General features: G+C 32.0%; 2 protein-coding genes across 2 annotated transcripts; one reads left to right on the forward strand and one right to left on the reverse strand.

The window, feature by feature from the left end:
* The first annotated feature begins 35,465 nt into the window (after window positions 1-35,465).
* On the forward strand, window positions 35,466-37,165 carry LOC129915853 (serine protease inhibitor 28Dc-like). The gene is made up of 2 exons (XM_055995582.1): window positions 35,466-35,492; window positions 35,614-37,165. The coding sequence occupies exon 2, from the start codon at window positions 35,651-35,653 to the stop codon at window positions 37,163-37,165; it is 1,515 nt and encodes a 504-aa protein (XP_055851557.1). The 5' UTR covers window positions 35,466-35,492; window positions 35,614-35,650.
* A 7,631-nt stretch (window positions 37,166-44,796) lies between these two features.
* Window positions 44,797-54,742, reverse strand: LOC129915940 (alpha-N-acetylglucosaminidase). The gene is made up of 4 exons (XM_055995698.1): window positions 54,434-54,742; window positions 54,207-54,358; window positions 46,639-47,057; window positions 44,797-46,540 (listed from the first exon to the last, which is right to left on the reverse strand). Exons 1-4 carry the CDS (start codon window positions 54,498-54,500, stop codon window positions 44,797-44,799), a joined length of 2,382 nt encoding a protein of 793 aa, XP_055851673.1. The 5' UTR covers window positions 54,501-54,742.
* Between the last annotated feature and the right edge of the window lie 17,347 nt (window positions 54,743-72,089).

Here is a 72,089-nt window from a genome sequence, read left to right on the forward strand (position 1 = left end):
AAATCAAGAAACTTGCGAAAAACTTCAAAACACCAGTGGAGATCTGAGTTGCCCCCCGAACAGCCACCAGTGTGTGGGAAGTACCGTAATCTCAGTCTGGAAATTCGACATGGTTGACTTTAAAATATTCTTACTTCTCTTGTATCCATCTTTGAAAAGAGATTGATACGTCATATGAAAGGTTAAATAATAAGCTTTCACATGGTATACAATTTTGTATATATTGTCAAACAAAAAAATTGATTCCATAGCGTGAGAACATAAAAATAAATGTTTTTTTTTTTTGCTTTTTTTAATGAAATTTGATCGAGTTCAAAAAATTCTAGCTCTTTTTGTAGATGTCTAATAGACCTGATCGATATATGCATATGTTTTGAGCTAAGACAATAAGCTTTCAGATGGTATACAATTTTTTATAGGTTGCTAGGGAAAAAAATGAAATTAATGACGTGAGAAGATAAAAATTCATGTTTTTTTTTTTTCTTTTTTTGATGAAAATGATTGTTTTCAATAAATTATTTTTATACTTTTTGCACATTGTAAAAATTTAAAAATAATTTCATTCTCAAGAAGAAATACTTGGCTTTTAAATTGCATAATTTTTTTTGTAAGCTTTTAAAATAAAAAAAATTAATATAATAAGAAAATAAAAAAGGAATTTTTGTTTTAACTTTTTCGGCTTTACAGACAACCTCTTTTTTTTTTAAGTAAAATGATTTCACATATAAATAAGATAATTTTCTGCTTAACTTATGTAGATTTATTTTTAATTTGCGCATTTAAGAAATTAAAAGTTAGCAAAAAACCATGCAAAAATCCGCTAAATTTACTGCGGAGTTTGCTTGTTCTAAATTGTCATTTTTCTCCGTGTATGTATCGAGTAAAGTGGTGAAAATTCGAGTAAGCTGAAAGTCTCTTATTAAGGCCTGATAAAGTATCGGTTTAGCCGCAATCTGCACTTGGAAAGCGGGGTAAGATCAAGTCTTTAAAAAGAACAGGGAAAACGCAAAACGGGCTTATTTTCAGAACATTTTAAGCTTCTACTTAGCTCATATTGCGATAAATACCTACATTATGTGAATTCCAAAACCCAAAAGATAAAAATTTATGAAAAAATGGTTGAACTGCTTCTTACTTGTTGATGTTAATTGTTGGTAGTGTGAATAGATTGTTTGGAGGACGGTAAATTTTGGGTTGACTGATTGTTTATTTTATTAAAAAAAATATGGATTTTACTGAAAATAAAAATACACTTTGTCAAGCCTATAGAGACTTCCATTTATTGTAGCACCCAATATCTGTTAAAATTTGTAAGGCTTTGCTGTGGAAGTTGCATAAAAAACAATGACATTTAGGTTCAGGTAATATGTACTTAAATAAATGTCCCTTTTTGATACAAAATGAATAAAATCGAAAATGTCCTTTAGATTATTTCATAACAATTTGTTTTTTTTTTTTATTCTTATTATTTATTTGTTCTTTTTATATTTTCCATAAGAATTCTTTATGATTCTCTATAGAAAATGAAAATAGCACACAATTGAATTTATTCAAATAATGAAATACATATAGCCAAAGTAGATTGTCCTTTTTTTTCCGTTTTTATCTGTGTGTGTTTGGTTTATTTTCGTATAGAAGAATTTTTTATCGTCTTTTGCTTCTTTTTTTTATATTTCTTTTCATTCTGTCTGTTCTTATGTTCTACCTACTAAAATTTTTGATGTCTTTGTCAGTTTTTTTTTTTAAACAGTGAATAATTTATATCTTCTGATGATATTGTTGTGACATTTTATTAATTTTTTTTTTTGTTTTTGTTCATGTTTTTTGACGAGGATTAGGTAAGTTGGAGTGTAAAATTAATAAATTGAAAAGTCTTTTTATTTCATGATACTAACCTTGGAAGAAGTTTTGAAACATTATTTCGTTAATAATTGTATTAAGAAGAATGACACAGGAAAAATATTGGTATTGTCATTTCGATATTAAATTAAAGGTCCTTTTTAAAACAAAAGAGGGTTAAAAAAAAACCTTAAACCTTGTTGTAAAATACTGAGTTTTTCTGGATTGGAAATCATTAAAAACAAAAACTGAATCATTTTACTATGCTTTACAGATTGTTCCTCTCTTCACATTTCGTCCATCTTGCGTACAAACTCAGCGAATAAGTGCCTAGGACGTTTCTGTGTTGCCACGTACGAGCAATATGGCATTTTTACTGGTGATTTTTTACAATCAGGGACGGATTTAAAGCTGTGGGGGCCCGGGGTGACAAAAAAGTGGGGGCCAACCTCTCAGCTAACTTATTTCCAAAATAAAATTAAGATTATTTTTGATAGTTTTAAATTTATAGTAGAAGATAAATACTATAAAATGGTATGATTTTGTGACTCAAAGGTGGTTTTGTACCAGCCCTGTTTTTTTTTTACCTTCAATTCCATTTTACCAATGATTTTACTTAAACATGGAATTTCTTTAAATGTGGAATTGTGCTGATATGCTTTTCCAATCATTTCTTTGGGAACAGAATTAATAAAAATAACGAAATTCAAAATAGTTTAGTTTAAGCGTTTAAGTCAGGGATCCAAAAAAAATTTTTTTACTTTACTTATTTTTGGAAAACCGCAAATTCATGAGGTAAGGTACTTTGGGCAAATTCAATTGCTTATTTATTTCTCACAGAGTCTAAATCAAATATTTATATCCATTTAATATTGAAGGAGACAAGTTATTTCGTAATGTTTAACTCTTCAAATTTAAATTGTATCGACTCAGTAAGAAACTTGTTGCAAAAAAAAAGTCTATCAGCGGCTTAGAAATAACCTTAAATTCGAAAAAAATTGTTTATCATTATTAACAATTTTGGCCTATTTATTAAAATTTACACTTTAACTACTCAATAACCAATAGATTTATCAATTTAACATACAATCTAATGGTTTTTGAGTAATTAAAGTGTAAATTTTAATAAATAGGCCAATATTGTTAATAATGATAAAAAAAATTTTGGAATTTAAGCTTTTTTCATTTTTTGCATTTTCCGAGAATATGTACTATGGTATACTAATGTAAATTTATGTTTACACCATCAGAAAGAAGAGATTTTAACCAAAAAAAACTGATATTTTGACATGTGAATTTTCGATTGAAAATTAGGGTGTTTTTTTTTTATATTAAGTCAAAATAAGGTTAAAAAATTAATATTTTAAATCAAATAAATTACTGTGTGTTTGAGACATAATAAGGTAGGTTTTCACCAAATTTTTTTAGCAAAAAACATCTTTTTGAAAAAAGATAAAAATAAAAAACCAAAAACTCGGTTTTTTGAATTTTTCATATAAATTTTGAGGCTATGTGAAAAAATTGTTAATGCAGATCTTTTTATTACCTACAACTTTGCCATACAACTTTTTTCCATAGAACTTGTAGTTTTGCCGGAAATCGAGATTTACCATTTTTTACCATTAAAAACTCAACATACCCACTTCCCGAACTCGACTCGCCCGTAATTCATTTTTTATCATTTTTATCATATTCAGCTCCTTTTCCAATGGGTCTCATTCTACTATGATTTTTTCTTACTTTTTAATGTTTTTGAAGGCTTCGGCACTGGTCTATGGATATCTTACATATTTCGAATTACTTTGTGACAAAGTTTAGAGGCTTCCAGTTAAAAAGATAGTTTTTTAAATTGCTAATACTTTCAGAAAAAACTCTCATACTAGGTTTTTTTCTTTATGTATCTACGTTGAAGTGATCTTTCTAAAAAGATTTGAAATTTTTGGATTGGAAATACATATAATTTTCGTAAACTGCAATTTATAATATTTGCTTTTTTTTTTTTTAAATCTTGTTTTTCGGTACATATTGATTGAAAATTACAATATTTTAAAGAAAATTTGTTTTTATTCGTGGACTGTTAAATAAAATTTTGCGTATTATAAAAGTGTACCACATCATCTGACTGATGAGCCCAACTGTTGTTCCTAAGCGAAACGAAATATTTTGAAGTACAAACCAATAAAATTGAATTTATTACAAACTCTCCACAAAACAAAAAATTATTTTTTTGCATCATTCTTTTTTGGAGGTAAAATTCACTAAAGATGTTGTTTCTTGCCTTTGAAGAACGAATTTTACATTTTTTCTCATAGTCTGACATTAAACAAATTTTTATGAAAAAAAAAAAAATTAAAACTTTGAGCAACCCAGTAATATACATTTTATTTTTATGACGACAATAGGTGCATTCCTTTGGAAATATTTATCTACTGCTTGGTACTAATGAGCTGCTTTGAACTACTTTTTCAATATAGCAAAATGCAAAAGTAGTCCAAAGTAGTTTCAAGTACTAAGCGGTTAATAAATGTTCCCAAAGGAATGCAGGTTCTTTGATTTTTGTTTTTGATTTTGTGGGGCCCCGGGGCTGTTGCCCCGCCCTAAATCCGGCCCTTCTGACAATTCAATCTATAATTGAATGATAACGTCCACTAGAAATTTTTTTTTTGAAATATAATCCCTTAGAGAGTTACTCTTAAATTCTCCTTTGGTAGTGTCGTCGAAATTTGAGCATTCGTTGCAAGAAAAAAGAAGGATTTGCAACTCAGATAAGTAGCATACCACATCTTCTTTAAACAAAATAGGATCCCATTCCACAATATATTCGACTTATTATTATATTGTGGCATATTGGCTCTAGAAGCAGGTATTTTAAAAATTTTTAAAAAAGGTTCTAAAATGGTCAAAATGAAATGTTATTTTTCTCAACTGTCAATCGTCTTCTTCTTCCTTTTCTCGGCGCTGCACAGTGTGTCGTCCCCTTATGATAAATAATTTTTTTTTTGTTAAAAATTAATATTTTTGCTATTTAAATATAATTAAGAAGTGTCAACTCATATGAAAAAATATTTATCTTAGAAAATAACCCAGATTATGTATTCAAAATAAGCTCCGAAACATGAGTACTTCGGAAATCGAAAATATTTTGAGGAATTTATGCGAAACTTTGAGAGTGTATATTTCACGTATAACAAAAAAAAAATTAAATTTATAAAATTATATATGAGTTATTAAATTTTTTTTGATAAATAGCAAAAAAAAATTTAATTTTTAAATTTAATTAAAAAAAAAACATTGAAAATTATATCGATAATTTTTTTTATATTATTTTGCCTTAGGTCTATACTTAATATTGGCAAAGTTTGGTCTGCTTCTGTTTGCTATTGCCAGAAATATTCACATTTATGTGCTACGAGTCAAGGACTCAAAATAATTAATTTTTTGAGAAACAGCTTCAAGGCTATCACAAAAATAAAAACATCGATGTTTTTATTCATTTTTTACCATATACAAGTAAAAAAAAAATGGGTTAATGTAATTAAAAATATTGTTTTTAACAAGAAAAAAAAATATATTTTTTTCTGCATACTAAATTTTTAATATAATTACTTGACCCGGCCACGCTCTACTGTGTATTATAGCGTATTTACCAAACTCGCCGATATAAGAATTTACGAAAATGCAAATTAAATGTTATTTTAAAATTTGAAAGCGATTGACAAAAAACTATTCTAGATTTGATATGAAACGCAAATAAACACACGATTTTTTTGTATAGAGAAGATAAACAAAACAAATTGAATTCAACTTAAGATTTCTCAAAGTAGAAAAAAGATATTGACAAGATTTAAAAGGGCTTTAAAAGACAACATTTAGTTATTTTAGAAACTGTCACAAATTTATTTAAAATAAAGTTCAAAAACAGTTAAAAAACGACATTTCAGATTTTCTAACGGGAATATTTCAAAAAACGTGATATGATTGAATTTTTCTGACTTCGGATTCGAGTTCAGCACACCAAAAACCTTACGAAAAGTATATTTTGGTTTATATAACAAAAAAAAAAAATTTTGCTTACCAGTGTCTATTTCAATAAATGTTAATTTCATAAATTATGCTAAAAAAAAGTTATAGGTTATTGAACAATTTGTTAATTTGTAACTTTTTTTTCTTTTCCTGCCATAAACACGCAAAACAAAACTCGCTATATCCATTTTTTTTTTTTCAAAAATGAGATTTTGATGCACATTCATAGAGTATGTATCATTGAACAGTTTTGCAAACTAGTTTTGTAGAAAAATTATTCAAATCCCTTTCAAAATTCAAGTTAAATATCGGGCTTTACTACTAGCCCCATATAAAACTAGAAATGTTTTTTCCGTTTTTCTCAAAATTAATCACAAAAAAAAAAAATTTCTGACCTGGGGTTGCGACTAGGTTTTTCATATAGTTTTTGGGTCGCTGAAACCGAATTCGAAGTCCGTCAGGTTTTCGAGACAACCTCAAAAAATGTCACGAACAAAATTTTTTTTTCTTTCATCTGGATGTGCGAATATGATAATCATATAGTTTTTGGATCGCTGAATCCAGATTTGAAGTCAATTTTGCGCTATCACGTCAGGTTTTTGAGATATCCTCAAAAAAATGTCAAAACCAAAAAAAAAATAAAAGTTCTTATCTGGGGTTGCGACTAGGCTTTTCATATAGTTTTTGGGTAGCTGAAACCGAACCCGTAGTCTATTTTGCCGTATTATTTTGATTAGTTCGATAATGTAAGGCATTGATAGGCTACAAGTTAAGCTGTGTTGTAGAGTTTTGTATGGATTTAAAATCCAAATATTTTTTTAATTTTGACTAAACCGATAAAATAGATAAGAATATAAGCAAGCTTGTCTAAAGGCAAATTAAATATTTAAGCAAGCTTAGATCACTTAAAATATCCTTCGATAATCAATTTAAGAAAATCTAATACATAAATATAACTGAATATGTTTTATATTTTAAACCGCCGATAAATACCTCAAAGCTGACGAAATCAGAACCGAAAATTGTAAAATCCTTAGTGAATGATCTAAAGCATTTCTTTAATTAGTATTGGCGTTTGAAATTTCGAAAAAATATCTACCCTAAAACTAGCATAATTTTGTTTAATATTTTCTGTTACGACAAAAATATTTTTTTGTCTTTACTATTTTCACAGAGGTACCTATTTGAATCGTCTTAAAAAAAATAAAAATTCGCGTACAATTTTAAAACAAAATTTTAAAAAAATTATATTTTCAAACACATTTTTTTTATAAAAAACTAGCTGACCCGGCGGACTTCGTTCCGCATTTTTCTTGTATTTATTTTCAATTTTTGGCTTTGTAATGTGTTAACCTTTTCCAATACAAAAAAAAAAGAGTGTGTGTACACATGTACACGCGACTGAAGTTATACTTCTCATTCAGTATATGTAAATGAATTTCATTTGATATTTTTAATTTCTATTATTAAATTAATTAATCCACACATCGTTTTTTTACATTTTTATCAAGTGAACAATAAATTAATTCTTTCATCCTCCTTGCGTCCATGTAGTTTTCAATTTATTCTGTGAAATTTACACATGTTGTGCGGTTCAGAACGTACGGTATACGCTTAACGAAACTAAATGAATTGAGCATAAAATGTGCGATATGGTTATTTTATGAGAATTGTGTGTGCTTCAGCACTAGTAGTAGCAATATGGAACTTGCAGAGTTGCTACAAAGCTCAAAAGTGAGCTGAGCTCAGCTCACAGCTCAGCTCAAATTTTGAGCTAGCTGACTTTTGAGCTATGTACCATAGCTCAGCTCATTTGAGCTGAGCTGAAAGTCAGCTGAGCTGATGGTTGAGCTGAGCTGTTGGGTGAGCTAAAGTAAAGTGAGCTGAGCTGAGCTGTGATGGATGAGAGGATACATTGATTTTTATTTGGAAAGTATAATGAAATATGAAGATATTTTAAACTTTTATAAAACACCATAGCTCAAGATGTTTGGTTCTAGTTATTAATGGAATTATTTTAACACATGGATATTTTTATAAATAAAACAGATAATTTTTCGTGATCTTTCTCTTGGTTTTTTTAACCCTAGAAAGATAATCATAATATACGTCTCAGAGACGTATGATTCTAAAAAAGATTTTTGGTCTTATGTTAACACTTTTTGTCATATTTATTTAACTCATTACTTAGATTATTTTAAAGAAGTGATATAATAAATCAAATCAATTTAACAAAAACCCAGAAATTTGAATTGAATTAGATAAAACAGTTCTTTACACGCCATACATCTTACAGACGTAGATTATCTTTCTAGGGTTAGTAGTAAATATATTTCTATTTTTTTAGTAAAATATTTCTTTTTTAATCATAAAAAAAAATCAGGTACAATCCGGTTTTACGACTTTTTTCAAAATTCCGAGAAAATCGCGTTTGAAAGTTGGGGTAAATTTTTTTTTCGAAAAATCCCCGAATCTTTGAACGCTCCTGGAAGCTAAGCCGCTTGAGAGCAATTTTTGGGAGTGATGCCAAATGATAGCTTGTGTCATGGGCCTACGCTTTGCACATTGTCAGATTTTTAAAAAATCGCCTTGCATGTTAAACCGCCACATCATGCCTATTTTTTCAGAATCGGGCTTAACTTTGTTTTTACCTTTAAGTTCTCCTGGTTTGAGAACGCGTGTACCTACAGGGATGGAAGTTGTACCCAAATGTAGGTTAGAGTCCCCGCTACCTTTTGGCATCAAAAAATTTTTTTTTCATTTTTTTTAAAATTCCGAGATATAGGCGTTGGAAGTTGGGGCGCTCACTTTCAGCTCAGCTCACTTTCAGCTCAGCTCAAATGAGCTAAGCTATGGTACCTAGCTCAAATTTGAGCTGAGCTGTGAGCTGAGCTGAAATGTTAGCTTTTTGCAACCCTGGCAACTTGCCACATGCAACTTGCCACATGAAAAATGTAACTTGATACGTGTTGTGTGTTTTATGTTTGCCGTACTGCGGCGTACTGCATTTTTAAATACTAAAGTACTGCGTACTCTAAAGGTGAAACGACAGCCCTGCTACCCAGGGTGATCGCGTCATAATCCCTTTGACATTCTTGTCAAAAAGTAAATTTTCATACCCACCCTCCCATAAGAAGTATAACTTCAAAAATCGGGCCACAACTTGATATATGGAACAAAAAACATAAAATTGTATAAAGTATTAAAAAAAGCAAACCATTTGTCTGACAGCTATCTATTATAATTTTAATTGGAATGTGTACGAAGTTTCATTAATATTATTATAAGGTATAACAACATAAATCTTCAGCGGAAAGCAAAATGGTATTATGTCCTTAATAGATCCTATATGGAGTTACAATAATTTTGCTTTCCCAGGCGATATGTATGTTGTATGCATGCCACTGTTTTTTTCTGTTATTGGCACGGGTTTTTTGCGTCAAATAGTAAAAAAAATGTTTTTAAAAACAAAATCTTATGTGTCTCGAACTCCTTTCAATCACTTGCAATCGCTACTAAAATTTGATAATCCAGTCAAATAAATGAATGAATGCTAATAGAATTTTTTTTGCTCAATACCTTCGTTTTGGCATTCCATAACATACCTCAAAAGTCTAGAAAAATCTCATGTCTGCAAGTCGCGATTTTCAAGCTCAAATCGCGAAATGGAGATTTTCAAAATTAGAATTTCAAGAATTACATAACTTCGAGGCAATTTTTAATGCTGATTACAAAAATTTTTTTTTGATTTTTGACATAAGTTATAGAATATCCAAACAGAGATACAAACAAAAAAATTAGCCAATCAGCACTAATTATAAGATTGTACCAGGATGTTTTTTAGTGCATATCCCAAAATTGTCCCTTTTCTCAAAAAATACCAATTTTTCATAGGTATGAATGTTTTTACTTGCTCTATAGGGCAAGTATTGGTTTCGTGTCAAAAAAAAAATTTGAGGTTTTAATCAAAACTAACATCACGATGATGGAGAAGTCCAAAAAAGTGGGTTTCGTCATGACGTCCGTCGGTCTGTGCGTCGGTGCGGCGGTGCGTCGGTGCGTCCGTGCGTCCATCTGTACAAGTAGCTACAGCCTAAACGGGTTGAAGGATTTTCTTGAAATTTGGTATGGATGGTTTTTTCGTAATTTCCAAGGTTGGTTTTTTTTTGTTTTTTAATATCTCGCTTAGAACGTATACCTCCCATACAAAATTTTTGAGTTATTTCAATTTTCTCGAAAACGGCTCTAACGATTTTGATTAAATTTAACACACGTAATGCTGTACATAGATCTAACATAACTGCGTTTTTTGTTTTTCTCAAAAAATACGGATAGTGGAAATATGGTCTTTTCATTTTTTTAAATCGCGGATGTCGGCTCTTCCCGTACATCATTATGGAGTTATTGCAATTTTCTCAAAAATGGCTCTAACGATTTTGATAAAATTTTGCATACGTAATATTCAAGGTAATTGCAGTAAAACTGCATTTTTAGTTTTTCTCAATAAAGTCAAGTCAAATAAAAAAAAAATGTATTTAACTAACATTTGGCCTCCATGCCGTCTCTTCCCCTACATCAACCAAATTTCTTAAAATTTTATATAGAGGCAGCTCTTATAATCTACAAGTAAGCTAACTTAAAAGTGCTTTGAACTGCAAGAGCAAGTACGTGCGGCCCCAGTCGTGCATTTTATTTTCATTGCATTGTTTTGATTCTTAATGATAATGGATATGAAAACCTTCATGAAAAATTTTGTCCCTCTACCATAACTTTTAAGGGTTTTTCGGTAGTAAGTTTGCAACTGTTATAATAATATGGGTTGACAATTGAAAAACAGGTATAACTTTTTTCAGAGACGTCAGATTGTCTTGATCTTGTCTAGATCAAAATACCTCGAAGTGTTGTATCATATGTGAATAGCATTGTCTTTTATTGCTTATTTTGAAAATCTCCATTTCGCGCTTTGACCTTGAAAATCGCGACTTGCGGACATGAGATTTTTCTATACTTTTGAGGTATGTTATAGAATGCTAAACCGAAGGTATTGAACAAAAAAAATTTCTATTAGCATTCATTCCGAGGTTTACTCCTTTTTTTTCACCTTATTTGACTGTATCATGATATTTTTTGGCTATTTAGGAAATTTAAAAAGTAGCAATCTTTTTTTGTAAATTGTAAAGAAACCGACTTAAAATGAAAAGATTCCGTCTTAATTCTATACATACGTCTAAATATTAAAATATTTTCTTAAGAATATTAAATCATTTTAAATTAATGCGAAAATTGTATTAATAAATTGGTAGTTGAAACAACTTAAACAAATTTTAAGTTTCAGTTTATCATACCAATTTTCAACTGTGAGATATAGCTTAGTGGTAGATAAACAATTTTAATTGAGGAAATAACATTTTAAAGAGTTAAATCGTGTTTGTTTTTATTAGCCTTGAATATGAGCTCTTTGAACCCCAAATATTGAATTTGCTCATAACTTGACAGCAGCGCCACGTACCAGGCCCAACAGGGGCGTACACACCATTGGGGCAAGTGGGGCGGTGCCCCGGGGCCCCCAACACGCCAGGGCCTCATAAGGAGACAATGCAGAGAAGGCAAATGGTTATAAAAGTATCGAAGCAAAAAGATAAGATACTTGACATGAATCACTTCGGACACCAGAGAGACACATTATATTTTTCAGTGAATTGGTAGCCAGTCACATAATATTTCATCTAAAAAAAAGTATTACCTTAGGGGTCCCAAAAAAAAATTGCTTTTTTGAAAGAAAAATTACATATTATCTTGGGGCCCCAAAAAATATTACTTACATAATTTTAGCGCCCAACAAATGTTAGGTACATCAGGGGCCCCAAAAAAAATAAGTGGGCGTATACGTCCTTTTTTATTTGTTCTTATTTTCTATATCAAAGGGGCCCCAAAAATTTAGTCTTGCCCCGGGGCCCCGACAACTCAACGTACGCCCCCGGGGTCCAACTATGAAACAAAGCTTGTCTCGAATGAACCTTATCAAACGCAAAAAATTTCATAAAAGTCTATACAGCCGTTCGGACTCCAAATATGGAATTTAACTATAACTTGACAACAGCGTCAAGTCTTTCTATATATAATTTGACAACAGCGTCCCAAACTGCATACAGTTATAATTTACAAAACATGGATGTAAATTATCACGAAAACGAAGTTTCACAAAAATCTGTCAAGTCTTTCGGACTCCAAATATGAAATTTGTCTATAACTACTTCGGCAACAGTGCCACCTACCAGGTCCAATTTATGAAACAAAACATGTTTCGAATAAATTGTATCAGACACAAAAAGTTTCACAAAAATCAAAAAATGTAATTTCCTTGAACTTGACAACAGTGCCACTAACGACTGTCCAGTCGCTCGTTCAAAATATGCAATTTTCCTAAAACTTGACAACAGTGCCAACTACTGGGTCCAATCATGAAACAAAACTTGTCTCGAATGAACCTTGTCATAACACAAAATTTCACAAAAATCTGTCCAGTCATTCGACCCCACCTATGGAATTTGCCTATAACTTGAAAACAGCGCTACCTATCGGATCAAATTATGAAACAAAACCTGTAACGGATAGACCTTATCAAATAAACAAAATTTCACAAAAATCTCTTCAGTTATTCGACCCCAAATATGGAATTTGCCTATAACTTGACAGCAGCGCCACCTACCGGGTCCAATTATAAAACAAAACCTGTTTCGGATGGACCTTTTCACATATATTTCACACAAAATTTCAGAAAAATCTGTCTAGTCGTTTAGGAGTAGGACCACAAACAAACGCACAGGAGAAATATGTATATATAATATGTAGATACAAACCATAACTCTGATTGATGTGCCAATGCTTTACTTATTTGTCCTCAATGAAAATCAGAGATATACATTTTATTTGTGCAGTCCATATGTGGATTTAATATCACAAGACGAATAATTATTTGTGTCACTCAAAATCAGACTTTTTTAATTATTTTGAAAGCTTTACAAATTAAGCTTAGTTAAAATTTTTAAAAAGCGAGAGTGGTTTTTTACTCGTACATATTGACAGCTATGTAAAGATGCGAAAAAAGTTTTATTTTTTTTTTATACAAACCATCTACATATTAATACCTTTCGAACAAAAAAAAATTACCAAAATCGGACCAGCCAAACGCGAGTTTATCGGCCACACACACTAAACGAACTCATTTTTATATATAAGATTTTCGATTCGTTTGCCTGAGGTTAGGAAGACAATTAATTCGAAAGTTACCAGTGTTATTAAATTAAAATGATTTTTATTTTAACTTATAAAATAATTCTGGACTATCGGAAAACAATGCAGAGTTGTTTAAAGGCAAATTATTGAATCGAAGGACTTGTACATTATTAGGGATCGGGTTTCCATGCAAATGCATTTCAATCAGTCGTTAGTGCATATTTTTGCATATTTTGCATTTATTAGCATTTTTTTTTTGCATATTTTGACATATTTTGGAAATAAATGCATGTTTTTCGTGCATATTTTCGCAAAAATTGGCAAAAATAACGAAATTTCACGCTTAAAATTTTTGACTAAAAGTGACTGAAAGTCAATTATAAAAAAGTCAAAAACGTAAGCAAATGCTGTGCAAATTTTATTTATTGTTTTTAAAGAAAACCCCAATATTTCCAAAAAGTTACATCTTTGAACTCGTAAATGGTTTAGTATATAGATTTCATAAAAGTTGCGTAAAATCTTTTTATAATTTTAAAGAAATATTGATTTTACAAATTCATGTGGCCTTAAAAGCATATTTAAAGTGCATACTTTTTTTTAAGAGTATATTTTGAGCGCATATTTTTCGTTTTTAAGTGTATGAAAATCCTATCCCTATACATTACACTGTACTTTAAGGACAGGATGGTCTTAATTGGTTAGACTTAAGGTTGAACCCTAAACAAAAGCAAACGAATCACACAACGTTTTTGTTTGGTTATATTTAGAACTCTTCGGAACTGCTCGATTCGATATGCAAAACGAGCAAACTTTAATATTTTTAATTCAAATAGCACATTTTCAAGTTTATGCCTACTATCAAAACTTTTGTACAAAAAAAATTGGCATGACCCCCCCCCCCCCAAGAAGAAATCCTGTATACGCCCCTGTCAAAAATATTGACCTGGAGCCTGCATCAAAGTTTTGTCATATATATCGATAGTTTCAATACTTTCAAATTATTTTATCACAAGGCTACCGATATTATCGATAGTTTTTTTTTTAAACTATCGATACAATCGATAATGGAAACAATCGATATCTACCAAACACTATGTTAATTCGTTGTTTACATCCAATGTCAAACAAAAACTAAACTTGTAGTTCAAATTGTGTTTAATTAATTTCAAAGCTATTTTTTTTTTTTAATGAGAAATTGTACGAGTGGTTTTAATACTTTTTGCTAACCACAGGCGTATGACTACATTTTTGTTGAAATATGAAAGTAATTTATCAAATGACGTATAGAATTTGGAATTGTAGACGGAATTTGAAGAGCCTGTGTCCCTCGACACCATGCATATTATAAAAAATACACTTCAGTATAAAAAAGTATAAGTTTGAAGTAATACTTTAATATCCCCGCCACATAGGTACCATGACCAAACCACGATCAGGATGTAACAAATCCATGTTAAAGAAAGTTTTCCCAGAAATGTAATCAATCTTGTCTTGCATCTAAAAATTTCTGTACCTAAATCTAAACTTTTGTTCAACCAAAATATTAACAAAATGTTCTAAATACAACGAGATACCCTCATGGAACGTCATTTTTAGAATAAATAACAAAAGAACCAGATTCTAAAAAAAACTGCAATAATTAAAACCTTTAAACCAACAATTTGAAGGTACAGTACAGATATACCTTAACCATTATAAAGCTATGTCCATCAGTATTATACCTATTGAAAATATTTTATATACGTCCTGTTGCTTTAGTTTTACAAAATCCATTATCCTTTTCTTTCCTCTTACTGGTGCCCCCCTCTCTCACTCATTAAATCCTTAAGGAATAAAACCATCAAGTTCTTTTATTTTGAACAAATCAAAAAAAAAAAAAAAAGCACAACATATATCCCAGTTTATGCCGGACTTAGTTGTATGAACATCAAAATTCCAGAGTATGTATCCCCAAAAGTACATTTTTCATAATATGAAAACAAAAGATGAAAATTAACCCCCCGACGTTTACTATGGTGCCTGGCTGCTGATCCCAAGGGTACTAAGGTGGGTATGAGTACATTTCTCCATCCATTTTCCATGTTCCGTGTTCATATAGAAGACCGTTTGCACAATCTCTTTTGTATTACATTAACCAGGTAGCCAACAGAGAATATGGCCATTTCTGTTTTTTCTTCCCTCTTTTCCGGTTCGAAGGACCAAAAATTCAACTTATATGAAAAGAAGGAATATCAGTCTGTTCAAATGCTACAACGAACAAGAGAGAAAGGTACACAGTAAGTTCCTAAATATTTGTGTCCAGTTGACATGTCGATTGGGGACTATCAAAACGATGTTTGGAATCGTATCTTAGGGATGCGGTTTTGGCATAACTTCAGTCCCCACAATCTCACACAAAACCCACGTTGTTCATCCAGAAATGGTACTATAAGGCTTCTTTTTTAAGCGCCTCTTCTGACAAACCTCATCCTTTGATTCTTATAGTTTTCGAGAAGAAACATATTCTGGCTGCTCTACGAAACGACTACGACCAATACCCCATCAAGTTACTTTTGACGATGATGCTGCCTTTCGAATATTTGGGTCTTGTTATAGCTTATAGCAGAGAGGTGGGTACCTCTACCTATTATACTGCGGTAGCAGTGAAAGAAAGATGCTGTGGCAAGATTGGGATTTGCTATCCTATAATGGCTCCTATTTTGCGGGGAGGTTTTAAGTATATTTGGTATTATAGGTTTTTGGCTTCTTTGTAAAGGGATGATGTTATTGGGACACAACATCACACTATTTCTATACCACTTTGCCGCCCTTTTCTGACTATCATGATAGTCATCATATGACGATAAGCATATGAAATGAAGGTGGTGCTGAGTATCTTTCTCTATGAGAAAAGAGAGAAAGATATGGTTATTTGATGGTGTCATCTAGTTTACTTATATACAAGATTATTACTTGTGTGTGCACAGTCATTTAATTTAAGGATTGACAACGGAGTAATAGAAGGTTATTGCTAAGCTTACAATTTGATGGTGCAATTTTTCGTATAAATTTTTAAATTGACTTGAGCTTGATGTTTCAAATGGTTTTGGATAAAAATGGATTACAAGGAAAAGTGGGGGGAGAATTAAATTGATGGTATTCTTTTTTTTTTTTGTAAGAGCTTTGAATGCGACAAATTTAAAAATTTAGAATTTGAAATCGAAGGTTGTGCCTGTTTACTTTTTGGATACATGTGGGAATTAATGATCGATTTCTTTAACACCATTCAATTAGTTCATAGAACCGTTATGCACAACTTTTTGTTCTAATTTTGGACCAATTACAGATTTTACTGTCTCTTTGAAAAAAACACCCTTTCACCTAATTTTTTTTATAAAAACTCTTTATTCTTGCTTTCTATCCCAAATTCAACGTTTTCACCAAATTTCATTAGGGTGACCCATCATTTTTGTTTTCACTCAAAAAAACACCCTTTTAACCATGATATTCTTATGTAGATTCTTGTTTCATATCTCAAAAAAAAAACATAATTCCTGAATTTCAATAGTGTAGGTACAACTAGTATTACTCTAGTATTGCATACTTTTCCAAATATACCTATACCTATTTTCTCTACACCTGAAAAAAAAACACCCTTTCACATGAAAAAAAGTTATAATTTTACTTAATTCGTAATTCCCAAGGGAAAGACAACATTTTTAATAAATTTTGACTTTTGAACCATTGATTTTATCGGACTTATCGCGGATTTTCCTTATTTCTAAAAAAAAATAGACTACTTAGATTTTTGGCTTGTGTTATTAATCAAACATTTGTACCAATTTTTATTGGTGTAACAATTTTTTCCCAGTTTTTGTAGTACTAATTCCGAATTTCATCATATCTAAAAAAAACTTTATAGGTTCTTAATTCTTATACCAAACAAAACTTTTTCACCAAATTTTAAAAATTAATAAAATATAAGTCAGCTGTTATGAAACCTTTCCCACACACAACTCAACCCATCAAAAAAACACCCTTTCACCAAAAATGTTTGTAAAAACTTTATGAATCCTTTGTCCCTGCTTTATCTAAAGCCTTCATCCAGAATTTCATCAGTGTAGCATGTTTTTCACATGGGTTTCTTGAAAAACAAGCACCCTTGTTTTTAATCGGCTATAACTTTTCTTAGAGCAATCGTATTGACTTTATTTTTATGTCATTAGATTCAGCACCGAAAAATACCTTAAAAACATGTGTCATATGATAATATTCGACAAACATTTTTTTTCAGCATATTTTTGGCCTTCACGCTTCCACCGAACTTTTGCCTATAGACTTTTTTTTTACCCTTGGTTCTCATCACAAAAGCAAACTCTTTGCCAGGTTTCATGAGTATAACAATTTTTTCTTTTTTAAATGCCTATTTTACCTATACTAATAGGGGAGAGTAGAGGAGAAGCACTTAAAGGCGTTTCCTATGGAATTCATGCCCGAAAAACTACCAGACCGGTTTAATACTTATTTTTTTTTTATAGAGGAATAACGTGATATATTGTACTTTATTGCAAGTACACAATCTTGCATGAATAAAGAAGTTTCGAACCTCGAGACCATTCCGAATTCGTAGAATAAAAACGTCAGTAAGCTCCTTTTAGTGTTATGGTGTTTTCAACAATTTGAAAAGAACCCAATCCTTTCCCTGAGATAGCAGATTAGCCCAGGATGATGAAGGGATATTTGATTATTGAAAAAAACGTACTCGGTTCGCCTAGTCTTCAACAAAAAAAAAAAACTACTCCAACTAAAATAACGTTTTGTTTTGTCGTAGATGACCAGCCGAGCAGAGCTTCTTTATTTATGCAAGATGGATTCCTTTCCCTAAATAAAGACAGTCACGTTATTGCTCGATACAAAAAATAAGTTATGGACCGGTCTGGTAATTTTCCGGATATGAATTCCCAATTCAATAGGGAACGTCTTTTGGTGCTTCTCCCTTATTCTCCCCTATTTTTTACCAAAATTATTAATTTTTTTACATTTTTTTTAAGTCAATTCATATCTACATGATAAGTAAGTAAAACAAAATGAGAAAAAAAATATTTAAGGTACTTCGGCGAAAACTGTTTACTAAGCAAAGGCTACACAATGCATCATAAAGTGAAAAAACGCAACAAAAAGAAAACAAAAAACTTAAAACACCACACCCAGGGGGGCGGTGCACTACAAGACAAGAGTAAAAACATAATTAAATTAAATATTTAAATATTTCTCTGGAGGAGGGGTCATATTTTGCTATAAAAAGAGCAACACCACACACAAATTATTCCAGTCCGTCCGTGGTCGTGGACTAGTGCACATCGGGAAGCAGCTCCTGGGGATCGGTAAGTGATCGAATGTCTCAAGACATGCATGTTGCATATGGCATGTTTCATGTTGCATGTTGCATATGGTATGTTGCATGTGGCATGTTTCATGTTGCATGTTGCATGTTTCATGTTGCATGTTGCATGTTGCTTTTGGCATGTTGCATGTTGCATGTTGCGTGTTGCATGTTGTTGCATGTTGCATGTTGCATGTTGCATGTTGCATGTTGCAGGTTGCAGGTTGCAGGTTGCATGTTGCATGTTGCATGTTTATGTTGCATGTTGCATGTTGCATGTTGCATGTTGCATGTTGAATGTTGCAGGTTGCATGTTGCTTTTGGCATGTTGCATTTTGCATGTTGCATGTTGCATGTTACATGTTGCATGTTGAATGTTGCATGTTGCATGTTTCATGTTGCATGTTGCTTTTGGCATGTTGCATGTTGCATGTTGCATGTTGCATGTTTCATGTTTCATGTTGCATGTTGCATATGGTATGTTGCATGTGGCATGTTTTATGTTGCATGTTGAATGTTGCATGTTGCATGTTGCATGTTGCATGTGTCGCGACACAAAGCGACACAAAGCGACACAAAGCGACACAAAGCGACACAAAGCGACACAAAGCGACACAAAGCGACACAACGCGACACAAAGCGACACAAAGCGACACAAAGCGACACAAAGCGACACAAAGCGACACAACGCGACACAACGCGACACAACGCGACACAACGCGACGCAACGCGACACAAAGCGACACAAAGCGACACAACGCGACACAAAGCGACACAACGCGACACAAAGCGACACAGAGCGACACAAAGCGACACAAAGCGACACAAAGCGACACAAAGCGACACAAAGCGACACAAAGCGACACAAAGCGACACAACGCGACACAAAGCGACACAAAGCGACACAACGCGACACAAAGCGACACAAAGCGACACAAAGCGACACAAAGCGACACAACGCGACACAAAGCGACACAAAGCGACACAAAGCGACACAAAGCGACACAAAGCGACACAAAGCGACACAACGCGACACAAAGCGACACAAAGCGACACAAAGCGACACAAAGCGACACAAAGCGACACAGAGCGACACAAAGCGACACAACGCGACACAGAGCGACACAAAGCGACACAGAGCGACACAGAGCGACACAAAGCGACACAACGCGACACAGAGCGACACAAAGCGACACAGAGCGACACAAAGCGACACAAAGCGACACAGAGCGACACAAAGCGACACAACGCGACACAGAGCGACACAAAGCGACACAAAGCGACACAAAGCGACACAAAGCGACACAACGCGACACAAAGCGACACAAAGCGACACAAAGCGACACAAAGCGACACAAAGCGACACAGAGCGACACAAAGCGACACAACGCGACACAGAGCGACACAAAGCGACACAAAGCGACACAACGCGACACAAAGCGACACAAAGCGACACAAAGCGACACAAAGCGACACAAAGCGACACAAAGCGACACAAAGCGACACAAAGCGACACAAAGCGACACAAAGCGACACAACGCGACACAAAGCGACACAAAGCGACACAGAGCGACACAAAGCGACACAACGCGACACAGAGCGACACAAAGCGACACAGAGCGACACAAAGCGACACAAAGCGACACAGAGCGACACAAAGCGACACAACGCGACACAGAGCGACACAAAGCGACACAAAGCGACACAAAGCGACACAACGCGACACAGAGCGACACAAAGCGACACAAAGCGACACAAAGCGACACAAAGCGACACAAAGCGACACAGAGCGACACAAAGCGACACAAAGCGACACAAAGCGACACAAAGCGACACAAAGCGACACAACGCGACACAAAGCGACACAAAGCGACACAAAGCGACACAAAGCGACACAAAGCGACACAAAGCGACACAAAGCGACACAACGCGACACAAAGCGACACAAAGCGACACAACGCGACACAAAGCGACACAAAGCGACACAAAGCGACACAACGCGACACAGAGCGACACAAAGCGACACAAAGCGACACAAAGCGACACAAAGCGACACAAAGCGACACAGAGCGACACAAAGCGACACAAAGCGACACAAAGCGACACAAAGCGACACAAAGCGACACAACGCGACACAAAGCGACACAAAGCGACACAAAGCGACACAAAGCGGCACAAAGCGACACAAAGCGACACAAAGCGACACAACGCGACACAAAGCGACACAACGCGACACAAAGCGACACAGAGCGACACAAAGCGACACAACGCGACACAAAGCGACACAAAGCGACACAAAGCGACACAGAGCGACACAAAGCGACACAACGCGACACAAAGCGACACAAAGCGACACAAAGCGACACAAAGCGACACAAAGCGACACAGAGCGACACAAAGCGCTTTGTGTCGCGTTGTGTCGCTTTGTGTCGCTTTGTGTCGCGTTGTGTCGCTTTGTGTCGCTCTGTGTCGCTTTGTGTCGCTTTGTGTCGCTTTGTGTCGCGTTGTGTCGCTTTGTGTCGCTCTGTGTCGCTTTGTGTCGCGTTGTGTCGCTTTGTGTCGCTCTGTGTCGCTTTGTGTCGCTTTGTGTCGCTTTGTGTCGCTTTGTGTCGCTCTGTGTCGCGTTGTGTCGCTTTGTGTCGCTCTGTGTCGCTTTGTGTCGCTTTGTGTCGCTTTGTGTCGCGTTGTGTCGCTTTGTGTCGCGTTGTGTCGCTTTGTGTCGCTTTGTGTCGCGTTGTGTCGCTTTGTGTCGCTTTGTGTCGCTTTGTGTCGCTTTGTGTCGCTCTGTGTCGCTTTGTGTCGCTTTGTGTCGCTTTGTGTCGCTTTGTGTCGCGTTGTGTCGCTTTGTGTCGCTCTGTGTCGCTTTGTGTCGCTTTGTGTCGCTTTGTGTCGCTTTGTGTCGCTTTGTGTCGCTTTGTGTCGCTTTGTGTCGCTTTGTGTCGCTTTGTGTCGCGTTGTGTCGCGTTGTGTCGCTTTGTGTCGCTTTGTGTCGCGTTGTGTCGCTTTGTGTCGCGTTGTGTCGGTTTGTGTCGCTTTGTGTCGCTTTGTGTCGCTTTGTGTCGCTTTGTGTCGCTTTGTGTCGCTTTGTGTCGCTTTGTGTCGCTTTGTGTCGCTTTGTGTCGCGTTGTGTCGCTTTGTGTCGCTTTGTGTCGCTTTGTGTCGCGTTGTGTCGCTTTGTGTCGCTTTGTGTCGCGTTGTGTCGCTTTGTGTCGCTTTGTGTCGCTTTGTGTCGCGTTGTGTCGCGTTGTGGCGCGTTGTGTCGCTTTGTGTCGCTTTGTGTCGCTTTGTGTCGCGTTGTGTCGCTTTGTGTCGCAACATACAACATTCAACATTCAACACGCAACATGCAACATGCAACATGCAACATGAAACATGCCATATGCAACATGCCACATGCAACATGCCACAAGCAACATGCAACATTCAACATTCAACACGCAACATGCAACATGCAACATGAAACATGCAACATCAAACATGCCATATGCAACATGCCACATGCAACATGCCACATGCAACATGCCACATGCAACATGCAACATGCAACATTTAACATGCAACATGCAATATGCAACATGCAACATGCAACATGCAACATGCAGCATGCAACATGCTACATGCAACATGCAACATGCAACATGCAATATGCAACATGCAACATGCATCATGCAACATGCAACATGCAACATGCAACATGCAACATGCAACATGCATTATGTAACATGCAACATGAATCATGAATCATGCAACATACAACATGCCATGTGCAAGTACATGAAACAAGCCATATGCAACATGCCATATGCAACATGAAACATACCATATGCAACATGCCATATGCAACATGTCTCTTGAGACATTCGATCACTTACCGATCCCCATGAGCTGCTTCCCGATGTGCACTAGTCCACTAACACTCAGAGAGTCCTCCCCCCAGAGAAATATTTAAATATTTAATTTAATTATGTTTTTATTCTTGTCTAGTAGTGCACCTGGGTGTGGTGTTTTAAGTTTGTTGTTCGCTTTGTGTTGCGTTGTTTCACTTTATAATGCGTTGTGTAGCGTTTACATATGCAGTTTTCGCCGAAGTACCTTAAATATTTGTTGTCTCATTTTTTTTTATACCGACTTATCATGTAGATATGAATTGAATTGAAAAAAAAGTTAAAAAAATCATAATTTTGGTAACAAAAAAGGTGAGAATAAGGGAAAAGCACAAAACGACGCGACGTTCCCTATTGAATTTGGAATTCATATTCGGAAAATTACCAGACCGGTCCAATACTTATTTTTTTTATCGAGGAATAACTTGACAAAATTTTAGTTCAGAAAACCTTAGCTCTCCTTCTTCCCTTCGGGAACGAGATAGTAATTGTGAATTTTAAACATCCGTAGTCATTACTGTATGTTAGTTTTTAAACTTGAATCTGTTTGCAATTCATTACCAATTTCCTTGCCATAACTTTCATTAGGACGTTGTACAGTTATAATATTCAAAAACCTTTTAAACTACTAGAACAAAGCAACCACTCCACCAGCTCCACAACAAAACAAAAAACTCAAAGAAAATCAAAATTGTTGCTCCAACACATATTTCTTCTTCAAAAAACGAAACAGTATGGGGTTCCTTCTTTTACACAATTTTCCCCCCATTTCATTGTTCCTAATTTAACTTCCTCTCAAAAAAATATTCAACAGCTCCACACCCACAAAAAAAAATAATTCATATAAAAAAATATCCAAGGAAACAAAAAAAAAACTGTAAAACCTAACCATAAGCATTTGATAATCACCATGCCATTAAAATATTTGTCTGCATGAATTTTCAACTCCACAATCCACAAATCATTCTAATGTATCCCATTAACGACTTTTCACATGCAATAAACAATCCCACTACAATGTATATATCCTTAAAATTACCCTCAAAGAAGAAAACTACAAAAAAACGTATTTCCTTCAAGTTTATGGGGGGGGTGGTTTAAAATGGTGGTGCTGGCTGATGGTAAAGGAAGACAAGAAGGGACAATCCCCTCTCTTGTATATTTTTTTGCCTTTGAAATATAATGCAAAAAAAAAAAAATAGAAATAATAGACAGTGTGTGAAGGAAAAACTTTTCGCATTTGAACGTACCAGCAAAGTACGAGTAACTTGGATTTTTCGTTTTCCCATTGACGTTGATCTAGCTGATGAAATAGTCGTTGTGGGTAGAATTTTTTCCAGTGCTGGATTAAGTAAGTAGTAAAAAGTTATTTTAGCTGTATCAGACCTAGGTTTTTTACATTCCAGTCCTCTTCTGAAAATTTTATTTCATAAACATAAAGTTTAAGGCTAAAATAAGGATCTTAATTCCAATATTCTAAACAAAAGAGCTGATCAACGAACTTGAAAAAAAATTCCCGATCGGATCAGGTTGCAATTTTAATCAAACAAAATTGTTTACTTAACAAAATTCTTTTAGAATAGTAAAATGCATGCTATTTTGATGCTGTGATCTTTATAAGAGTCGGTTAATACCGACCAACATTTTGCGTCCTAGAAGGGAACGACAGTAACTAATTGATTAGCCCATTTGGAATTGAAGTCATTTTTATTTTTAAAATTGAATATAAATAAAATGGGAAATTCTTGAGGGCTGTAGTGGGGTCATGTGAAAATTATTTAGAAGTTAAAGTGCAATAGCTATGCAATTTATCATGTAATTATATGACACCAACAAACTGGTAGTACAGTCAAATAAGGTGAAAAAGGGGTAAACCTAGGAATGAATGCTAATACAATTATTTTTCGCTCAATATCTTCGTTTTGGCATTCTATAACTTACCTCAAAAGTCTAGAAAAATCTCATGTCCGCAAGTCGTGATTTTCAAGGCCAAACCGCGAAATTTAGATTTTCGAAATAAGAAATAATATACATTGGTATTATATACACTAATGATACCTGATTTCAAGGTATTTTTTAATGCTGATTCCAAAAAATATAAAATCAATTCAATCTGATGTCTCCGAAAAAAGTAATAACTCATTTCTATCTTTGTTTGGATATTCTATAACTTATATGTCAAAAATCTAAAAAAAATCTCATGCCCGCAAGTATCTACTAATTTTCCAAGTTAAGGGTCAAAATCATGGAGGTGGAAAATTTGATGTCCACTGATTTTTTTAAATCAAAATAACATTTATTTAAAGTTTTTTTCCTCATTTACCAATTAAAATAGTAGGCATGCATCTACGAATATATTTGTTTCGGTTAGAAAGTTTAAATTTCTTTTTTATTGCACATCTTATATACCCAAAAACAGCGTTCCCGGACATGTCCATAACTCAAAAACTGATATTCAAATGACTTAAAAAAAGTCAATTATTTTAAAGTATTTCTTTTCTAAATACTACAATGTAGTATTATTACATATACACAATACTTTTTATAAATTAGTACGTCTCTTACAAAAAAATTTGAAGCATTTTTGTTTGTAGAAATCGGTATCTGCCCCAAGAAATAAAGTTTTATTTGATTTATTTAAGACCCACTTTCTTAATATAATAATATATCATTCACATTGATACTATTTCTAGACCCCTTAAGTCGTTTTGAAGAGATCACCACCATTTCGAGGAACGTTTTTCTAGTACCTACTAATTTTTCGGGTTTTGCGGTCGATTGAAAAATATACATTTTTGTGCTCTGCCCGTTCATGAACCGACAAATTATGACTAAAGCCTGAACTAAGTCAAAACACAAAATCAGAAAAGTACAAAAAAGTAAACACGATATGTTTTTTCTTGTTCCCCCTAGTACCTTATTTGTATATCTCTCTTTCATTTTTAAAAAGTATTCGAGTCAAAAAGCTTGAACATGACCAAGCTTTCAATTTTCAAAAAGTTTCAAAAACAAATACACTCAAACAATATTTTATATCCTTTCCGTAAGGTAGCTCTATACGATCACATATTTCCTGTCATTTTCAAAGAAAAGTTTTTTTGACAAATAAATATTTTTTTTTTCGAATACAGTCGATTCCCTCTAAGTCGAACTTTATCCAGGTCGAATTTCCCTCTAAATCGAACTTTTTCTCATGTCCGCAGGTCAAAATTTTCCAGGTTAAACTATAAGTTAGGTCCAGATTTAAAACGACATCCCAAGCTTACGTACCTTTGTGCTATGGATGGAAACACAAACAAAAAATTGCTAAACTTTGATACTTAAGGGGTTATCTTAAAATCATTTCGTATCAGAATCATATGTGTAGGGGAAGGTGGCCTAAAATGGCCCCCCTAAGGAAAATGTCCTTTATCTCGAAAAACAGTAGCTTTCAAACTTATATGCTATATACTTTTCAAAGTTTAATATATTACTCTCACATTTTTTTCATTAGCGAGTTAAAAAAAGTTCCAAAAAGTATTTAATTTTTTTAATTTTCAAGACGTCTACAAATTTCACTGATCAAATTTACCCGGGTAAAATGGCACACTGTTGAAACGTACGTTATTTTAAATGCGAAATTGAGTCAAAGGGCTCCTTTCCCATTTTCTTGGAACAAGTGGTGCTTAATCCCCCCAGATCTATCACCGAGTCATTTAAAACCCAGTTCATGTTGGTTGCTCGTCTCGTTTTTGTAGTTTTTGCAACTTTGAATGTTTTGAATGCTTTTTTCCAGGTTTTTTGACGGAATCAAGGGCTTTCCTCAGTCCGGGACTTCCTCTCTGTACATCGTTCATAAATAGCAACTATTTTCACTTTAAAAAATGAAAATGTGAAAAAAAATTTAAAATGGCATGTGAAATAGGTATGCCATTTTACCCGAGCACTAAGTAGGCCATTTTGCCCATTTTAAGTTTTTTCAATTTAATTTTTGCACCAAAAAATTTAAAATCGTTTTAAACCAACTTATTTCAGTAAATTAATAAGAAGTACTTCATGCGTACATACATTAACTTCTTTTTCGAAAATACAATGTTTTTTATACTTTTTTTTTGCAAAAAAAATTTCACAAAATTATAACGAGTGTACTTTTTGAGGTGGATAGAGACAGTTTGACCTGTCAAATTTCAAATAATGACTTGAAGTTGCTGAAATTTCGTATATGTTGGTTTTGCCAGATAAACTAAAGAATCGCGTTCATAAATTTTTCTAATTATTTTCGATTCTACGATTTCTAGCCAGGGGGCCATTTTACCTTGGGGTGCCATTTTAGGCCACTTTCCCCTATAAACTAGGGACTTAACTGGTCAATATGCTTCTTTGAATAAGTGAATTAAAATTGTTATCATCAACGGAATTTCAAAATAAAAAAACCCTAGATCACTTCAAGCTATAAATAAGTTATTAAACTCCAATGATTTTAGAAATTCCGAAAATCTGTTTAAAGAAGCTAGCTAGAGCACCTTGAAATGTTTACTGTGACATAAGCTTCAAGTCCACTTTCAACTTTCCTCTGAAATTCATTTTGCTCTTTTCAATCCTTCACCTTAAGTCATTGGAGACCATATTTAGCCTCTTCACTCCATTACAGATTTAAGAGTAAAAAGGTGATGTGTTTCGAGTCGTTTCCAGGATTTGGTGTCAAATGAATATTTGTGAACTTTCCATCAAGTACTAAGCCATATTGATAAGTAGACCTCGGATTTTGCATACTTTCTTATTTTACATCATATTGATACCAAACTTTGTATTTAAACGTTTTATCATTCAAATATTATTAATTTTAATGCATATCAAAAATATGCAAAATATATGCAAAAAAATATGCACGAAAATATGCCATAAATATCCAAAATATATGCAAAAATTCATTGAATAATTTAATTGATTTTTATAAAATAACTGCTTATTTAAAGCAAATGCTAACATGTTGTTTATAGAAATTACACTGTTGAGATATAAAGAGTTAAATATCAATGCTGAAGTATTTGCGTCTGGGTTGGAAAATGTCACAATTGATAAATCAAATTTTCGAAAACGGGACATTGAATTTTTTTGAAATTTGGGTTTTATGTGTTGATTAGTGATTTGTACAAAATGGCATACCAATTTTATTTTAAAACTTTTTTTCAAAAAATTATTTATAAAAAATTAGTTTTTTAAAAAACGGCTCTAACGATTTTGAAAACTTTTTTTCTAAAAATGCATCTTAGTATATCAATCAAAACTGCATACTTGTTTTGGAAAGCAATTTGATTTCAGTTTTTATTTTACTTTTTTTTTAAAACGAATTTAATTTTTTTTTCCAAATTTCTATATAAAAAGTCTTAAAAATTTAAGCAACTTTAACTCTAAGAGCAAGTTCGTGCGACCCAGTCGTGCATTTTATTTTAAATAGTCTTACATAATTGAGTGCTCGAATAATTTAAATAAAGTACACCATTTTCTGAGATTTTGTAAAAAAAAAAACATTATGAAAAATGACCTTCTCTTTATTGTAAAATTCGTAGGAAATTGGGGTAGTATATTAAAATTATTATTAAAGGATTTAATAATCCAATAATAATAATTTTTTCGAAAATAACGAAAACAATTTTTTAGGTAGAGTTATATTATCTTCTGAATCACTTTGCCTAATGTAATTTTTTGATTTGTTTAACATAGAAACTGGCTTGAGAAGTTCACACAAAAAGTTTAACTTATACGATTTTATAAGCGATGTTGAAAACACATCAAATGGTTCTTTAGTAGAATGTTAAGAATGTTATTGTTCACTGTTGATTGTTAAATTGCTTAAAAAATTCAAATATATTATTCGATATACCCTACCATTAAATGGAAACTTTTACTATAGTTAATGAGTGTTTGAGTTTTCTTTAAAATAGGTCTTATATTTCCAGGATCAAGAAATTTGTATTGACTTCTGAAAAAATAACCATTTTAAGTTTTATCAGTTTTTCTTTATCAGCATCAAAATTGCCCTCAATCCAACCCTGTTAGTGATAGCATATTTTTTTATTGCCACTTACAATTTATCTCAATATCATGTTGAGTTTGGCATCACTCGATAAAAGCTATTTGACTATTTTTTTTTGTGCTCACTCTCCTTTTTATAGAAAACAATGACAACCTACTCTTACGTCTTTCAAATACATACAAAAAATGAATGACACAATGATAAGCATATAAGTTGAACATAGTAAGTGAAAGATACTTACTCTTCCGTATTCTGACAAATTATTTCCCACAGGCGAACACAAAAAAAAAAACTTCAAAACTTATAGCGATTTTTGATGTGTGTGTAGGTGTAGTGAAATAGCTTGACTTAAAAGAATGAAAAAGATGTAAAATTACTATACAATATCATCCGCGAAATTAAAAGGCATTTCCTCATACTTAAAAAAAAAGAAAAAAAACTGAAGGAAACTTTCGATTTTTTGCCTTCTTTGTTCTTCGTATTCTCGTTTGACAGTGGAAAAGTTTTCACATTCTAAGGATCGTCATATCCGCATATGCATTAGCATATTTTTTTACGAGGCCAGAACAGAACTTTCAATTTTAAACGAGAATATAAAGGATTTTTTTCTCAACTGAACGTGGTTTTCTTGAGATACTAAACAAGAACAAAAAAAGTGAACAAAAAAGAAACTTTTCACGCAAAGTTTTTCATTATTAATTCAAAACTATTTTATTTTTTTTCTATTTTTACTTGTCAGTTAGTAGAATCGTAAAAGGTATTTTATTTGCCAAGCAAATGTGGAAATCATAACAATGTTAGACTTTTGGAAAATAAGGTACCTACAAGATTCGATGAAAAACGAAAGGGAAAAAGATTCAGTTAAAAAATTAAAAAGACTGGAGAAAATATTGTTTAACTCTTAAAAACAGAAAATAGCTTTGAAGCTCTTCAGCTACTAAGCCTTTAAAATACCGGAAACCCCCCCAAAAAAAAACGAAATAATTTAATTTCTTCTAATTCTTCATAAATAAAATTATGGTTTTCAAGGGTTGTTACAGAATTTCCAATAAATTTTATAGAATTCCCCCAAAAAATCAAAAAATATGTAACAAATTCACATTGGAAATATCAAAAAATTAGGAAATTCAAGTAATCAAAATTAAAAACCCTGGGCTACATAAAAATACCAACTCAGGTAGTCGTCGAAAACCGTAACTTCCCGTATTTTGAAATATTTGAATGTTTTAAAAATCACAACCCCACTTGAAAAATATAATGCCATATTGTTTGTATAGATAATTTGCAAGCCAGAGAATGGGTTTCTCCGTTTTCTGGGAAAACCACTTCAAATTTCTAATGTCTGAATGAAATGATACTTTCAAGAGAGGTATAAGAAGACCATAACGGAGTTCTATAATAAACTCTGGGCTTTCTTTTTCAAGAGGATGCGTTTATATCGATTTCGAGTGTTGCGTACAGTTCGAATACACTCACACATAAACAAAGAATAGAATTGAACATTGTGTTGGGTTTTTGTTAAATGGCTTAATTTTATTATTACGCTGGCGCTAGCGGATAAACGACAACACATTGCAATTTCCCAATAAACAATAACAAAACAACTTAAGTACCACCATAATGCCAGCTATTATAATATGGAAATAGAATATTAACGATTTTGGTTTTTTGAATTGTTTTCGACGGGAATTGAAAGTATGGTAAACATACGGTGAAGGTATTGTTTTATTCTTGATAAATTACAATGTGTTGGATATTGATGTTATGAAATAAGCCATCTGGAGGTAATGAGAAGTAACTGCTAGAGATGGATTTTTGGTTCTTGTATTTGCTTTTGAAGTAAGGACATGAATAAGACTTATACATTGTTTGCATATATTCCTATTGGACTGTTATCTTCGTGTTTATATTTTTGAAGCCTCAATAAATCAAATAGTACGATTTTGAATAATTAAGTGTTGATGGTGTTAAATTATTTTTAGAACAGTTATACCATTGAAAAACCTTAAAAAATGGTTCGAATAAGGGAATTTTTGGCTGATTTTTGTGAAAAAAAAAATACCTATCTTAACCTATGGGAAAAATATCGCAGCAAGGCGATGCATGTTATGAATTTTCCAAACATGAATTCCATAGAAAATGTCGCTTGGAGCTTCTCAAGAGAAAAGTTGCAGAATACCTTATAACAGTACAAAATTAGCTGCTGAAAAAGCTTAATGGTAATTTAAGGTTTATACCAAGCTCAAAACTAAAATTGAACCATGTTTAAAAAGTGTGTTCTTTATAATGAAGGCACTTATTGTACAAAAAAGGGAAACATACAACATTTCCAAAAAACGTGGTTCCCCCTTTTGCATACCTAATATTTTTTATCCCAATGTGTACATTTTTATTTTTTTTTAGTCAATTCGTATTTACATAATAAGATAAGTTAATAAAACTAAAAAAATTTAAGCTACTTCGATAAAAACCTCAAAAATCGAGCAAAATAAACCAAAAATATGTATTTTTTCGTATGTAAGTGCAATCTAGTCACCTTCTCTGCGCTTTACTTGCGAAACGGTTCATTTCACAGAAAAATGTGTTGGGAATATATTGTAGATAATTTCACGACCATCAATTTTTATATAACCTCTGATGACCTCCGATCAATAGGTCCTGAGATATTTGCGAAAAACTTTTCGAGATCTTTTGACCCCTATAACTCTTAACGCGGACACGATATCAATGTCGATTTTTCACATCTTCATAACAAAGCCATCATTAAGCTGTATTACAAAATTCAGCCAAGTAGGAATTTTTCCGCAGATAAAACCTAAAATTACTGGACTATTAGTATTTAATCAACAAAATTCAGAAAAAATTAAAAATAATTGAATTTAAAATTTATTTGACATTTGAATTAAAATTCCCAGGACTTTCTAGCATGAAACTAAATCATTGCTAGGTTGAACATAAATATTTTTTTTTTAGAAACTTGGAATAAACTAAGTAAAACATAAAAGCTATGTTCGACCTAGCTATGAATCAAATTTATGATCCGTATGAGCAAATGGGCCTAAATCATAGGTGGTAATATCCAGACTGTAATAATGAATAAGGAAACAGAAGGGAGACGGACAGAATCCCGAAATTAAAAATCCAGAAAGCCCAAAATCCAGAAAACCCTAAATCCCGAAAATCCACAAGCACAAAATCCCGAAAACCCAAAATCCAGAAAGGCCGAAAATTGACAGCTTCTCCATTTCTCATAAAAACTACTTTTGTGTGTGAGAATACAAAAATAGGTCTGTTCGTTGTTCCCCCCTCCAGGGCACTCTAAGTCATGTCAATAAACTGTCAAAAAAATCAGAGTTTCTCGGGTTTTCATTTTACATCGAACACCTCAGAGCTTTAGTTTCATCAGCGAACACCGAACACAGAGGAAATAACTCTGGTTGAAAAAGGAGCTACAAAAAACTCTTGACAACGAATTCGGAGCGACCCAGAGTGCCCTAGAGCTCACAACGAACAAACCTAATACTTATAAAGGTGTGTCGTTTTCGATTGGCCGTCCGGCAGCGTCTGAAATCATTAAGAAGCCTGCTGCAAGTTTTTTATTCTCCCAGTGAAAAAACAAAAACAAAATATTTGATTTTTCACCAATACAGATATTAAATTTCAGAATTGGGTGGAAGCGATTCAAACTTTTTTATTGGATTTCAGAATGAGTTCAAAAAGTTTTTGAAAAAATATTGTTCAAATAAAACCAACTGTACCTACTCTTCAAATGTGTTTAAACAAAAAAGTCAGATATAAAGGTAAACTTGTCAATTGAGCCTAAATAACATGAATAATTAATTTTTTTTGAAGTTAACCTTATGTACTTTAATGAACTGCACGTGTTTATAAATGCATTAACAAGTATATGAGAGGTAAGACATAATCTGCTATTGCTTTTTTCGTGATTTTAAAAAATTGTTTAAAAATTAATTTTTTTTTAGAAGCGCCGGCACTGCACACGAACTAGTGAATTGAAATTTATCGATTTTTATTGAGGAACAGAGGTATCATAAGGAAGTGGCCAAAAAAGGAAGAGAAACTTAAAGAGACATAACAAAATCCCAAATTGATAAAAGAGGCATTCAGTATTCGAAATTCGAGACTTATAATAAAATGAAACTTCCTAGTTCCAATTTTAAGGTGCTCCTGTCCTTACAATGAGGGAAAAAATAAATTGAAGTTGAAACGTCTTTGTTTCAAAGATAAACAACTTTGATTTATGTGACTTTAAGATACGAAACCATCAAAAATTAACATTTTTTCCACATTGATTTAAAAATGCTCATTTTCAACTCAAAATCATTCCGAATAATAGTTAAATCAATGTGTTTTCCATTGATTTTACGTTGTTTTATGCTGGCTTTTCCCTCAGTGTAGAATACAATTTAAGATGCATTTTGTAGTCATGACAATTATTGTAATTGTGATTTTAAGCGATTTTTAAGGTAAGCTATAGAATGCCTTAAAAAAGCATTTAATAAAGCTTTTAGTTTAGTCATTAATAGGTTTGCTGCAGATTTAGTAGTTTATTAAATATAATATCGTCGGCACAAAGCCAAAACCGTGAATCTGCATTTTTGCACATTTTCACTTTAATGTGTTGTTATCGTTCCCTCTATCCACTGCGTCAACTATTGCTTATAGGAGCCTAAACTATCAATATCCATTGCACGAATTTCCATGAGCTTACAGCATGAGTTTCTAAAACTTTGAACCAGTTTTTCTCAAAGCTACAATTCAGATTCGTGATTTTAGCTTTGTGCCGACGATATGAATCTTAGCAAAAAAAAAAAATCAATCGCGGTGGTAAGCGCCATGCTTCAGAATATTTTTTTTTCGAAAACTAAGGTAGGTAGATCTATGGGATCGGGTCAAAATTCTGGCTTCAAAATTCTGGTTTTCAAAATTCTGCTTTTTTAACAAAAATTCAGTTTTTCAAAATTCTGCTTTTTTTTTATTCTGCTTTTCAAAATTCTGCTAGCATTATACTTGAACAAAAAAATTCTGCCAATTCTGTTTTTTTTTTTTTATAGCATATGCGCTGACTTAAGAAAAATACACCTCATTAATGTTATGAAAAATAGAATTTTGAAAAGCAGAATTTTGAAAGCAGAATTTTGACAAAAGAATTTTGACCCCGGAAGAATTTTGACCCCAACCCTAGATCTATTTGCGTCTTTTGAAACGTTTTCTGTATGACTATCGTCAAAAAAGAAGATGATTGTAAAAAAATCCTTTTTTTATGTGGTGCTTAGTCTAGTAATTTTTCATTTTATTCGAAAAACTTTTTCTTTCACACTTAAGTATTGAACCTAGACCAAGCCAGTTCAGAGACCGCAGTACACTCATACACATGAATTGCTTCACCCAATTGTAGGCTTTTTGGCTTATCAACATTTAAATGAATGAGATTAATTTATACTAGCTAGTTCAAGTATGATTCAAAAGATATTGAATTTTTCTTTGAGTTCATAAGCATAATTTTTTTTTTAAATAAAAACTTTTTTTTTTTTAGTAAATGCTTTGAATTATTGGACTTAAACTTCTCAAAAAACTTAGAAATTTTTGTTAAGAATTTAAGTTTCATTCAGAATTTCGATGCTGGTAATTCTGTTTATTATTAAGATATACCTTATCCTGTATGTTAAGACTTTTTATCTATAGAATTGGAAAACCCAATATTACGGAAGTAGATATCAAATCCAAATCTAAAGGAGATCCATTTGTAAAGCCTGCGTACTTAAAAATATCCGGAAATTTCCGGTCTAAGCTTTTTTAGTTGTATATGGGATTTCCAGTCTATGGGGTTTTTTCCATTCACGTGAATTTCCAAAGATGATGATTTTACATAAGTCTTTATAGAAGAGGAATTCCCCCTTCTTATATGATGACAAAAATCCCCATCCTTTCCATTTTTATTGCACTTCCGCCACAAAAAAAAAAATAAGTAATTAAAAAAATACTTTTTTTTTAATTAATTTATTTTATTTTTACTTAATAATAAAAATATTTAAAAAATCACCTTTATTCTTGAATAAAAATATACAAAAAAATCAAAAGGTAAGATTGTGCAACCCTTTATGGAACAAAAATCAACAGGTAGATTGTGGGATTAGAGACATCGAAATACTCAGGTACTTTAAAGTACTTCAAAAGTACCTGTTAAGTATTGCTTATTGGAGCCAAATTTATTTAATTGGATTATCCTTCAAGAAAATTTTGGGGGTTTTCCTTTTTTTTTTTCCCCCATAAATCCATTTAGACGAAAAAGGATTGCACACGGTTCCTTATTTTTATTTCTTTAATGATTTTCCTGTGGACAGTTAAAAACTCAAGAAAATAAATTTAACACCAATAAACAAAAATCCTTCCTCACCCTTTTCCAAAAACAACCCCTTCTCCAATCAAAATCCTCAAAAAATAAAAAAAAAAAAAAAAAAAAAAACAAAAAACCAACCAGAACCCGAAGTAAAAATCCCAAAATTCGCTGCCAAAAAAACCAAACAATCTGGATTAATTAGGCTAAAGGGAAACTGGAAAAGTCTAATCATCGATTGTGGTATCTCCAAACAATCACACATATGTATATCACACACAGGAAATGTCCAAAATATAAATATTCCCATCATGATGACGACACAAGAAACACGTCGTCGTCGCGGCGATAAAAATCCAGATCCATATTAGCCGACGATCGTGACGGCCAGCGGCGGCGCCTACTTAGGCTTTTTTCCCTAAAAACCCAAAATCGACACACGATTCGAGAGGGAAAACAAACCAAATCCCAGGTAGTTTGCAATACCTTATGCTAACCATGGTAAGCAAAGATGGGAATCCCATGGCACATTTTTTTTTGTCCGGATGATGAGTGCTTATAAAAGCGAGCTCACATCAAAAATCGACATCATTACACAAATTCATATCACAAGCAACGAACGTCTTTAACGGAACTATAATTTTTTTATTTTATTTAAACTATTTATATATTTTTAAACAATATGGAAACAGTTACTATTTTATTTACTATCTGCTTTTTGGGGCTAACTCATGCCAGACCCTACCATGCTCCAACATCAAATTTCGTCTTATGGTAAGTTTCACCTACAAATTGTAAATTTTTACAAGAAAATTGTAAAAAACAGATGAACAACAATTTTTTAAAATTTTATTTACATTTATTAACAATTTCTCTTTTTTTTGTATCCTCCCAGGAACTATTTTCCATTCATCCAACACCAACAACTACAAATGCCCAATATTCCAGTAATGCATCAGGTCAACCTACCCCCACAAGCCCCACAATACCCTACAATCGAGATGTACTTTGGCAGACCGAATTCCGGTGATTTCCAATACCAAGAACCCCAACCATCTAAACCGGAACCAACAAGGATACCTAAGCCAACAACTACAACCACCACCACAACAACAACAACAACAAAAAGACCAACAAAACGTCGGATATCAGTGAAAAACTCAACACCACCAGTAGCCACATCCCTAAAGGACCAATTGTCAAGGGGAATCTTTGAGATGGCACGAAACATCCAGAAAAACATCCTTTCCAAGGATAACATTTCCAAACAGAGCAACGGCGGCGGAGGCAAATTCAATGTAATTTCGCCGATCAATGTGGCTGCTGTCTTGTCGCTGCTTGAACTCGGAGCAAAGGGTCAAACCAATCAGGAATTGCAAAATATTTTGGGCTTTGATAAGTTGCAAACAACAACAGCAGGAGCATCAGATCCTTTGGCCAAGCACTATGCTCTCGGACAAATGCTAGAATCTATTCTCTATCCAGAATCTAGTTCACTGTCGTCGCCATCGTCATCATCATCATCATCGGAACCAACAATCAATATGGCAAAAGGAATTTTTATGCAAACAGGATACAGCATGAGGCAAGATTATCGAACATCGGTGGAGACCATTTATCAAAGTCAAGTCACAGCTTTGAATTTCCAACAACGTCCGGCAATGGCAACGAAATTCATTAACGATTGGGTGCAGAAGCAGACAAATGGAAAAATCGGGAATATCCTTGCGGATGGCATTGACACGTCCACCCGAATGATGGTTGCCGGAGCACTCTACTTTAAGGCATTGTGGGTGTCTTCCTTTATACCCGCAGCCACATCCAAACGTCCATTTTACCCTGAAGGCAAGCAGCAGAAACAGCAGGGACTACGAAAGATAATGGTCGATACGATGGGCAATGGTGGCGAATTCAATTACTACGAATCCAAGGATTATGACTGTGGCATTGTGGCTCTACCATTCAAAACTCAAACTACATCCTCAGCCACAACAATGTATATTATCATGCCGAATAAATCGAATGGAGTGAAATTGAGGAGCCTGCAAGCGAGTCTAACGTCCGATATTATTGATGAGATGATTTCAAAGATGACAAAACGAAGGACCTTCATTAGCTTGCCGAAGATGCATTTAAGTGACACTATGGACTTGAAGGATGTCCTCGGACAGTTGAATGTTAAAAATTTGTTCGAAGGTGGCAAGAGTGATTTGAGTGGAATCACAGAGCACAATCAGATATCGCTTGATGGATTCTTGCATAAAATCGATCTGAGTTTGACGGAGACAGGAACTGAGGCAGCAGCAGCGACAGCTAGCCATTTGTCAAGGCAGGAATACGATGTGGAGTTTCGGGTGGATGGACCGTTTATGTTCTTTGTGCGACATGAACAAACCAAGCTGCCAATATTCTATGGTTCTGTCATTGAGCCTGTCAATTTGGTTTGAAAAAAAAAAAAAACACACACACACACAAAATGTCAAAGTGACATTTTTGTGCTGTCTGCACAAACACACACACACACACTTGGTGATCTCTGTCACTGGTTGGCAATATTTTATTATTTTTTTTGTTGAGTATTCTTTAGTTTTTAGTAATTTATTTAATTTATTTTTTGTAAATAGTTTTTTTAAGGCCAAATTAATATTAAGATGCAATATTTTTAGTAACTAAATAAATAAATTAATCCTTGATTGTACTTGAAAATACTTTGTTTTTTTTTTCTAAATTTTTGATGGGATTTTCACACCAGATTTTGATATCGCAAGATAAAAAAATAATCTGAATTGCGAAATCTATAATCTCGTTAATTTTAAAATCCGGAAAATTTTAAAAAACCTGATTTGAAAATTCAAATCCCGATAGCAAAAAATTGGGGATTTTTCCACATTTAATTACATAAGTATGTTAAGTTTGAGTTTTCCAAAGCAGTATAAGACTTTGGAACTTCCGAAAATTTTCCATATTTTTGGGGTTTCGTGGACAGATAATTGGAATTTTTGATATCTTGGGTTTTTAAGTTTTATTTTTATTTTTCTAAAATATTTATTGACGCTCCCTTCAGTAAAATCATATATTTTTTTGAATTTGTATAGAGAAAATATTTGCTTTGTTTAAAAAAAATATTTAAAAAAAAACACATTTTGAAAATATTTTTTCGTAAGTGTAAGTGAATACTTTCAAAATAAAGGTTTTATATGTTTATAATAATTACATAATGGAAAATAGCATATAAATTAAAAAAAAAAAAATCATTGTGAAAGAAATTTTTAAGGAAAAGTTTTTTATTGAAAAAAAAAACACCTTTTTTTACAAAAAATCAATTTTTTAGAAGAAAACAACTAATTCCAATGAAATTTTCCCAGTAAATATTTCATTAATTTTAATTAATTAAATAAAAAAAATAAATTTCTCGAAAACGGTTGAGTGGATCTTATTTTATTAGAATTAGCTATTCTGTTTTGACCTAAAAAGTTGTCGTTTTTTCGTATTTCGTGTGTCTCTGAGAGAATTATTGATTTAGTTCAAATATCAGCACTTTGCATTAAGTACTTTTCATTTCAAAAGTTATTATTTTGAGTTTTTGCTAGCATTCGTCCCTATACAAAATAGTTTTGAGAGAAATCTCACAAAAATTATCTTATTTTAGAAATTTATGTCATCTGATAGATTTTCGTGTGCATTACCTCATTCGAATGAGGTAAAGCTCGTAAAATATCGAGAATGGAAATTAGTTTTGAATTAGAAATCCTAATGTCTGTAGGTATATCTAAATAATTTTGTTACCGTTGATCCGATAGGAATTTATAAAATCAGTCAAAGTTTTAATCTAGCCAAGTTGAGACCTTACCAAATTATTTTCTTAAAAATATAAAAAAATTTTATACAATCTTTTAGTTGCTTAAAAATTGTAAGTTACATGGGAATGGATAAAATTCACAAATATGGAACGATATATCGTTCCTGGTTCCTTTCAATTGTTGTCAACCCCAAAAACCACGTTTTATAAATTCGTTATTCATTGTTCTGGTTTTCCATATATTTAACGCGCATAACTCTGGTTTTCATAACTTGTTCGGTTTACCACAATATAGAACAGTTAAATTAGACGAAAAATCGGGGGTATAGCACAAAAATTATGAACAGGATTTTTTTGACGTGATAACGTCTTATAAATCGATGAACCATGGCAGCCACCACAAAAAAGTGACGCCATTTTCTACCGTTACACTCTCGCGGCAAAAATTTCGTGGCAAAAATTCAATTAAAAATTAAAAATAAACTATTAGAAATACAAAAATCTTCTATAGCTTATTTGAAAGATAATAACCTAAAGCTTAATCCATTAAATAGGGTAAACAGGAGTGAAACGGAAAGATGAAATTTGGGCTAAAATCTAAACGCAAAGATGTAGAGAGTTGATTTTTTTTTTGCTACAGATGAGACTAATTTAAGAATAACTGCATTTAAGAAAAAATGTTTCAAAAAAAAACGTTTTGTTTGAACGTTGTACACGTGTTGGGGCTATGACAAAATGATGATTTTGGGTAGGGAAAATTTTTTTTTGACAATTCTAAAGGTGCCAGGTAAAAGATGACAGAAAAAAAAAGTTAGGGGTCTAATACGCGGATTTTTTTCCAACACTCTGCGTTTCGAAATATGAATTTTTGAAAAACACCTTGTTTTTTTAGGGGTATTTTTAGGTAGTTTTTGATTTTTAGCTTTTTTTGGAGCGTTCAAAAAATCTCAAACTCAGAGCACATGTAGGTTTTTGCCTTATGCATACATGTGGAATCGTTTAGTGAGTTTTAACTGACTTAACGGAAGAAACAAGTTAAAAAAAAACACGTTTTTTGACCGTTTTTAACCGATTTTCATCGTTTTTTATTTTTATCTTTTTTTTCTTTAATAGATAGAGAAATAAAATATATGGAATAATGATAGACCATGACCAAAACTAAATGTGTGTGAAGTTTCAATCATTTTCGTGAACACAATTTTGAGATAACGGTAAAATAAAATTTTAGAATTCAACAGGTTATAACTTTTGACCAAGAGCAGATAGAAATTTGGTTAAACTTTTATAAGCATCCTGATACAATTACCTTTCATTTGGTATATCTCACATAACGGTAAACTAACTACAAGCTACACAATATTAAATCAAGAAACTTGCGAAAAACCTCAAAACACCAGTGGAGATCTGTTGCCCCCCGAACAGCCACCAGTGTGGGAAGTACCGTAATCTCATTCTGGAAATTCGACATGGTTGACTTTAAAAAATTCTAACTTCTCTTGTAGGCAGGTTTGAAATGAGATTGATACGTCAGATGAAAGGTGAAATAATAAGCTTACACGTGGTGTAAAATTTTGTATAGGTTGTCAAACAAAAATTGATTCCATAGCGTGAGAACATAAAAATAAATGTTTTTTTTGCTTTTTTTAATGAAATTTGATCGAGTTCAAAAAATTCTAGCTCTTTTTGTAGATGTCTCATAGACCTGATCGATATATATATTTTGAGCTAAGACTTCAGATGATATAAAATTTTTAATAGGTTGTTCGGAAAAAAATGGAATTAATGACGTGAGAAGATGAAAAGTCATGTTTTTTTTTGCTTTTTTTTTATGAAAACGATTGTTTTCAATAAATTATTTTTATACTTTTTGCGCATTGTAAAAATTTAAAAATGGTTTTATTCTTAAGAAGAAATACTTGGCTTTCAAATGGCATAATTTTTTTTGTAAACTTTTAAAATAAGAAAATTAATATACCTAATGAGAAAATAAAAAAAAAAATCATGGGTGCAATTTACACGTGGTAGAAGTGAAACCTTAAAAAATCATTTTTCTTGCAAAAAAAAAAAAAATAGAAAAAATCTACCTATTTTTATTCTATCACCTTCAAATCCATGTTTTTTATATGACAAAATAGATAAATTTTATATCATCTGAAAGCTTATTGTCTTAGCTCAAAATATATATATCGATCAAGTCTATGAGACATCTAAAAAAAGAGCTGGAATTTTTTGAACTCGATCAATTTCCATCAAAAAAAGCGAAAAAACACGTATTTTTATATTCTCACACTATTAAATCCATTTTTTTTAACAACCTATACAAATTTTTACACCATCTGAAAGCTTATTGTCTTACCTCAAAATATATATATCGATCAGGTGTATGAGACATCTACAAAAAGAGCTAGAATTTTTTAAACTCGATGAAATTTCATCCAAAAAGCAAAAAACATTTATTTTTATGTTCTCATGCTATTAAATCAATTTTTTTGTTTGACAACCTATAAAAAATTTTATACCATGTGTAAATCTTATTTCAAAGATGTCTACAAGAGAAGTTAGAATTTTTTAAAGTCAACCATGTCGAATTTACAGACTGAGATTACGGTACTTCCTACACTGGTAGCTGGTCATCGCCAACAGATCTCCACAGGTGTTTTGAGGTATTTTTATTTTTTTTTTTTTTCAATTTAAGATTGTGTAACTTGTAGAGCACGTATTGTTATGTGTGATATATCAAATAAAAGGTTATGTTATCAGCATGCGTATTAAAGTTAAATCAAATTTTTATGTGCACTATATCAAAAGAATTAAAAGAACATCTTTTAAGCGTTATCTCCAAATTTTGAATATGAAATTATTTGAAATTTTGTACAATTTTAATTTATTTAATTACCTATCTACAGTACAAATTTCATTCATCTATCTATTAAAACAAAAAAGTTATAACAAGTTGAAGTCGTGTCGCGTTTTCGTTTCATCTTGTTTCAAATCACTACGATACTAAAGAAGTTTTCACTTCAAAATGTATTTTTTTTAGCTTTTTCTTGTAAATTATGAGTGCTTCAATTGACTCATTTTAAACAAAAGCACACAACCTGTTTTCTGATGACGTTATCACGTAAAATCATCGTCCGTAAACCGGCTTTACAGACAACCATTTTTTTTGCATTTTATTGACCCTTGAAGTTCAAGGTATAAAAATGCAAATTGGACACAGTGAGCCTGAACAGTGAACAAGTTTAAGGTTGACCTAAAATGACAACAAAAACTAAAAATGAGGCTTTGTTCCTGAGGGCCTCAACAATAATAATCCGTTTTTACCAAAATCGGATTAGCTTCCTTTTTCGAGATACACCCCGTAAACGTGTTTTTTTTTCGAAAAAAATTCATACCAACGCAAGTCTCGATTACGATAACTTAGGCGCCGAGGATTAAAGACGGTTTTTTGTAGAGGTATTCAATACAATCATTTTTTGTTATGGTAGGGAGGGTCTATGCCCCCCCCTTTTAGGAGGGAGGGTCAATTTTCTAAAAAAACTACTAAAAAAATATTAAAAAACAACGGCAACACTTACAGTTATCAATGATACCTTTTTCAAAAGCTAGAATTGTACACAATTTGAGTTTTTAAATCAAGTTATTTTAATCAGTCAACATTTGTGAAAAATAAGTATGAAAAAATACATTGAATACAATTTTTGTCAAGACTATGGATTTCAATACGGGATAAATCGATAATATAAACTACCTCAATGAATTCCTTATCAAATACGGTAAGCCATATATTCTTAAGCCTTCTAGTTTTTAAGAAAATTAAAAAATAGGAAAACTACTTTCTTTATCAGGCTCATTAATGACCGTTCTGGTATAACACTGCAACAAGAAATTTTATTTTTAAGATCCAATTTTAATTGGAAATAAAACCTATTCATGGAGTCGAAGTATATTAAGCACAGTACTTTTTAATTTTTGATTTTTGATAATGGTAAAGCAAAATAGCCAAGAAAATGAAAATCTGAAGCTAAAAATGCAAATTTTTGTATTTTTAAATAAATATCAATTTCTTTTTTAAAACCCCTTTATAACTTTTTATAAATTTCTTTTCAAATGTTGATAAATATTTTTTTTAAACATATTTCAACTTTAGCAAAATGTTCCAAAATGTACCTTTACCTATAACAAATTATTAAAAAAATTTTTTTTTCTAAAAACTTCATTTTATAGAAGAAATTAAAAGCCGTACTTCGTTTTATATTTTTAACATTTTTTATAAAATTCACTTAAAAATTTAATTATAATTTTTCCATAATTTGTTACATAAAATATATTAAATATTGGAGTTACTTTATTATTATTTTTAATACATTTATTGCGGACATTGTATGATTTTATGAAATTTGTTTCAGGTTTTCTTAAACGTTGCTTTCAATCAAAACATATTCATTAGTATTGCACTGCTCATTACTTTGAAAAAATGTTTGACCTTAAGATCTCAAAACGAAAGAGTTTTTAGTCCAAAAAATTCCAGTTTTTATTGAATATACGGACATTTGGAAAATTGCGGACAATTTGGAATTTACTTTAACCCCACAATTTTTTTTTTTTTTTTTTTTTTTTACATTGATTCACTAGTGAAATCGAACGGGGCAGAAAAAATCGAATGCCTTGTTCGATTTCACTAGTCAAAAAGTTTTTTTTTTTATAGAAATCAAAGTATATTTTTCTAATGATTTTTTGTGCGCTGAGCTCGAATCTGTAGTCAGAAAAATTCTATCACATCACGTTTTTCACATATTACCATGCCAAATCAGAAAAATAGTGTTTGTGACGTTAAAAATTCAATATCTCAAAAACTTTTCACGTTAGAGCTATTCTAAAGCTTAATTCAAATTAAAAAGGTCAATGACCATTAGAAAAGTATAATTTGGTTTCTATGGAAAATTATTTCTCGCCAATATTACTGTCATTTACGGAAAAATCAATCTTAAAAATCGTTTTTTTGTTTTTTTTTTTTCAATTTTTCTCAATATTTTCTAAAACAAAAGTATAGTTTTTCCACACAATCTTTAAAAAACGGTTTTAAGCTAAATAATTGCATTCCAAACTTTTCAAAAATTAAAAATTTTGTCGGTACCTAACATTTTTGATTGAAAAATAAGCTATTCTTTCAAATTAAATTCGTCAAAAATCCAAAAATTAACTTTTTGCTCAATGAACTGAACATTTTTAATAGATAGAAAACATAACAAAGTAATTTTTAACCAAGTTTTTGTTAAAATCCAACTATTTTTGTAAAAGATAGAAATTAAAAATCAAAAAATCGTATTTTTGCATTTTTTCAATATTTTTGAGGTTATAGAAAAAAATTGTTTGAGTAAAAGTTGTAGAAATTTATATTACCTACAACTTTTGCATTTGACTTTTATCGATAGGACCTCTAATTTTGACAGAAATCGTAAAAAACCACGATTTTTGACACCCACCCCACTTTTCGCCAACAACCCCTTTTCCCCCAATTTTTTTGTGGGCAATTTAGTTTTCCCCTTTCATATACCATTTACCCTAAATTTTCCCACCACCCTTATGCTGCTAATAATTTGTTCAACTTTTGCCTTCTGAAAACCGGATTGGCACTGGTCTATGATAAGAAAATATTCTTAAACAAATATTGCAATATGGCGTCTTAGAGAACAAAAAAAATTTATTGTTAATAATAAATTATTTTTTTGTTTGCTTCTTTTTGTAAGACGTTAAAATTCCCATGAGTTGAATTTCATTTCACAATGGTCTTAACATGAAATTTATTTAGCAGTTGTTAATAAACTTACCTTTTAAAATAGGTACATCAATAAAACAAAAACATAACTAACAAAATTATCAAAATCCTTAGGGATCCATATTAATATTTAACTCTACGTTCTATTTTGTTCTATTCTTAATATTTTATTAGATTTCACTGTTCTCGAAAATTAAATTAAGCCCCATCCAACTCTAAACACATTGTTCGACAAGCTTTTTCCATATTTTACATTCAATTTGACTTCATTTGTCATTTCATAAAACAAACAAACAAACAAAATACATAATAAAATTCAATTTTCTCGACTTCTCTCCCAATATATAATTTGATTACACCCCAATTTTAAGAAAATTCAAAATTTCTTACACATTCCTGAGAATTATGTATATGTATTTGTATAAATCAAAAATACCATAAACAACAAAACATTTCACATTGTTTTATTCTATAAGAAAATAAATCCTTCGAACTCGAATTTAAACAGCAACAACTTCAGGTGATGATGATGATGATGTTGTCATCACTTCATCTTCAACACCTTCTTCGTCCTTCAGTACTCCTTCTTCAACATCACTCATCCCACGTTGCCAAGGAATCTCCTTCCTCAAATCCTCCTTCCCCAACACCGCCTTCCATTTGTCATAGATCATTTGTGCAACACCAACTGTATCACCAACTGCCTTCGTCTGATACACCTTCCTATCCACTCCAAATGGACTCTCAATATCCTTAAATACTTTATGCCTGAAACCATTCTCACTAAACCTACCACCGCCCTCATCCAGTGCCTTCTGCATTGTGTCCAAAAATAACCTCCACCTTGGCAAGTGGAAATCCACAACCATGCCAGCCCACTGTTTCGTCGCATAGTCCAGAATCCTGGCATTCGGTCCCCATGTGGTTATTTGATTGCGAGCATTTATCTCCAACAGAATCTCCTCCAAAGGACTCCATGCCAATCGTTTCGCACTTGCCAGCCACCTGCCGAGCAGGAATTTTTCATGTGTTGCCAACACTTTATCCATGTCGTACAGTATGTCAATCATGCAAGTAGCCAACCAGCGGAACCGCCTCGAATCACCCCCCCGGTATGCCTCCATCAAATTCACATAAACTTTGTCCCCAGCCAGTTGAAGGAACTGTCGTGTCAGATCCACCAAGTCATGACGCCACAGTCCACTTTCCGACAAGTTAGCCTGCAGCATTTGATCGAACGCCTGCTCCACCCACGACGTGTTGTACCATACCCACGGTGTCAGATTAGTTGCTGGCCTGCGGGCCACCACATATTTGCCCCGAATTTTCAACACTCCCCGATACGAGTACACTGACCTCTTAAGGTACTCCCAAGCTTTTTGCAAATGGCCCAACTCCGATCCATATCGAGCACTAACAAACGTCCCAAACCATTGGTCCAAATCAAAATCATCTTTCACCCAGGCCCGCTCCAAGGCCAACGAATACATAACATAATTTTGATCGATTCCTTCTGGAGCTATTCCCACTCCCAACATTGTCGAATTTTCCATCGACCTCGCCAGTCGAATCCTGGTATTTACAATGCCCGCGGAACCATGCATTCCCAGTGTTCCACCAAAATTATGCAACATGCACCAGATAAACGGTTGGCCATAATACGAGTGCGTTCGTTCATATTGTGGAAACTGTTCACTCTGAAGGTCGAGCACTAGCAAATGATTGCGTGGGACGGCTGTCAGAAATGCCTCAATGAGTTGGCCTTTCCAAAATGGATTCTTCACAAACATCCAGCCTTGGAGAAGCCACACGGCTGACGCATCAACAGCGGACATTGCTGCGTAAATATTGGCAGCGGTTTGCTTGAGATAAGCTGCCTCCGACTTGGCCGGTTGAATTTCATTAAACGGGTCACTGAAGTAGATGTGATCGGAGCCATATGCAGCGATGATGGCGCGCAAAAATCGCTCTCCAATTTCGCGGAAGAGCTGACGATTGGGGTCGGCAAACAGGGGGCAGCACAAGTTGTCCGGAAAGCGATTCCATCGTTCGACAATGGCGAACGTCTCATTCGGATAGATTCGTGCTATGGCCTTGGGCAGGTGGCCAGCGAACGCAGGCAGTGCAACTGTAATTCCAAGGTTCCGTTGTGCTTTGATGATTTCCTTTTGCAAAAGTAATTGCATTCGCCGATAGGTGGGGGTGAGGGGACCAGCCCATCCGCGGATATTTCCCATTCGTTGCCTATACAAAAACAAACAAACAAGGATGAAAATGAGAAAGATACATAAAAAGAAGGGGGGGGGGGGGGAGTAAAATCAATTATCATCATTACTCCTTACCAAGCAAGGAATGCTGGACCAGCAAAATGCTCATAGATTTCGTCATCGCTGAGGCCATAGTCTTTGTAGAGGTCAGTCCAAATTTGCTCCTGGATGGGGGCAATTGTAAGCGATATACCCATTAGAGCCATCCAGTCGATATGACGTCTCCAATCTATCCATGACCACCAGGCAAAGCTGTAGCTCCATGTGCAAACATTTTGATAGTAGATGAATGCACTTTGCGATTGGGAGATGATGTTCGTTGGATCGTCGTCGTTCGGGGCTGGCAGTTCGTTCGGAATGTGCTCTAATTGATTACCCGACCATGATACATCCCCATGGAGGTTGTACTTCAGGTAATGATGGAATCCTTTTGTAGCGGAAATACCATCTGAAGCGAGGATACGGATGTTGCCGTTCGTTGAAGATTGTTTCAGCTGTAAGTAAAAATATATGGTTGCTTGATGGTGATACATAATCTTTTTGATTGGGAAAGGGTTGTTGGAATATATGATTGAAATGAAATGGAGTTTGCACTTAGGTCCGAAAAAGCGAATTGAATCGAATATTGTGGTGTATTTGGAGAATAATTTATTAATGTTCTTTGGAGTGCAATAAAGTTATTGAGGATAATCCGAGCACTTAACAGTGATCCCAACTGATGGGTAAATGTATGTTTTTATTTTTGAGTTTTTGGGGGAAGATATATGGATAATTAAGAGGTTTGTTTGTATATCTCAAAGTGCTGGAAGAAATCAAGTGTGGTTAAAATAATTTTTGATTGGATTTTATAATATGAAATGGAAAAAGGGAAATTCATACGAGTTTAAACTAAGAAACTGGGGCAGTTAAAACATTCAAGGTTGTTTTTCAAAGGGTTTTTAATTAAACTTTGTAGAGATATATTCTTTTAAATGAGTCATGAAATAAAATCGTATAGTGTAAACCTACAAATGCAGTGGAAACAAAAATGCTGAAAATAAATGCAGACATAAAATTATTTTTTGAAAAATAAGGAAAAGTATCAAAAAGTGGTATGATTTTTTTGAAAACTTTTAATTTTTCCAGAGTTCTTTATATTATTCCACAAATTGAACATCCCCAATCAATGATGGGTTGTTCTGTGATCCCAGGGCAAGGATAAGACCTTCTTTGAGCTCAGAAAAACACCAAAAGCAGGAACAAAACAAATAGGGACTTGAGAAATTATTAATTTCACGAGTTCGAAATCGGGATTAGAAGCATGAAGCTCATTTATGTTTGCACGGCCATACCGCTAAGAGTGTCACGTCTTAACTAAGTAGGAAAATTAAAGAATAAACAAGCTTGGTCATTTTTCGGGGATGAATACCGCAAGAATTCTTATGCGAAAATATGCAGAAAACCTCAAACCTACTGGTGGTAAAGCTTAGTGCTGAATGGCTGAATAGTAACAAGAACGGAACAATAACTCATTCATGCAAAAAGAGAGTTTCCCAAAGAATTAATGCATTTTTGAAACAAAAGAAAAACACACGAAATATTTAAAAAAAAGGTCTTCTCGTCTCCTCTATTGTCATCAATTTTTTTGACTTTACCTCTTAAAAAAAAAAAAAATAGGAAAGGCGTAATGTTTTACCCGTAATAATAATTTCTGAAGAAATAAATTGCACGACTGGGGTTGCATGTACTTGCTCTTATGCTTAAAGTAACTATAATGTTAAAGCTTTTTATTCAAGAAATTTAAAATTCGATATTTTGAAGAAATTTCATAAGTAGTATAAAAAAATTAAATCTGTTTTTATAATTAATAAAACTCCGTTTTAAAATATCTTAAAAAAAAAAAACAAATATGCCATTTTATTTCTCGTATAAAAAGGTATTTTTAGAAAAAAAATTTTGAAAATTGTAGGAGCCGTTTTTTAAAAAAATAATTTTTTATATATAAAATTTTTTTAACATTTTTCAAAAAAAAAGTTGGTATGCCATTTTGAAGAAATAATTAATTTACACATAAAAACTAAATTTCAAAATTTTTCATTGATCCGTTTTCAAAAAATTGATTTTTCAAAAAAAAATTTTGAAATATTTTTTAAAAAACCAAAAATGCGTTTTTTGAAAATTTTCTAAAATTTTAATATTATCTTTACTTACACACTTTTGTATAAAAATTTTCATTTAAATCGGGTTAATTTTGTACGAGATATTCAGAAACGAAAAAAACTGTTCTATGACAGGTACCGTTAATAACGGTACAAAAAATATTTTTTTTATTTAAAAAGTTGGCCCTTATGTGTAGTATTACACACAAAAATTTTAATCAAAATCGTTAGAGCCGTTTTTGAAAAAAATTAACTTTTCTATTTCCGTTATATGGCAGGTACCGTTAGTTTTGGTCATAAAAAAAAAATTTCAATTTCCCCTCTAGGGAATCACCAAAAACTGCTAACTACCAAGTTTGAAAAAAATCACTTCACTCGTTTAGGCTGCAGCTCCAGATAGAGACAGACACACAGACAGACAGACAGACAGACAGAATTGCCGGACCCACTTTTTTGGCATTCTCCATCATCGTAATGTCATGCAAAATTGTTATCTCGAGTTCGATTTTTTTTACGAATCCTAAACTTGCCCTATAGTAAAAATCCTAAACTTGCCCGCAAGTAAAAATGAAAAAAAGACAATTTTTAGCGTTCTAGTTAAAGAATTCGTAACAAATTTGTGAAAATTTTCATCGGTCATAATCATGGGGCCACCTAGGGAGAGATACACTATCTCCAAAAAAAAAAAAATCTTGTGCGCAATTCACACGTGGTTGAAGTGAAACCTTAAAAATCATTTTTCTTGCAAAAAAAAAAAAAAAAAATCGAAAAAATATAACTTTTTTTTATTCCATCACTTTTTTTATATGACAATCTACAATAAATTTTATACCATCTGAAAGCTTATTGTTTCAGCTCAAAATATTTATATCGATCATGTCTGTACAACATCTACAAAAAGAGCTAGAATTGTTTTAACCCAATTAGTTTTCATAAAAAAGCAAAACAATCAATCTCTTTTCTCTTCTAACGCCATTAAATCCATTTTTTCAATTAAAGATTATATAACTTGTAGAGCACGTACCATTATGTGTGATATATCAAATGAAAAGTTATATTGTGTAATATTATCAGCATGTGTATTAAAGTAAAACAAATTTGTTATGTGCTCTAGATCAAAAGATATAACGTGTTTAGAAAAAGAACATCTTTTCTCCGTTATCTCTGAATTTTGAATATGAAATTGATTGAAATTTTTCACAATTATAATCTATTTAATTACCTATCTACTGTATAAATTTCATTCATCTATCTATTAAAACAAAAAAGTTATAATCAATTGATTTTTCCAGTCGCTTTTTCTTTTCATCTTTTTTTTTCAAATTACAACGATACTAAAAAAGTTTTCACTTCAAAAATCTGAATCGGATAAAATCTCCAGAAAATGTTTGACCCCATGGACAAAATCTCCAATAAATAATTTTTTCTCCCACTTTCTCTAAATCCCCAAAAATCTCCAAATAGCAAAAACAAAAACGGTATAGAATGATAAAAAAAAACACTTATGTAAATTCAATGTTTGAGGTTAGTTATCGCAGCTTACAATTAAATTTATGTGAAAATAGGTCTTTCCAAAATGATGTTTGCTTGATACACAACTTGCGCATCTGAAATTTTGGGATTTTCTCTCGGAGATTTTTTTTTTTTTTGAGATTTTTCCCTGGAGATTTTGTCTGTACCCAGATTTGTCTTGGGGATTTCGGCTTTGAGGATTTTCTATAATATGAAATGGAGAAAGGGAAATTCATATGAGTGGAAACTAAGAAATTGGGGGCAGTTAAAACATTCAAGGTTGTTTTTCAAAAGATTTTTAATTGAGAACTTCTTTGATATACATTCTTTTAAATGAGTCATTAAAGCAAAATATAAAGTCGGAAAAATGCAGGCCAACATTTTCAACAATCCAAAATACATTCGACAACTTAACTTAAATTAAAATTCTCGCAAAAAAAAACCAAAAATTATAATCGAAGTAAAGATAAACAAAAATCAGACACTATATCTTACACCATTTATTTGATGTAGCTTCTTTAGATCAAACTTCACGTTGAAAACAACAAGAACGAAATAAATGTTTCAGAGACATGATTTTATTTAAGTATACTTTATTACATGGGGTTCTTTTTGCTCGCTGGCTATATTTAAACCAGCGTTGCCGTTAATTTTTTTTTGAAATGACACTAAAATAATTGATAATTAATTAAATGCAAAAAGTCGGTTTTTTTGTCGAAAAGTTGGACAATAGTATTTTTAAAGATAAAAACTGACAGCCAATTTTTTTGAAAAAAAAGTTTTAAATCAAAATTAAAAGTAACATAAAATTGATATTTATTGAACTTACATAATATGAAGATATATTTAAGCTGACTTCCTGATGTAAAAAGTTACTTAAAATTTTAAAATTTTCATAAATATAAAAGATACAATTTTTGGTGTAGTGCAATAACACCCGCGGCAATAACCCCTGCAGGTGTTATTACCCAAATGAAAAGGAAATATCCCCTGCAGGCTTTATTTAATTTTTAATATGGCAATTACACCTGTGGGTGTTATAGCCTTTTCTTATTTTTTTTTTCCAGTTTCAACTGACCCACTTTATAAGATAGAAAAACAAAACAATTGCAATGCTACGCGCCATACACTTTCAGGAAAGTATGGGGGGGGGGGGGGGGAAGGCACACTATAGGATTTGGGGTGGGTTCGAGTTTGGGTGTAGGCAAATTTTCTTCAAAATTTAAAAGTTTCTTGCAATTCAAAAGAAACTTTGTACATACCCAACCTTGTTTTTAAAAATTTTGTTTTTAAAGCCTGAACTACATCAAAACACAAAGTCAAAAAAGTACGAAAATGTAAACAAAGCTCAAAATCACATGTACATATATTTATCTGACATCTATTGGAAAAAAATTAACTAAAAAAGCTCTTTTGTTTTTGAAGTTTTGAAATTTCAAATAAATAAATAAATAAAAAATTGAAAATGTAAACAAATTACAGTCAACTCCATCTAAGTCGAATTGTCACAGGACACGAAAATTGGTTTGAGTTAGATTGAAATTCGACTAAGAGGCATCTATTTAATCTTTTTGCTGCAGGCGGTTTCATTAAAAACGGTAAAAAAATTTGATTAGAGGAAAATTTGACCTAAAGGAAGTACGGCTTATAGGGAATCTACTGTATTTGAAATTTCAATTGTTTGTCAAAAGAGCTTTTTTCGCAAAATGACAGGAACTATGTGATCGAAGAGCTACCTTACGGAAAGGATATAAAATATTGTTTGAGTGTATTTGTTTTTAAAACTTTGTGAAAATTGAAAGCTTGGTCTTGTTCAAGCTTTTTGAATCGAATACTTTTTTTAAAATGAAAGAGAGATATACAAACAAGCTACTAGGGGGAAGAAGAAAAAACATTGTGTTTACTTTTTTGTACTTTTTTGACTTTGTGTTTTGATGTACCTAGTTCAGGCTTAATTATGAACCTATTTCTTATAAATACAAATTTTAAAACATATAAAAAAAATTGATATTTGTTACTAAAGAAATTTTTAATTAGAATCGTTTTTAAACGATTAGAATCTAAAAAAATTTAAATAAAAAAAAAATACTAAACACTTGAAGCCCTTCTTTCTTTACCCATAAAACATCACAAAAATGAATCGTTTATTTCAGAAACAGCATTAGTCCACTTTTTCCAAAAAATTTCTTTTTGGAAATTTCTCATTTATGTATAGTTATTCATCTTCTGAAAAAAAAATTGAGTATGTCAGACCCCCCAAAATACGACAACTGAAAGAAATGGGTTCAAAATATATGGAAAATTTTCACCCGGTGACAACATTTTTGACTGTTAAATACATGACTTTTTACCAGTTTTAAATTATTTTGGCAGCAATCTTGACACTCACCCCCTTTTGTTATATGTATATCTATAAAAAGGTAAAGAATTACTCTATCTGTATCTATTAAATTCATTAAAATTGTACTCAGGATTCAAAAGTTATAGCCAGATTTCTAGTGGTGGCAGCATTTTTAACTCTTAAATAATATGACATTTTACCAGTTTTAAATTTTTTTGGCAAACATCATGACATGCAAGCCTTTAAGTTATACATAAAAAGGTAAAGATTTACTCTATCTACTGCTATTTAATTTATTAAAATCGAAAGTAGGGTTCAAAAACTATAGCTAAATAAAAACAAAAGTTTTACCACAATAATTTCGTTTATTTCAGAAACGACATAAGTCCACCGACTTTAAAGGCTTAAAAACCCGCAAAGACCTAAAAAAAAGTTTATATTTTAAAGGTTTCTAAATGCATCTTAGGCTAGATTATAACTCGGCATACTCTAAATTTGAAGTGTTGTGGAATTTTAAGTAAAAAACAGTTTTTTGTTGCCCCTAAAAAGTTTATGCTCATGGACTTATGTCGTTTCTGAAATAAACGATTCAAATAGTGTTTTTGGAATTCGATTTCTCAAAAAATTTGCGCATAAGAGCAATTCTGGAACTTGATTTGAATTTGGAGATCAAAATTTATTGGGAAAGTTATTGTTGTCATTTACGGAAAAATCGATATTAAGAAATGTTTTTTTTTTTTCAATTTTTCCCAAAGTGTAATTTTTCTACATAGTCTAAAAAAGATTTTGATCTAAAACATAGCAACCCAAACTTTTAAAAAATGAAAAAAAAAATTTCGATAGCTTTTTTTTTCAAATTTAATTCGTCTAAAATATAAAATTATATTTTGGTTAAAAAAAATAAAAATAGGTAAAATACATACAAAAGTAAGTTCTAACCAAGTTTTGTCGAAATTAAACTATTTTTGTAAAAAATAAAAATAAAAGCAAAAAATCGTATTTTTGCATTTTTATCATTATACTTTCAAGGTTATACGTATACAAAAATAATTTGACTTAAATGTGAAGAACTTTTTATCATTTACAGTTTTTTTTATTAAACTTTTTTCGATAGGAGTTCTTCTTTTGACAGAAATCGTAAAGAAACTCAATTTTTGACACCCACCCACTTTTTCGCCCACCCTCTTCGTTTCCCCAATTTATTTTTCTAATTTAATATACCATTTATCCTATAATTTACCACAACTCATATTCCGATAAAAATAATTATTTTATTTTTCAAAAACTATTTTCACTGGTTTTATTAGCTTTTCTGCCATTTTCATCTTTTCTGAACTTCCAGGTTGTTTGACGTGTAGAAAATTATCATAAAAAAACTCGAGAAGTTGAACATTTTGAATAAAGAGTCGAGTTGTCGGAATCAAGATGTCTTGGGTTGGGTTATCCGGAATTGATTTATGGCAAAATATGTCAAAAAGTAAGTTAAGAAAACACCAAAAAAAAAACCCCAACGGAGTTCTTAAACAATTTTAGTCTTTTATGTCATCAAATATTACACAAAAATGGACTTCGAAAAAATGATTAAGATTCCATTTTGTGTATAGTCGTTTTTCTCCTACTAAATTATTTTTCAGAAAAAAGTATGTAATTACCTGAAAGCTTCTCAGCGGCAAACTTTTGTCAATTTCAATTTCAAATAAATGAGCATGTTTTGGAATCAATCTCATTATTACCCCTTGGGCTGCATCTCTCTGAGTCTCTGCAGAAGTATCTGGAAGACTATTTCGCACTAGATTCTCATACTCTATAAAAATATAAAATAAAAATTCTTCACTGTTACGTCTGAACTTTGATTTATTTTATTAAAATTTCAACTTACGAAGCCACTGATGACTTAAAGTCACACTCAAACACAGACATGCCCCCAAAAGCCACACCTTCCACATTGTTTATATTTATTTTCTGTTTATTTTTTTTTTTTTCTTATTTAATTATTTTTTAAAACTATTTTTAGATTTAAGCTTGAAATTAAATTTCATTGCCACTGAACTGATGCGGTGATGATGGTGATGATGACGCGAATGTAATGGCAGTGAGTTCAAATAAAAAATAAAGAAGCTCACAATAAATCGTCACAATGACTGAAATTGAATTTTGCCCGATGATCATCTTTATTTGTCAACAAAAGATCGCTAAAAACTAATACCAGTAAAAAATACACCCATACTAAGATACTAGAGTGTAGTATATTTCCATAAAATCGAAAACGAACATCTTATCAGCCCAGCAGTATGCGCTTCGGCGGCAGATAAGCCATCTTTTGTGTACTGGACAGCAATGAAATTCAGAGAATGACAATAAAGATTGCATTCCCTTGTTTACGAATAAGCATATCTTTTCAGTATATGCGAGTGTTTGCTTAGGTCCAATCTCTAATACATGTGGAAAAAAATATTCCGCTTGATAAATACGCTTAATCATTATCTATGTCAAGTGTAAGTCATATAAGATATACCTACTTATTGCATTTTATTTTAGTATACGTAGGTATACGATTTTGAGGAAGATATTTATTTTGCTCCCTTAAGAGGGGTCGAATACAGGGTTGGACTTGAGCGAATTTTACTTGTCATATAACTACAAGGGTAAGTTTAAGATTCGTAAAAAAAAAAACAAACTCGAGATAACCATCAGACATGAGATTGCGATGATAGATGCGGTGTGTCTGTCTGTTAGGATTGTGTATTAAATAACCGAAATTTCCATGAAAAGGACTTTTTGGTTGCAAAGTAACCAAATTTATGATTTTCTATTAAATATTATTTATATTTTGTTTATTAGTGTCTAATTTGTTAAAAACTAAAAGTACAGGTAAAATAGTACATAAAATCAAGAAATTAAAAAAAAAAATTGTTACACTCATGAAACTTGGCAAAAAGTTTGCTTTTGGGATAAGAACCAAGGACAAAAAAAGTTTATAAAAGAAAGTTGTGTGGAAGGGTGTTTTTTTGCGGACAAGAGGGAAGGGGTGAAGCTCAAAAATATACTGAAAAAAATGTTTAGTCGAATATCATCATATTACACATGTTTTCAAGGTATTTTTTGATGCTGAATCTAATGACATAAAAATAAAAGTCAATACGATTGCTCTAAGAAAAGTTATTGCCGATTAAACCCATTTCCGGTTAACGTTGCGTTTTCGCAACGTCATGTTTGAAGACTTCTGGAACATAACTGATTTTATTTTTAAATAAACTAAAAAATTATTTGGAAAGATAGTCAAATTATCTAATCGACCTGTTTTTGGATTTTTTTGTAAAAAAATTTTTTCGAGCTTTTTTGGGGCTATGAAAATTTGAGTTTTTCAAAATTTTGAGGTAAAATTTTTGAACTTTTGAAAAATATAGTCAAAATTATAATTTTTCTAAATAGTCTCAACTACAGGTAAATAAGGGTTCAAATTATATTCTAAAATAGTGCTGAAGTAATTTATTTCAGTTGCCTGCTTGTCAGGTAAGATGAAAGCATTCATTGCGTTTTCGCAACGTTAGCCGAAAGGGGTATCAAAATTTTTGAAATAATTTTTTTTTTAATGGAGTATGAATAAATTTTATTTGAGTATTTTTATGAAGAAATGAACCAAATAAAGATACACTGGGTAATGAAAGATTGTTGAAAATGGTATTCATCGAAATATTTTTGATGAATCGGGATATAACATTTCTTGGAGGAAAAGCAGTTTGGCTAGAACACTTACAACGTTGCAATGGAGCACTTCATTGGGATTTCCTTCCCTTTGGATATCTGGTTCATTGGAACCAACAACAAATATTCTAAATTCTAGTTTTGGCATTGGTGTTTCCTTACCAAACTTTTTGCAAATGCCATATATTTTCAATACTTTTAGGAACGCTTCATCCAGCGCATTTGATAGTCAAATATAATTGATCAGTTCGAATCCGATAATTTACTTGTAGCGTTATCATATAAATCAATTCCATCCATCGTTATGATGTTTTCACGAATTGAATTTGGCATTGGAATCAGTGGCGTAGCTAGCTCTGTGGGGGCCCTGTATCCAAATTATTTTGGGGGCCCCTCCCATGTTTATATAATTTTTTTGAAAAAGAAAAGTTGAAAGCTGGAATTTTTCAGCAAGTGTCCATCAACTTCTAAAAAAAAATAACTAGGTATCCCATTTTCAAAAATTTCATAGTTAAAACAATTTTTTTTCATTCCAAAATGTTATTTTTAATTTATATTAAAGCTATTTAGTAAATGCTTTTGTAATAAAACTTCATTTAAATTGAATTATAGTGGCTTGTAGACCAGTGAAAATAATTTTTGCAAAAAAAAAAATTAGCAGCATATGGGTGGTTGGAAAATTCGATATCTTGGCACTATAGAGGCATTCAGAATGTCAAAGCAAAGACCATTAGAAAAGTTTGAGTGTAAATTCACAAACGCATCACTGCAGAGATGTTTTGTGATCATTCCTGTAGCACGTTCATAAATGCAAATAATTAGCATCACTTAAAATTTCAATTGTTCATTATTACAAAGTTGGATAAGCTGATGACCAAATATCAAACAAAAAAGCATCAAAAATTTTTTTGATAAGTTGTTGATGCCGACGCGAGTTGGAGTAAAAATGGGGGAAAAGAAAAAGTATTTAATCAAATTCTAAATTGTTTAGAAATAAGTTAATTTGATAAAATTCAGGGAATATTTTACCACCGCACAAATTAAACTACTAATAGAAACCAGATTAAAATATAAAAGTGAATTTATTGTAGGCAGAAAATCGAAGACAGTATTGTGGAGGAAAGTTCTGGAGGAGATAAAATGTATGGCTCCAGATTGTAATAACAACAAAGAGTTTTTATTAGTTGGACGTGATACTCATAAAAACTCTTTGTTGTAATTAAAATCTGGAGCCACACATTTTATCTCCTCCACACTAAGCAAAAAATGTTTTTAAACGTAAAACTTTTTTTCAATCAGCGTCGCATCGTAATCAGCTGAGCAACGATCAGCATCGCAAAAAAGCAGTGATGCTTACGGACATATTATTCACTAGTTTAAAAATTTCATCTGGATGTAAAGAAATTGAAATGTCAAAAATAAATCCAAATCCATGATATTCACTATCACACAGACAAAAAAATAGTCATTTTTAACTATTTTTACCGACTGTGAATTTATCCTGAGTTTCTGTGTAAAATTTTTTCTCGCCAATATTACTGTCATTTATGGAAAAATCGATCTTAAAAATCGTAGGTACTTTTGTTTTTTCTATTTTTCTCAATATTTTCTGATTTTTCTGATTTGTATATAGCCTAAAAATAATTTTTTAATGTAAAGCCTGGAACGCTGATCGAGCTAAATTTTAGTCGAACTAAAATTCCCATACAAGTTATCGATAGTTTGTATGGGATCCATTTTAGCTCTGATAAAATTTTTAGATAATTTGTATGGGAGCTAAAATTTATCTCGAACAGCGTACCAGGCTTAAAGAACGAAATTCCAAACATTTCACATGGTAACTTTGGTAGCTTTTTTGATTGAAAAATAAAATTTTGATAAAACAACATTTAAAATAGGTAAAAAACAAACCCAATCTTCTTTTTTTTTTTAATTTTTCTCAATATTACTGAGGTTATTTAAAAAAAGTTAAAAGTTTTAGATCTTTTTATTATCTGTTTGCGGGCAATTTATTTGTTTCCTTTGATATGCCATTATCCAAAATTTTCTCAACACCCTTATGCTGATAATATTTTTTTCAACTTTAGTTCCTTACTTACTTACTTTTGTGCTGATTTGCGTGTCTTCGAATTGAAAAAAGTGATTACATGTTGAATTTGTTGTTGATTCATATCCAAAATGCATCGATGAGTACCACACAAAAAACCTTTCATAGTAAGCATAAAATATTAAAATATAATGTTTAACTTATTAGAAATTTTGTTATTTTATTTTCAACAACCTTTTATTACCCAGTATATCTTTATTTGGTTAATATCTTCATAAAAATACTCAAATAAAATTGATTCATACTCCATGTAAAAATAAATTATTTCAAAAATTTTGATACCCCTTTCGGCTAACGTTGCGAAAACGCAACGTGAATTTTCTGGAAAACCAAAAGCTTTTCCAAAAATTTTTTTTTCAGATTTCCTCTATAATTGGGCCAAAAACAGATAGTGTGTAAAATTTCAAGTTTCTAAGTCAACTAGAACTGGTAGCCGCCGGAAATGGGTTAAAAACAAGGTTTGCTTGTTTTTTTACTTCAACAGGTAGAATATAACCAAAATCCATGTGAAAAACATGCAACACTGATGAAATTCGGGATGAAGATTTTAGATAAAGCAGGGACAAAGGATTCATAAAGTTCTTAAAATTGTTTTTGGTGAAAGGGTGTTTTTTTGATGGGTTAAGTTGTGTGCGAGGAAGGTATTATAACAGCTGACTTAAATTTCATTAATTTTTAAAACTTTATGTTAATGTTTTGGTTGGTATAAGAATTAAGAACCTATAAAGTGTACAAAATTATCTAAACACCCTTTGTTTATTTTTTCTAAGAAATGATGAAATTCGGAATTAGTACCACAAAAACTAGGAAAAAATTGTTACACCAATGAAATTTGGTAAAAATGAGTCATTTATAACAGAAACCAAGAAACCGAACGACTATACAAATATTTTAGGTTAAAGGGTGTTTTTTTGGGAAATAGGGAGAAAATATAAATGGTACCCTTACGAAATTCATTAAATATGTTCTCTTTCCCATGGGAATTACGAATAATGTAAGTCTATAAATTTTTTTTAGAAGTAAAGAAAATATGGGTATATTTGAAAAAGTGTGTAATACTAGAGTAATATTAGTGGTACCCTATTGAAATTGAGCAATTATGTTACTTTTAAAATAAGAAACAAGAATCTAAAGTGTCTATAAAAATATCATGGTTAAAAGGGTGTTTTTTTTTTGAGTGAAAACCAAAATGATGGGTGACCCTTATTAAATTTGGTAAAAACATTGAATTTGGGATAGAAAGCAAGAACAAAGAGTTTTCATAAAAAAATTTTGGTGAAATGGTGTTTTTTTCGAAGAGACTGCAATTGGTCCCAAAAAGCCAATTATTCGCGTAAAACGTGTAAGAACTTATATATAAATGTTTGATTTGTCATCAAAACCATAAATAAAATGAATCATTGGCTTTTTGGGACCAATTGCAGATTTTACTGTCTCTTGGAAAAAAACACCCTTTCACCAAAATTTTTTTTATGAAAACTCTTTTTTCTTGCTTTCTTTTCTGGTGGCAGAATTCAGAGTCACCACTCAAGTAAAAATTTTACCCAAGTGAACATTTGCTCTTGCGTTTGGAACACTTAAACTACCTGTTTAAGGATTTCTTTGATTTTAGCTTATGAATACCAACTGAGGAAATTTTGAAGTAAATTCGTGAGCAAACACTCAAAAAACTCATCTCAAACTTGCGCTCTGAATTTCGCTGAAATTCTGAAGAATTATATTTTTTTTTTAATTTTTTTTATTTTCAATTCTTGTTTCATGTTTCGGTTTATTTATTAAAACTGACTACAAAGAAGATTTTGTTCAATTTATTTACTGCAAATGTTGTTTAATTTCGATTTTGGGTGTGTTGACACCTAAGCTAAAGTTGTAATTCACACTATTTCTTGGTTGTCCACATGCACGGTGGCGTATAAGTAATCTTTTTTTTTTTTCTTATATTGACGTTATGGCACTGAATTTAAAAATAAATTAAAAAATAAAAATAGAAATAGAAATTAAATGAGAAATAGAGTTAATTTTTCTTTTTTTACAGTTTTATATTCCAGAGTGATTGGAAATCTTGTACCAAAGTTGCTCAGAAAAATTAATTTTACAAGGCAATAATTGAGTGGGTGGGTGTCAAAAATCGAGGTTTTGTACTATTTCTGTCAAAAGTAGACCTCCTATCAAAAAAATTTAAATACAAAACTTGTAGATAATAAAAATGTCTACAACTTTTGGTCAAACCATTTTTCTATATATCCTCAAAATATTGAGAAAAATGCAAAAATACGATTTTTTGGTTTTTTATTTTTATCTTTTACAAAAAAGATTGGATTTTAACAAAATTCAGTTAAAAAATTACTTTGTATATTATTGTATATTATTATTAAAATAGCCTATTTTTCAATCAAAAAAATTATCGAAAAAATGTTTGATTTTTGAAAAGTTTGGAATGCAGTTATTTAGATTAAAACCTTTTATTTAAGATTATGTAAAAAAAAACTATACTTTTGTATTAGGAAATATTTAGAAAAATTGAAAAAAAAAAAAAAACAAAATAAAAGATTTTTATAATCGATTTTTACGTAAATGACAGTAATATTGGCGAGAAATATTTTTCCATAGAAACCAAATCATATTTTTCGAATCGCCCTTCACCTTCTAAATTTGAATCTAGCATTAGAATAGCTCTAACGTGCAAAGTTTTTCTAATATCGAATTTTGAACTTCCAAAAACACTATTTTTGTGATGTTCCATTTTTACGAAAATCAAAAAGTCTTTTGTTTTCCATCTTTCACAACAGAGAAAAACTAAAAAAATAAGAAAGCTTAACATAATAAAGAAAATCTATTCGCAATCAAATATAATTGCCAATAAACCCAAGAAAATTACTAAACTACAAAAAAATAAATTATTAACAATCTCCCAATGCAAAATAATAATTCCAATATTCCAATCCCCTTCAGCGTTCAGCCTATTATAACCCTTTAAATAGCATAGACCTATCTTGCCCTCCAAAGTTTACCCTCATAACACCAATAAATCCTTGTATTCACATTCGAAACACGTTCATGTTCCCACAGAGTTCATAGGTTCAGACAAAAGCCCCCCCCCCCCCCTTTTTCTTAAGCTTCTTAAGGCAACCATCACAAAGTGTTCCACATTGGGCGCCATTCTATTTTCATCATACGCAACGCGCTATCGAAGAAGAACTCTTGCTTACCACAACACCCAACAACACAGTCCGCAGCAATTAAAATCAAATTACTGTCCAGCAGCGTATGTGTGCTCAGAGAGAGCACAGCTGCACTATGCGGCTTGTAACGGAATTATTCCCGTTACTATGATGGTAAGCTAATGCGTGCGTGCGTGCTTGCCATCGCCATCGTTCAGACACCACACCGAACCGTGCCGCACCGCGCCACATCGAGGTACACCACCATATCGTATGTCCGACGTGAAGTAACACTGAAATCATTAAGTCAAGATGTTTCATTCAATTACAATCGTAATCTGTCAGAATTAATTTGGGTCGTGAGGTTGAGGCTTGTTTCCTTCAAGGATCTTAAACCCACCCTCAACTCAACTCAATCCAACACAACCACCACCCGTCTTCGTCTTCGTTATCGGATATAGCTTCTGCGGTTATATATACATCTCAACATCATCATCGCCATCTCCGACGAGATGACTTAATGCAAACATTAATCAAATCTGACCTTTCTATCGTGCGCCATTGTATAAAATTACTGAAACGTATATATTTTGGCCCCAGGACCGCAAAACCGTTTTTGCATCTTAGAAATAATATTTTCATTGGAAACTTTTTTCGGTTCTTCGTAGAGCAATCCGGAGATATAGCGTAGCCAAACAGTTCCAAACAAAAGCATCCACTCTCTGTGCAATCACTTCATCCAATTTAGCTTTCGAATCCGGATGATGCTGATGATGACTTTGTGTTTTGGGAAATCTATCTCTATCCAAGGACTTGGAGACTATCTTGCTGCTGCTCAAAATTTGTTCACAATCTTCTATTCTTGTGGATTTGTTCGGAATTGAAGGAATTTCTTTAAGGCGAAAAACAAAAACGTTTTCTCCATTGATGATGAATAATGTTTGGAGTTGAATTTTGTGTTGTAAGATGCCAGAAAAATTGTTAACACGGGTGTAATGTTGTAATTGTATTGGGTTTTTGAATTCTTTGGGTTTTACGGTCCTTCTGGCAGATATCTAGTTAAAGTTTGTGGATTGTATTGACATAAAGAGACAGAGAGAGAGAGATAGATAGAAACATATAGTTTAGTTTAATTATCATTTTGACAGCTCACTGACTGATTCAAGAAAGTTTATCTGAATATTCGATGGTTAAATTCATTCAAGAAAAAGTTCTTTCCAGGAATAGAGTATACTTTCAGGCTGTGGTAAGTTGTGTTTGGGAAACAATTTGTTTAACACTATGTTGTGGTTTAGTGTGTAAACATAGCATTCAGTTGCAGATTTGTTTTAGAGGACAGATCTAGGAGAATTTTGTGCAGAACAATTTTACAACTTCCATTGAACATTTTGAGGTATCCATTGTTTTGTCAGTTTTGCGATTGGGATATTCAAACAGTGTTGTAACAACATATTTTAAATCCTCTTGATGACCTTCATGTACGTTTGTGAATAATATTACTTTGTAAAATTTTACAAATCAAATTATGAAAAAATTGTAATAAAGGTAAACCAAGAATTGGTAGAGTACCCTTTTAGTTATAAATCGAACTCGTTTTGCTTTCATATCGAAGCCACAGTTTACAAAAAAGAAAAAAACAACACTGTTAATCAGCACTACAATCGAACAGGAGTGAGATGTAGTTATGGAACCCTTCATACAATATAAGGAAAATGAATTTAAGATCTTTACGTGGGATGATATAGATCCCTTAACAGACCACTCCAAATGCAGCCGAACAAGTTTCTACGAGCTCCTCGAAAAAAAATTTATTGTATAACAAATCTTATATTAAGTACCTACTTAACGTAAAGATTAAGACTTTACATAGTTATGCAGATCTGCATTTTTTTTTTATAGAAATACGGAATAACTTTTTGAATCCAATAATAATTTACAAGAAAAGGCTAAAAAAATTACTTTTCTTTTCTCATTATGTTCCTATATCAATTTTTACTTGCGATATAGGTACTTAGAGGCGGATTTACAAATTGTCATAGTATAGGCTTTTCAGTTTTTGCCGCCTTGCCCCTTCATTTTTTTTGAAATATATATCTCGCTTTGAAAGTGTACCTCTCATACAAATTTTTCACGTTATAGCAAATTACTCGAAAACTGCTGTAACGATTTTGATTTAACTTTGAAGACGTAATACTCAAAGCAATCTCAAAAAAGTTAAATAACAAGAAAATTTTTTTTTACTTTATAAAACTTTAACCTAAATGTCGGCTCTTCCCCAACATCAAATTTTTTTTAATACTTAGTGAATATTTAATTGAAATTAATTTTTCGTGATTTAACTTCATAGGAGACTTACATTGTTCCTAAGTTTCAAATAGGAATATCAGAGAGCTTAATTATATGATTTTACAGATAAAACTGAAATTTGCAGTAATGTAAAGCAGTTGTTTGGTTTTGACCACTTTGTGTTTAAACTGTGTCATAAATATAGAAATATCATTCCAAACATATCGGTGCAAATGTTATTTTTTAATGGATTCAAGTATTACCAAGGTACTATATATCAAGTTATGCATTCGTACAAAAAAAAAGTTGAGATAACATTTTTCCATGACATTACGATGATAGAGAATGCCAAAAAAGTGGGTCCCGGAAGTCCGTCTGTCTGTCTGTAAACGAAGCTACAGCCTAAACGGATGGACCGATTGCTGTCAAACTTGATATGTAGAGTTATTTGGCTTCTCTCCACAGGGGTTTTTGGAATTAAATTTTTTGGACCAAAAATAGTGGCACCCTGTCATATATCGATTTTAGTAAAAATGAATTTGCTCGAAAACGGTTTCAACGATTTTGTTAAAAAAATTCAAATGTAAGTTTTAAGACAAGGTCTATCTTCTTTTGAAAGCATTTTTTTTTTGAAAATCATTATTAACGGTACCGGCCATAGAACGGTTTTTTTTTTTAAATCCAGTTTACTCTGAAACTACTTATTCTATTTCAACGAAACTTTTTATAAAAAAGCATTTATATAATTTTAATATGGGCAAAAAATAAAATTTTGAAAAAAATAATTTTTGGATTAAAAAAAAAAAATTGAAATTTTTTTTTTTTGAAAAATCAAATTTTCGAAAACGGAATTGAATTTTTTTGAAATTTTGTTTTCAGATGTTGATTAGTGATTTCTACAAAATGGCATACCAACTTTATTTTAAAACTTTTTTTCCAAAAAATTATTTATAAAAAATTTGTTTTTTAAAAAACGGCTCTAAGGATTTTGAAAATTTTTTTTTCTAAAAATGCACCTTAATATATCAAATAAAACTGCATACTTGTTTTAGAGGGCAATTTGATTTCAGATTTTATTTTATTTTTTTTTAAAACGAATTTTTTTTCCATGCATAGTAGTACATTTTTCAAATTTCTATATAAAAAGTGTTAAAAATTTAAGCAACTTGAACTCTAAGAGCAAGTTCGTGCGACCCAGTTGAACATTTTATTTTATATGAAAAGCTTACAAAAAAATATACCATTTAAAAGCTTAATGTTTCTTCTTAAGAATAACACCACAATTTTTTACAATGCAAAAGGTATAAAAATAATTTAATAAAAACAATCATTTATTATGAAAAAGTGACAACATCACTTCCATCACTAAAAATCTTATAATAAATTTTATATCATATGGTAGCTTATTATTTGAGCTTAAATATGATGCTTCATTCATATCTGTGGGATGCCTACAAAAAAAAATAAGAATTTTCTAAAGCCAGCCATGTCGAAATTTCAAACTGAGATTACGGTACTTCCTACACTGTTGGCTGGTCATCGTCAACAGATCTCCACAGGTGTTTTAGGTATTTTTGAAAATTTTTCAATTTCAGATTGTGTAGCTTGTAGTAAATGTACAGTTCAGTTATGTGTGATATATCAAGCCAAAGGTAGTATTATCAGCATGTTCACTAATGTTAAATCATAAAAAAATAAAAAAAATTTTATCTGCTTTAGATCAAAAGATATAACGTTTTAAAAAAAAAAAAGAACTTTATTTTACCGTTATCTCAAAACTTTGAATACGAAATTTATTGAAATTGGTTGAAAAAAATCACCTTAAAATACCCCTAAAAAGTATATGTTTTTCAAAAATGTATGCTTCGAAACGCAGAGATATGTGATTTTTATATTTTGAACTTTGTTTACTGTTTTTCTACTTTTTTCACTTTGTGTTTTGATTTAGTTCAGGCTTAAAGCCTAATTTTTTATTATCTTTTGAATGGCATTTTTCAAATAGTCAAAAAAAAGTCTCCTTTAGTTTCTAATTTGTTTTTGAAATTTTTAGAATTTTTTCAAGACTTTTTTAGCCTTACAATAAATTTTTCTATTGATTTAAAAAACTTAACTTTTTAACGTTGCGTGTAAAAAAAGCCACTTTTTTGCAATTTCGTTTAATCTATATTTACCCTATTTATTGATTGCATTTTTAAAAATCCTTTATTAGTATTTTGAATAATAATAAAGAATTTTTTAAAATGCAATATTCTAAGGGTGAATAAACCTTTCAAATAATTTATAGAAGATTTTTGTATCTCTTATAGTTTATTTTAAATTTTGAATTGATATTTATGCCACACTACTAAACATTTTAGGCGGAACGGGAGAAAATGGTGGGTGTAATAAAAAAAAAATCCGTAGTCCTACTCCTCACAACCTTCTTCACTCCACAACAACAATATTAGCTCTTCCACAAAAAAAAAAAAACACGCCAAATTTAAATGAAATATCAACCGGGCTTAGATTATCCTGTCATCAACGTCATAATCACACATCTACCTTCTCCCATTTTCAGACGGTGGTTCACCCACCATGCCACCTGGTATATGCTCCACAAAGGACTAATCGTCCAACACACCACCGCACTTCATGTGTCAACACATTCGGGTGTTATTCTGACACAAATTCATCTTTCTCATGTTTTCCACCATATCGCCATTTCCAACACCATCATCGTCATAACACCGCACCGTCAGGAAATTGCATTTCATATTCATGACGAGGACTTTATTATGATACCAAGTCATGGAATAAATTTTCACACACGCGATCTCTTTTTGTAGTAGCCAGAACCATTTCTGTGTTGGCTGTTAGCGCGAGAGCAAAGTGAAAACGCCTCAGCTGTGTGAAAACCTTTTTAGCCTCAATTTGAGTCTGAGCCTTTTTCTCTGTGTTCGCTGTCTGTAACCGTGCTAGATTTCGAATTCGAGTAAAACCCGTCATAGTGAGCTTGCAATGGATTTTGGTGTTGCTTTTGCTAGAGTGAATGTTAATCCCATAAAAGACGGATTCTTCTTGGTGGCGATGATGGTAATGGTGGTTACCCAAAGCTTTTGTGCAGCAAGGATATCTTTTTTTTTTTTCATTCCGAAACTTTTCTTCACTCCGAATCCAGCTCCAACCATCACAACACAGAACAGGAAATGATTGTTTCGTGCTGAATTAACTTGATTGACACGCTGCTCTCCAGATATTAGAAAACTTTATTAGGTGATTCTCTCCGCCATATAACACTGCTGGCTGGTACGAGTTAACATATACCTACAAAGTAATGTGGCATAAGTAGCCATATAGAGCTCTTCCAGACTTTACTCTTTACGTCTACAACATAACAGTTTGTTCTGCATAAGTCACATCAATATGCAAATTAAGTTGTTCAGTCAGTAGAAGTTGTTGTGGGGACGAGAATTCTCTTTCTTCCATTCACTCTCTATTCACATATTCTACTAGAAGGAGAGCCCTTTTCCTTGTGCAACGACCAAAGCATTTGTGTGATGGTTTTGACTTCAATAGAAGAGAAAGGTTCTGATCCTTATGGTTTTTTTTTTTTGGTCGGTGTCGGTGTGGTGCTTTGCGAATGTGCAATTTCCTTTGGCACAAAAATTATTGCGGCAATTGGCTGAGTGATTGACACGTTTATTGCTGCAAATTTTTATTGTTACCTACTACAACCAAAAGACCCTATAACTAAAGGAAGCATTGTTGCAACACCATCAATATTGCAAGAGACTAGCAAATGCAAGAGTTGAAATAAGCATAAAGGAACTGAAACTGTTTTTAACAATGTGTTGGAAATTTTTTTGAAGTGAAAACTTCTTTAGTATCGTAGTGATTTGAAACAAGATGAAACGAAAACGCGACACGACTTCAACTTGTTATAACTTTTTTATTTTAATAGATAGATGAATGAAATTTGTACTGTAGATAGGTAATTAAATAAATTATAATTGTACAAAATTTCAATTAATTTCATATTCAAAACTCGGAGATAACGGTAAAAAGATGTTCTTTTCCAACACACGTTATATCTTTTGATCTAGTGCACATACAAATTTGATTTAACTTTAATACGCATGCTGATAACATAACCTTTTATTTGATATATCACACATAACGTTACGTGCTCTACAAGTTACACAATCTTAAATTGAAAAAAATTTAAAAATACCTCAAAACACCTGTGGAGATCTGTTGGCGATGACCAGCTACCAGTGTAGGAAGTACCGTAATCTCAGTCTGGAAATTCGACATGGTTGACTTTAAAAAATTCTAACTTCTCTTGTAGACATCTTCAGATTTATACATCATTATACAAGATAAAACAATAAGCTTTCACATGGTATAAAATTTTGTATAGGTTGTCAAACTAAAAAATTGATTTAATAGCATGAGAACATAAAAATAAATGGTTTTTTTTGCTTTTTGGATGAAATTTCATCGAGTTTAAAAAATTCTAGCTCTTTTTGTAGATGTCTCATAGACTTGATCGATATATATGTTTTAAGCTAAGACAATAAGCTTTCAGATGGTGTAGGTTGTTATAGGTTGTTAGGGAAGAAAATGGATTTAATAGCGTGAGAAGATAAAAATACGTGTTTTTTCGCTTTTCTTGATGGAAATTGATCGAGTTCAAAAAATTCTAGCTGTTTCGATCAGGTCTATGAGACATCTACAAGATGTCTCATAGACCTGATCGATATATATATTTTGAGCTTGGACAATAAGCTTTTAGATGATATAAAATTTATATAGGTTGTCATATAAAAAACATGGATTTGAAGGTGATAGAATAAAAATAGGTACATTTTTTCTATTTTTTTTTTTTTTTGCAAGAAAAATGATTTTTTAAGGTTTCACTTCTACCACGTGTGAATTGCACACATGATTTTTTTTTTTTTTCTGTCGGTTTTCTGTTTTTGAGTAAGCAATTTATTTAGCCATTTGAAGCGGCACTTGACTTCCGGTTTCACGACAAAAAAGTGAACTCAAACGATACTAGAATGCAGCTGTGGTGTTTTATGGCAGCTTGGAATAGATATGTGTGGACTATATAAAAGCAACAATGGAAAGGACTTCTGATCATAAAACAAACTCCTTTGAAACGCTCTGGTAAGTACTCTGGGCTCAGGGATATAACCTTCCAAGAAATATAAAAAGGTTTCAGTTTAATCGTAATAATTTACACCATAAACGATGACAAACTGAAGAAATATTCCAAAGAAGAGTTTTTTTCTACTCAATCCAGAAGACAGCACTGAGTAGTAGTGAAATTCTGTCGGAATACCTAAGTAGTAAAAGTGCTAGAAGTACCAACTTTTAGTTTTCAACTTTGAATGGAGCTTAAAGAGACCATTCTTTTTATGCCTTACTCGGTGGATTTGGAAATTTTGGGAAATTCTGTCTTTTTAGACAAATCAAAATTTCTAATTTTTTTAGCTGAATGCATAGGATTGTTCACTTTAATCTCATATCTGTAAAAAAAAACTTGATTCGGCACTTTGATCCGAAAATATCTGTTTTCGAATGAAGGAGAAAAAAAATATTTCGATTGCAAATAATTCAGCAAACCGAACTCCTTCAAACTTTTGATTTTCGGTTATGAATACAGTCTTAAGAGTCCTTTCATTTGATATTTCATTCGATGGATTTGGAAACAATTTTTGAAAATTGTGATTTTTTAGACAAGGGGTACCCCTTGGATAATTTTCGAAAATCTTAAAAAAATACATTTCGAATTTTTCTAGCTGAATGCATAGGATTGTTCACTGTGATCTCATATCTGTAAAAAAAAAACTTGATTCGGTAGTTTGATCCGAAAATATCTGACTCCGAATGCGAGAAGAGAAAATAATATTTCAATTGAAAATAATTCAGCAACCCGAACTCCTACAAACTTTTGATTTTCGGTTATGAATACAGTCTTAAGGGTCCTCTCATTTGATATTTCATTCGATGGATTTGGAGAAAATTTTTGAAAATTGTGATTTTTTAGACAAGGGATAATTTTCGAAAATCTTAAAAAAATAAATTTCGAATTTTTTTAGCTGAATGCATAGGATTGTTCACTTTGATCTCATATCTGTAAAAAAATATTATTTCATTCGTTGGATTTGGAAAAAAATTTTAAATTTTCCCCTTGGATGATTTTCGAAAATCTTAAAAAAATAAATTTCGAATTTTTTTAGCTGAATGCATAGGATTGTTCACTGTGATCTCATATCTGTAAAAAAAAAGCTTGATTCGGCACTTTGATCCGAAAATATCTGTTTTCGAATGAAGGAGGAAAAAAATATTTCGATTGCAAATAATTCAGCAACCCGAGCTCCTACAAACTTTCGGTTTTCAGTTATGAATAGAGCCCAAAAAGACCTTTCTTTTCATGTCTCACTAGCTATATTCGGACTTAACAATAATACCGTACAAAGAAATGGCGCCCAATATTTTCCACTAACACACTCTCTATCAGTGGCGTACGTTGAGTCGTCGGGGCCCCGGGGCAAGACTAAATTTTGGGGCCCCTTTGATACAAAAAAAGTACGTATACGCCATACATTTTTTTTGTATGGCTTATACATTTTTAGGTTTATTTTAATGTTTTAATATGTTCGTAATGCACTTTGCCTAAAATGATATATTTAGAGACCCCTATAATAATTTTTTTTTAGCTTAGAATTGATAGTTCCTGGGGCCTCTGTTCTGAAGTAATATGTACATTAGGGCGTTCGTTATTTAGGTTTTTTTTCGGGAATCAAGTTCCGAAGTGGAAAAACTGTTTCTAAATAATAAAAAAAAAATCCTCTAATTTTTTCAGATTTTTATTTTGACACTAGATGGCGCCCCAAGAGGGTTAAAGTTTTTTAACATTTGAAATAGGTATGGTATAGGTATTTTTTTAGATATAGACTTCAATCAAAATTTTTTGATGAGGTCCTTGTCTACGTTAAACAACGTTTTCAAAAAGGTATAGATCATTTTTCTAGGACCAGGGGTTTAGTCAGGGCATGCATGGCTTTTTTGTATGTTTTAGGTTTTATTTAAACAAGCAAATGAGTAGCATGAAAAATAAAATAAAATCCAACAAAGCCATGCATGCCCTGACTAAACCCCTGGTCCTAGAAAAATGATCTATACCTTTTTGTTTAACGTAGACAATCAAAAAATTTTGATTGAAGTCTATATCTAAAAAAATACCTATACCATACCTATTTCAAATGTTAAAAAACTTTAACCCTCTTGGGGCGCCATCTAGTGTCAAAATAAAAATCTGAACAAATTAGAGGATTTTTTTTTATTATTTAGAAACAGTTTTTCCACTTAGGAACTTGATTCAAAAATAACGAACGCCCTAATGTACATGTACATATTTGATTTTCCATCATCAAACATAATTTTTTTTTTATTGTTGGGCCCCTGAAAAATTCATTTTGGTGCCCTCAAAATTAAATATTTAGCGGCCCCTAAAATAAAAATTTTTGAAGCTTAGAATTGATAGTTCTTGGGGCCTCTGTTCTGAAGTAATAATAATATACATATTTGAGTTTCCATCATCAGACATATTTTTTTTTATTTTGGGGCCCCTGAAAAACTAAAATTAAATATTAAGAGACCCCTAAAATAAAATTTTATTAGCTTAGAATTGATAGTTCTTGGGGTCTCTGTTCTAAAGTAATGTGTACACATTTGATTTTCCATCATCAAACATAGTTTATTTCTTTTGGGGCCCCTGAAAAATAATTTTTCGGGCCTCAAAATTATCAAAATTAAGTGCTTAGAGGCCCCTAAAATATAATATAATTTTTTTGGAGCCAAGAATTAATAGGTATTGAAGCCTCTAATCTGATGTAATATTCGGTGGCATTCCGTTTGTGCATTTAGTTTTGTGCCCTGATGTATTTATGTTGGGGCAAAAAAGAACAATTTTTTTTAACTTATTTTTTTTTTAAGTACTGAAATAAAGGCATTTGGGGTCCCTGCAGGGCTCTGGCTTGAAGTTGTTTTTTGTTTTTTTGGGGCCCCTAATGTATTATTTGTGGTTGCAAAGATTTTTCAAGTAATATTTTTTGGGGCCCTAAGATAAAATTATAATTTTTCTTTTAAAAAAGCAGTTTATTTCCTTTTGGAGCCCCTGGGGTAACCTTTTTATCAAATCAATATATATTATGTGGCTACATTATACATTACACTGAATGACATAACTTGTCTCCCTTGTATCCGAAGTGATTCAAACTCATTTT

This window comes from Episyrphus balteatus, chromosome 1 (assembly GCF_945859705.1).
Source record: "Episyrphus balteatus chromosome 1, idEpiBalt1.1, whole genome shotgun sequence".
NCBI classification, from domain to species: Eukaryota; Metazoa; Arthropoda; class Insecta; order Diptera; family Syrphidae; genus Episyrphus; species Episyrphus balteatus.

Coding starts and splice junctions, on each gene's coding strand:
- LOC129915853 (XM_055995582.1), top strand. CDS start 35,651: ATGCCCAATATTCCAGTAATGCATCAGGTCAACCTACCCCCACAAGCC.
- LOC129915940 (XM_055995698.1), bottom strand. CDS start 54,500: ATGTGGAAGGTGTGGCTTTTGGGGGCATGTCTGTGTTTGAGTGTGACT. Junction 54,359..54,433: donor TTTAAGTCATCAGTGGCTTC/GTAAGTTGAAAT, acceptor ATATTTTTATAG/AGTATGAGAATCTAGTGCGA. Junction 47,058..54,206: donor TGCCGCTGAGAAGCTTTCAG/GTAATTACATAC, acceptor TTTTACTTACAG/CTGAAACAATCTTCAACGAA.